The sequence below is a fragment of the Cavia porcellus genome, unplaced genomic scaffold (genome assembly GCF_034190915.1).
Source record: "Cavia porcellus strain 051 isolate PalLab524CR breed Dunkin Hartley unplaced genomic scaffold, mCavPor4.1 scaffold_1, whole genome shotgun sequence".
Lineage (NCBI taxonomy): Eukaryota > Metazoa > Chordata > Mammalia > Rodentia > Caviidae > Cavia > Cavia porcellus.
Window position 1 is genome coordinate 137,373,347 of NW_026947484.1, and position 71,739 is coordinate 137,445,085.

A 71,739-nucleotide genomic window follows, 5' to 3' on the forward strand; every position below is an offset into this window, starting at 1 on the left:
GTCTTGGATTTGTTGAGCCATGTCTGTATACTACAATTTTGGTGATTAATGATCCAAAAGTGTATTAAATATCCAAATGAATCTCTGAATAATTTTATGAAAATGTTCTACTGGTAAAAACTATACTGGGAGACTAAAAAAAAATAGCTTTCAGGCTCTGATTTGTGTGTCAGCTTTATGATTCTCAGCCAGGACAACATTAATTTACAGGCTCTATCCAGTTCCAAAGAGAAACTCTGTAAGGTGGTGACCAGGATAATGATGGTCGTGCTCTAAACTTCAGCATCATATCATAAATCTTTAAAATGGGGATGAAAGACAATTTACTGCTAAAGTAGTTGTGTGCACCCAGTGTTGCAATGCAGTGAAGGGCTTATCTCAGAAAATACCTCAGAAAAAAGTGAAGATATGAGAGCCTTTGCAGAAAATATCTCAGTAAAATAGGTAAGAGATGAGAGTCTTCCCCCTCAGAATGTGGCTTATAGGCAAAAATCCTTTTTCTGCTTGTTAAAACAAGTTTCTCCTCTCCATCAATGAAAACCTCTAAACTTCGAGGGTCAGCAAATAAGACACTGCGCTGCAGCTGTAGCTTGTGCAGTGGTAAGAGCAAGGCCCAGCTTGGAGAAAAAGATTCTTGGAATTGTCACCTGATTGGAAAAGCACATTTGAACAACTCAATTTTTAAAATAATGAATAAAAATTGCATAGCAGTTAGAACTTTTCAAGTCACTTGAAAATTGGAATTGGTGATTACTTAAAAATGATAGTGACAGGGATGTCACAGTATATCTGTTCTAGCTGCATCTCACTGTTATCTTACAGATCTCTGGCAAGTTAATACATGCTAGCTAGCACAGTGCTAAGCCAACATAATTCTTTCATTTTCCCAAGAACTAAAATGAGAGCTCGCATCACCTGGATTTTATTCCACAGGCTAGAAAATCATTCTGCTTAAGAATCAACAGCATCTGAAATTAAAGGATTTCTATCTTGTAGTTTACTTCTTCAACCATTAGAATATTTCTCTGGAATGTTAACATTTCAAGATGATCAATTTTAGCTTTTACTTTCCACGCAGACCTTTTGGTACTGCTTACATATTTTTAAAAAACAGCTTTACTGAGCTATAACTGAAATGTATAGAATTCACCTATTTAAAATGTACAGTTCTGAGTGTTAGGGTAGCTGTTATTACAATCCAGTTTTAAAATAATTCCAACATATGTTTTGTGTTTGACCAGACTTATTTTAAAAGAATTTATTGGATCACCAATCTGTACATTTAAACCATCGAGATCCAGAACTTAGCTGAAGCATTCATTTTGAACAGATCAAGCTTTTAGGAAAAACAAACTTATACTGTCAACTTGATTTAAATTAGAGATTGATAAATTATAGTCTCCAAGATACTATACTTTCCAGGGATACGTAGGCTAATTAAGAATATGAACATGAAATTTGTATGTAAGAATAAAAATGAATATATATTTTGAGTGTATATTTTATAAATTATAATTTATGCTGATAGACATAAAATTTTATTTTAAGATGTCTCAAGTTATATTTTATACAATGTCATATTTTGAAAGATGATTAGGTGACACAGATCTGCTAAACATTTTGAACTAGCACAACCAAAATTAATTGAAAAATATTTCTTTTTTCTGTAATTTATGCACACATTTGGTGGCTTGACCTTGAGGTATTAGTTTTGGTACTTAGGAAAAGTTTCTTCCTTAATACAATATTTGACGCCCTGATTTTGTGTAATGGCATTATTCAAGAAGAAATTAATTACCACACTCCTCTTTGTAGAAATACAGTATTTATGGTCCCCATCTCTCTATATAACATCTATTAAATGTGTACATTAATCTGGATGTGGTGGCACATGCTTGTAATTCCAGCACTTGGGATGCCAGGGAAGGAGGATCTCAAGTTCAAGGCCAGCCTGTGCTACATGGTGAGTTCCAGAGGAGACTAGGTTAGAGACTTTCTCAGAAAAATCTAAACCAATAATGATGATGATGATGATGATGATAAACATTAAAAATCTCTCATTAGCAAGAATTGAAATCTGGGAATAATGAAAATGCCTCTACCTATTTATTTTTGCTTTGTATTATCTCAGCTTATCTGTAGTGTTTTACAGGGGAATCTACATATTAATACCACTTTTGAAATTCCAAACATACCTTTTCTCTAATCCTGCAGAGTTTACTGCTAATTCTATGCATCCTGAGATTTAAATACCATTTTATATTGTTATTTAAGTGTTCCATATATGCTGGTTCAGTCTCTTCCATTGAATAAACTCCTTGTGGTTCGCCGAGTTGTTTATACCTTGTGCGAATGTAAATAAACGAATTTTCCACTTTCAAATACCTACACTGGACACACCAAAAGCTATTCATTAAGTACTAATTAAGTAGTCCGTGATAGCTTGGGTTTGTCTCTCCTCCTTTGGACCCCATAACATTTACACTTATCATACAGCCAAGATTTCCTAGACATTACAGATTTCCTGTTCTCCTGTCCTAACAGTTGCATGTGCCGCTCCATATGTCTGAGACATATGGTCCTCAATTGCTGTAATATGAATCCATCTCTCTTACAACAAACCTCAAGTATCTATTTCTCCCTTTTTTGGAACAAAAAGAAATTATTATAATTTCAAATACAGTCCCTTTAATTTTATACTCGACCTTTAAAGTTACAAAAGCATATTGTAGAAAACGTTTGAAAATACCAAATATTCAAAGCAAAACTCTCCTTCAAAGGTAATAGTCTATTTCTTTCCTGCGATATTCATTTTGAAACTTGTAACTCGGGTCCTCAAAGCGCAGAGAGCCTAGAGAACGTCCAGTACACATGGAAAGCAGCTGTGTGGTCCAAAAGATCGTGGGATTGAGACTTGCGTTCCCGTCTACAGAGCCCTCACTCACTCCCCTAGCTGGTGACGGCGTGTATTGCATACGGTGCTGCCCGCCGGTTTCACCAGGCTGAGCCTAGTGGGATGTGTTCAGGAAGCACAGCGCTACTCAAATCGAAAGGATTTTTTCGCAGTCTTCGTGCCTGTACAGCCGACTTTACAAAGCACGATGGCAGCTTTAAGGGCCCGTCCAGCACTCGGAATTCAGAGGTTCCGCCTTTGTCGGCAGCTTCTTCAGGGTTCTGCTCTTGGAGCGCTAGGACCCGGTTCCGAGACGGCTGTCAAACTCGTGCTCTCTCTGGGGCCGCCTCTTGGTCTCAGTATTTAAGGAAAAGTTCCCTTGGCCTCAGTCAGGCTCTTTCCTTTTCCCCGACCTTTAAATCTTGACCTCTCAATCTCCGCAGCTCTGCTTCTCCTAAATTTCAAAACCACCTCAGCCACGCCCCTGCCGGTTTCACCCTGGTCCGCCAAGCCCCCTCACTCTATAGTTTTGATTTCGGCGCGTGCAGGCTTGTAGACGGCTGTGATTGGTTGGAGATGAGCGAATTTCCTATATGATTGGCTGACAGTAGTAGACCGGCTATGAGCCAAGGCCCTAGGCAGAAGACGAGTTGTGATTGGTTCTCTAGTGAGGCGGGGCAATCTAAAAGGCGGAAGCAAAGGAGGGGCTTCGTTGGAAGACCCCAGAGGAGTTATGGAACTAGTTAAGTGTCCAGAGCATGGTAAGGGCTCAAAATCTTAGGAGTTAGTTCCCTGGGGCCTGCCGAACCAGCGTAGCATAATTCTTATTGATCTTGTTTCCTCAGAGAATTTCTGCTTTTTGAAGACCGGCGTTCGCGATGGCCCGAATAAAGGAAAGAGCTTCTACGTGTGCCGGGAGGCCACGTGCGGCTTCGTGCAGGCCACAGAGTAAGTCTCTGGCGGCTCCCTGTGACAGTGTCCGCCGAGGCTCTTGGGACGAGGGCGGCCTCTTGCTGTCTGCGGTGCCGGGAACATGAAGCGGTTGGTAATTTCATCGCTTCCGGGCGTGCTCGGAAGACACTGCGCCAGTTCTGGCAGTGTAACCCGAGATTGGTGACTTTACCTCGCTGGATCGTGGATCCCCGCAAAATGAAGGATCCCATCCTGTTTGGATCTTTGCAGACTTCTAGCTCTAGGTGTCTAGTCACCCATTAAACCTTAACTTCGTCCTTCTGCTTGAACTGCACTGCCACCTCGACTCTCAACAAGTGAAACTGCAGGAGACGGAGACGTCCTTCTTTTACACTAGTTTTAGAGTAAACCATTTTTAAGTGTTTGAGGTTAAAACACTGGTGGTTAAGTTTTTGGTCTATTTTTTAATGTAATTTTCAGAATCTTAATGTTGAGATTGATTATCCAACAAGTAAATTTCTTTAAAGAGCAGCACAGAAAGAAACAGCAGAGATCTGATTCAGTATTCTGGTTTCACTTGATAGTTCAGACCTAGATATGTTAAGCATCCTAAGGTGGGGAAAATCAATACTGAAGTGTTAATGTTTTGTGATACTAAGTGTCTACAGTACTTATTTTTCCTACTGTGTGTTCTGCTGACCTTGCAGAGCAGTTATTTTCTTCATATTTTATATAAAGTACGTAATCGATATGAGTACTAGAAAACAAATCATTTCAAGATGTTAATTTCTCATACTTTCCTTATATGCGTTAAAAGATATGTTTCTTCATTTTTGCTTTTAAACTAAGTGTAAGACCGAATCTTTTTTCAGTTTCTGAAAATAAACTTTTACAGAAAATATTTTCTCAGTCCTGTTACAAGTTTTTTATTATTATTATTTGGAAGAAATACTTAGATCACTGTCAAAAGATAAAAAACACCAGTCAACATTCAAGCCCATCTTTTGTCAACAACATGTCAGAGTATGCTATTACTTTTTGCTTTCTAAATACACTGAGCCTTTTTGTTGTTATTTTGGTACCGGGAATTGAACCCAGGATTCTGCATTTGCCAGGCAGGCACTATAACACTGAGCTATATCACCGGTCCCCATTGAGCCTTTTTGATTCAGTAGGCAGCTCAAATTTTGTAAGACATAAATATGTTCAAATTTACAGGAACTGAATGAACACTGATGATGACATAAGACATTAAGAAAAACATACTCTTAAGAATATCATACCAATGTTCTGGTATACCGATGAGTACAATAATACTTTATTGAGGACAATTTTTGATAAACTTGGTATACTTGAACTATGTCTGATGATGAGAATATAGGCCAAATAAGTTTCATAAGTCATAGGAGAGTACTTTATACCTTAATTCAAGCCTGTATACTCTCAGATGCTTAAATAATTTTTACACACTAGGAGCGTAGTTTAAAAACATATACCAACCAAGTAGCAAATTAATAGGGTTTTATTAGAAGTAGATGTTTGACTAATACTAAGTGACAGCTATCAGGCGATTAAATGATAAATGGGTAATGAGAAAAATTGACATAGGGTCTCTGCCAGCCTTAGACTTGTCATTTTGAGTGTCACTGTGTTGGTCAAGCAATAGTATAGCTTTATTTTTTTATTTTTTTATTTTTTTTGTCTTTTTCCTTTTTATTGGTACCGGGGACCAAACTCACGACTGCCTGCTTGCAAGGCAGGTGCTTATGCCGCTGAGCTAAATCCCCAGCCCCCAATAGTATAGCTTTAAACTTTTGAGTTACCAAAAAAGACATTTATTGTCATGCTTTATTTGAGCAAATGAGGAAAGATACAATCTATGGACCCTTCCCCCAAGAGGAAAGCACTTAGATATGACAATGTGTGGGATTTACAAATCCAGTGGAGGATACACATAGATTCTTGATTTGAAACTACATTGAATTAGACTTTAGGATGTTCACCTCTGCTCCTTGGCTCCTCAAATGAAATGTTTTCCTTTTTTTCCTCTAGCATCCCTGTTTCCCATTGTTTATTTCATGAGGATTTCGTGGTAGAGCTTCAGGGTTTGTGTCTACCAAAAGGCAAGAAAGAATACAGGTAAGGATTCAAAGAGAACACCAAAATGTATTTCCTTTTTTGTTTTTTCTATAAAAAACTTGCAGCTAGGTACAAATTCTGTATTATTGGGTATCTCTGGGACTGTCATTCTCAAACTGCTGAACAACTGGTTAATCTGAGAAGCCTGGCCCTTGGCTAATTTCTGTATTAACAGTTCTACCATTGTTCCTCTACAACTCTGAAGTAGCTAATAACATCTGCTCCCCCAGTAATAGCTTCTGACTTGTTAGCTTTTAATTCTGGTAGGAAAAGGAGATAATATGTAACAAATTGTAGAATATGTGAAATACACCATAAATTATAGTTTCCCTTCCTTTGTTTGAAATTTGGGAAGGGCAGGGTAGTGTATACCAGATGAAGATGACATTTGTCTTGGACTTACTGAAAGGTAACTAGGAATTTACCAGGTATTAGAAAGGAGTCATATTACTTAATACTTTACATTAGCGTATCATGGCATAAAAGAATGTCATCTCTTCAGGAAATTTTGTTTGGAAGTAATTTAGCAGGTACTTATTTATCTGTTGCAGGGCTGGAGATTGAACCTAGGCCCTCATACATGCTAAGCATGCATGCTCCCACTGAGCCTCAGTTTAGTATTACTATTTAAGTAGAGACTTGAGGAGATAAGGTTGACTAAGAAGACAAGAGCTGGAATTTTACTATCTTTGTACCATGTGCTGTGCATTTCAGTATTTTTATATGCTAGGTCTCCGTACCCCCCACCCCAATATACAGGCAATGAAGTACTAACTTCACAATTGTTAATTGACTTATGCATATAGGTAAGATGCACAGGTCTTGAGTTCAGCTGTTGAATTTTGAGATATATGTACATGCACCCATGGAACTAAGACCCAAGTCAAAAGACCAGGCCATTAAATCACATTTTTTCCATTTTAGTACTTTCCAGTTGCCCTTAGCAATTAGTTTTGATTTTTATCACTTAGATTTGTTTTGTTTTTGAACTTCATATAAATTAAATCATGATTTATGCACTTCCATGTATGACTTTTTTTACTTAATGTCTGATAAATTTATCATATTGTATATATCAGTAATTCATTCTTTGCTAAATTGAATTTCATTTAATAATGTATCATGTGTTTAGTAAAATAGCTGATAAATCTTTTACCCATTTTTAATGGAAACTTTTATTGAGTAATTTTAGATCCATATGAAGTTTTAAGAAATAGTGCAGAGAAATCCTTGTAGTCTTTACCCTAGCAGTAGTATTTATAAAAACTGGGATATTTACATAGTCCACTGGTCTTACTGATAAAGATGAGTTTTTACTATTACTAATTTGTGTGTGTGTGTTTGGTGAGTTATTTTTGTTTGTTTATTTGCTTTGGTTTTTTTTTTTTTTTTTTTTTTTTTTTGGTGCTACTCGGGATTGGACCCAGACCTTTCACACTGAGCTACATCCTCACCTCTTTCTTATTTATGAATGAATGAATGAATGCCAAGAGTCTCACCAAGTTGTCCAGGCTGTCCTTGAACTCATGTCCTCCTGCCTTATCCTCCCAAGTAGCTGAGATGACAGCAGAGTACCACCACATGTGACTCGCATTAGCTTTATACAGTTTTACACATGTGTAGTTCACCTGTCTACCGCCATGATCACACCTACTGCCATGATCACACCTACCGTCATGATCGGAATGGTCCGATCACCACAGGAGTCCTTCTGTTACCCTAATGTAAAGGTACCTACCTCTTTCTTTCTTCCCTAGCATGAGTCTGTTCTTTATTTCTAAAGTTTTGGTTTTTCAAAACTGTTACATAAAAGGAATGATATGGTGTAAACTTTTGGAGTTTTGGCCTATTTAAAAATTTTTGTTACTTTTCATTATTGAGTTGGAAGAGTTCTTTATGTATTTTCTGTACCAGTTCTTTGGCAGGTATTTGTATAATGAATATATTCTTACAGTCTCTGGTTTTCATTTTCTCAACTGTTGAGCAGGAATTTTTAATTATTATGAAGTCCAACTTACGGTTTGTGCTTTTTGTGAAATCTTTGTCTATCTCAAGATCACAAATACTTTTAGTAGATCTTCTAGAGGCATTATGTTTTTTTAAATAGTTTTTTTCATTTAGATGCACAATCTATCTCAAATTAATTTTATATACTATGTGAGGCAAAGTAGAAGTTATTTATTTTGTATATATTCCTAATACTTTCGCACTGTATTTTGAAGATTTTCTTTTCCTATATTGAAATTCTTCACATTTTGTTAAAGATCAATTGATTATAAGTTTTGGTCTATTTGTGGTATTTTTGATTTGTTCCACTGATCTATTTATATATTCTTACCTGGGTAATCAGGTAAAATAATGTGAATCTTCCAACTTTATTCTTTTTCAAGATTGTGTTGGCTGTTCTGGGACCTTTGCATTTCCATGTAAAATACAGAATGAAATTTTTTGATTTCCACAGAAAACATTTGACGTAAATTTTCTGGGGAATAAACTTCAATATTCAGTTTTCCAGTCCATGAACATTGTATATTTACTTATAAATCACATTTTTTTCTCAGCATTGTTTAGTAATTTTCATTATAGAGTTTTTATACTCCTTTTGTTAAATTTATTCCTTATTTTTGATGCTGTTGTAAATGGAACTTTGAGCTTTATTTTTGGATTGTTTTCTGCTGGTATATTGGGACTGGTAAACCTGTGTTATATGAAGTTTGGGGATCCTCCTGACACTTCATCCTGAAGAGGTTATGATCAAAAAAAATTACAGGGGCTGGGGATTAGCTCAGCGGCATAAGCATCTGCCTTGCAAGCAGGCAGTGATGAGTTCAATCCCTGGTACGGACAAAAAGGAAAAAGACAAAAAAAAAAAAATTACAGCACAGGATGCATATATCAGACAAACATTGATTACTAGTACTGTACTGTATGTGCTGAAATGCAAATAAAATTTAAATAATACTGCAAATTTACACTTATTTTTGTGTAACATTTACAGCCTTGAAGTCATCAAATATAAAAGCATTAAAAAGCTTTTCTTTTCAAACAAAATATATAAACAATGTCTTTAACATTAATTAATCAGAATCTTCAATAATTGATTTTGTAAAACATTACAATGATCGTTGCAAACAATATTCCTCCTGTCAAGGCATAAATGCCTTCACAACACTTGCAAAAATGTATCGATAAATGACTTGCTTTGAATGCATTTCAAAGCAAGTAGAGGAAACTGTATCTATGGTGTCATTACAGTTTGTGTTTAAATTTGATGCAGTTCAGGTGTAAAGGCTTATACACACCTGTAAAAATTTCCGAATGCCTTTTTACCGACAGTAACAGCTTTGTGAGATTTCTAAATCACTTGCATTTCATGTTTGACTCTTTATCTTTTCATTATCAAACTTGAATAGTGTTTGCTCAAGTTTTTCAATGTCTCTTGGACTATTTTCCCAGCCATTTTGAACAGTGAATAATAATAAAACAGACTGAGAGGTAAAGTATTTCTCAGATAGTTTCCTATCCAGTGTTGCATACCCTTATGAACACATGACAACCAAACTGATGACTTAAACATTATGGTTTGACATTAGTTATATACAAATAAGCAGCTCATCTTGACTTTGAATGTATGAATCCCATATATGCAACAATATTTAAGAAGAAAGTTTTTTTGTATTTCTCCAACCCAGAAGTGTGGCACAAGCTTGTAATCCTAGCACCCTGGGAAACTGAGGCAGAAGGCTCAAAAAGTTTGAGTTTAGCCTGGACAATTTAATTTATCCACTTAGTGATAAATTATTTTACCCTCTCATAAAATAAATAATAACAGTAAAATGGCTGAGATTATAGTTTAGTGTGAAGGGCAAAAAAAATTACACATGTACTACTGAGGAGCCTTTTTTGTACTTGGTGAAAGGAAACTGGAGGATTTCCAATTTGCATTTAAAAAACTATGAAGATTAAAACCTGAAGATAGTGAAGGCACTATTAGAAAGACAGTTGAAGCATAGCTACTACTGAATGCCTGGGAAATGCCGTTTACCCCTTATCTTACATAGCTATCTATTTTGATAGTGTCAGTAACCCCAGTTTATATTAGATGAGGGAAATCGCCACTGGACAGGTTAGAAAAGCAGACTTTCCTAGTAGGACATTTCAGTGTGTCCTTCCACCACTTTCTTTTCTGGAGTGGCAGCGACAGTTACCCTGGCTTCCCCAGATTTTGAGAACCGAGAGAGAGTATGTAGGATGTACTCAAGCTGTTGGGCATGTTGTCATGGCTCAGGAAATAGTTGCTAAGATGGAGTTTCTGGGTGATGAGTTTATATTAAGCAAACAAAAAAGGGAAGGGTAACATCAGTAGAGGATTCGGATATATTGCTAACATACACAGCTGTGGACTAACCATGTCTTATGTATAAATTTACTGCATGTATTTTTTAGCTCAAATCATCCACAATAGTTACTAGTAGGTACTTCCTGGCACACTAACACTGAAAAAGTTTTCTTAAAACAAATAAAATAGGGGGCTGGGATTTACCTCAGTGGCATAAGCGCCTGTCTTGCAAGCACACAATCATAAGTTTGATCCCTGGTACAAAAAAAAAAAAAAAAAAAAATATATATATATATATATATATATAGATAGATAGATAGATAGATTACAGCACACAAGTTAAAAGACAAAAACAAACCATATGCATACACACGTGTGCATACATATGCACAAGCGTGCGCATGTGAGACAGGTAATACAGGCTGAAATTCAAATGAAATAATACGCCCTGTGGATGTCAATGACTTTACCAGAGTAAGAGCATTTAGCTAGACACTCTGTACTCTAGGGAATGACTTTGGGGGAATTCTGCCTTCATGAAAACTGAATTCTCTTTTTAAGAACTTATGTATTTTATACCTTCTAAGTAATATATTTGGCTTAACAGAGCTGGGATAGAGAGGTGCAGTAATAAAAGCAAAGTGTAAGTTGAGGCTAGGCACCTGTTTTCCATGCTTTGCAGCCTAACAGCGTTTGTGTGTAGTTCTCTGATTTAAACAGCAGAGGGTACCACTCACCAGCATTTGCTGGGCCCTCAGTGTATGCACAGTTAAAAAAACCAGTCTTTCAGGGGAACCTAAGGAATGAATCTTGCTTTGACATGAATAATGTAGCATACACTGTATGTAAGTGTTGGACATTGTCATCAAACTCCCGCGTTGACGTTTTTTCCTCTCTTTTTTTATTTTAAGGATACGGGAGTCAAAATAGTTGGAAATACTGTCCTCCTTACCTATAAATGGGTAAAACAAATTTTAGTACTTTCACTGGTTGTGGTAGGATGTTCAGAGTATTTCATTTTTAGTAACAACTGAAGTTTTACACGTCTTAAAAAAAAAAAACCCTTTTCTTGAGTTTTAGATGAAACTAACCTGCAGCATATCCAGCTGCAGTGGGAGGCTGATTATAATAGACACCTGGGCCCAAGCCACACCCATGCAGAAGGCCCTCGAGTCCCACTAGTCATGAAGAACCCCACTCAGTAAAGGAGTGGCGTCTTAGAGATGCGGAGTGTCATGCTGTGTGCTGCACAGTGGAGGTGATTCTTCACGGAAAGACTATAAGTCCTTTGTAATATGGGTGACAGTTACTTTTTCCTAGTTGCTTTATGTCTTATGATTTTCCTGTATAGTTTTACCATAAGGAAGTTTAAAACTTTTATGTGGTCAAATTGCTAAGTTCTTTCTCTGTCAGGTTTGGAGTTTAATGTGATGTTTAGAAAATCCTCTTTCACTCTAGAATTACCAAGCCATCTTTTTTTCCCTAGAACACTAGAGGTTGTTTTTTTGTTTTTTTTTTTTGTTTTGTTTTTGTTAAATTTTGAATTTTGGTGTAAAAGAATGACAGAAACCCAATTTTATGTTTCTCAATGCTGAGCATATAAGATGTGGGTTTGTACTCTTGAGGACCCCTTGACATCACCAGTATAAAAATTAGACACAGCAAGTCAGGGGAGCAGCCGGACCTGCAGTTGGGGTGCTGGATTGAATGTATTTACAGTCGTCAAGATCCACAATGAAAGATTAAGGTTGGGAATGTTAAATAGTTGAGACTTGATGCTTGGCCTTGAGTGAACTTTTCAATTTGATAGAGGAGAGGCTAAAAAAGTGTTCCAGCAAAATAGCATGCACAGGAATGTGGATATATGAATAAGTAAAATGGCTGGCAAGAGTGAGCTCATGATTTACCTTTATGCATTGGTGCATTTAGTATTCACACTGACCATATGGCATGGTATAGATACTATTATTATGACTTCATGAGCTTACTGGAAAGGAAACTGCCACAGGTGAGGTAGTTAATGACTCAGGACTAATGCGAGAGGGCTGGGATTTAAATCACTAGAAGGGAATTTTTTGGAGCCTGAGAGAGTCTCCACCTTGCTGAAGCGAAGGTACTTGACATGCCATGCTGGGCTGACAGTTACCTGTAGTAGGAAACAGGACTTGTTTTCTGGTGAAGCTGGACTCGAGACAACTGGCTTCATCTAGCAAGATTCATCATCATTTTTTAAAAAACCTTTGTCCTGAGAAAATTAATAAATATACTGCAAAAAATGTGATCTCCTATAAGTAGAACCAATATTTGCTTTCTCTGTGAAAGTATATTTCTACTACCTTCTTTGTAGATTTAAAATCTAGTAAACGTAAAGATAGGAACTTTTTATTCTGAGAATACAGAAACCAGTCTAGATTAGTTAATCTGGATTGATTGAATTAATTAATTTAATATTTTACTAAATCACTTAATTAAAAATATAACTAAGGTATTTGAGTACGATTCCTAGCAGATAATAAATATTTAGTGTGTGTGTGTGTGTGTGTGTGTGTGTGTATTTTCCTTTTCCAACTTGTCCTGAAAGTCTGCATGGCTTGGGTTTTAAAATAGAAATTTATTTGACCCAACTATTCCCCTCCTAGATATCTTCCTGAAAGAGTTAAAAGATGTATTACAATGACACGCATATACCCATGTTTATTGTAGTGCAACTCATAATATGAAGTGTGGAAGTGGCCTTATATGTCCACCAATACGATATTTCTACACACTGGAGTATTACTGTGCTGTAAAGAAGGATGAATTTGGATCATTTGTAGGAAAATGGATGCACTTTGAGGCCATAATTTTAAGTGAAATAAATCAGACACAAGCTTAAATATCACATGATTTCTCTTCTATGAGAAATCTAAAGTACAGCAAGTAACAACTTAAATAGCACCCCAAATAAAGAGCAAAATGAAAGATTAGTAGGAAAAAAGGCAATAGATCTTTTGCAAATGGGGAGGCAGAGGACAGTAAAGGGTCTTAAAAAGCATAAAGATGTGTTATACACGTGTGCCAACTCTCCATGATGAACATTATGTACTACAAACGTACTAATAAAAATACATATTTAAGTGAAATACATACTGTTATTGAAATCTTTCAGTAAAGAGCTCATTGTTCCTAAGGAGGGTTTGGTTAAAAATAAAAGACCCTTAAGTGGAAAACTATCTGTAAAATATATATTTGAGAAAGTCATTTATATAAATATTCTTAGAGAAGAATACCCAAGGCATTAAGTTTTTAAAAATGGCAAAATATTTAGTACAAATTGTGTATTCCTTCTTTAAAATGCTTGGGACTAGAAATATTTTCAGGTTGCAAAGTTTTTCAGATGTTGCAGTATTTGCTGACACATCTATCTTGGGACTGGGACTAAAGTCTAAATGTGAAATTAGTTTATTTTATATATACCTTACACATATAACCCAAAGGTAATTTATACCATATTTTAAATAATTTTGTGAAATAAAGTTTCATGATACAGGATTTTCTACTGTAGCATCATATTGATGCTCAAAGGTTTGGAATTTTGGAGATTTTTGGATAAGGCCCGCTCATCTTGTATTATGCTACCCATTTGTGTGGAAGAGGAAAATATTCAATGTATATATTTACATTGACTTTAATATGCATTTGAAGATATCCAGAAAGGTAAACAAACAGACAACAGTAAGAATGGTTACATATTGGAAAGAAATTGGATACCTTGGTATTGGAAGGTGGTTTTCACTACCTTTTTATACTTTTTCATTGACTACTATTTAAACAAAGTATGTATTAAAACTCTTATTTAAGTGGTTAAAAATTTTTAGGAACCATTTTAAGTAATGAAAAAAAATAATTCTATTTTATTCAGTAGTACTTAACCAAATGGCAAGGCATAGTTGTGAATAAAGAGATGTACTGTAACTTGTTGAAGACAACCAGATGTTTGTCCCATAGTGTTTCCCAGTGACAAGATTTTGCAGATTATATTTCCCATGGTCTAGTTTTGCATGTTCTTTCCTTTCTTTGTATTTCCTGTGACTTGGTAATTGGATTTAGCAGTCTGACCAGGTTTGGGTTACTTTTTAGTTTTGAAGGATGTTTGTGTTTTTCAACATCCCTTTCTAGATAGCATTGTGGCACCCTTATCAGCATGCTCCATGCTGGGGAATCCCCTTCTTCCTACTGTAGCAGATCAAAGTCTGCTGATCGGTCTCCATTTTAGTGTTTTTTTTTATTGAGTAAAAACGACTGACCTGTGCATGCTCTTGGTTACCATATGATCTTTTATTCTTTGACTTCCTAACTCTTAAAATGTCTGGTGCCGTAAGGTTGTGTTTTTGTTTTTGTTTTTGGTGCTGGAAATTTAATACAGGGCCTTGGCACTGGCCTCTATCCCCAGCCCAGCTCTTTTTAAAATTGTTTATTTTAATATAGGGTCAGGATTTTGCTAAATCACGACATTATCCAGCTAGGGCCCAGTTTGCAATTCTGCTACCTCAGCCTCCCAGGTGCTGGGATTATAGGTATGTACCACCTCACCCACCTTCAGTAAGAATGTTTTATGTGTGTACAGTGGTATTTAGGTTCATGAATTTGGTTCTTTCCACTATTCTACTTGCAAACTGAATCGGATAAGAACTGAATCAAATTACAAGTGTAATTGGTTTCAGATGACTTCCCAAAGCCGGGATCAAATAGTTGTAAGATATTTGCTTAGATTAAAAATAAACTTATCCTTTGTTTTAAAGCCTTTTTGCAGCCTTGATTATTTGTGCTTTGTACTTAATTAGGTTGTTCTTCCGATGTACCAGAAGTAAGGCAGAAGGGAAAAAATGGTGTGGAAGTGTTCCATGGCAGGTAGGAATTATTCATCTATTATTTAATCTGCTGTGTTAAAACTGAAAGGACATTGCAATCATGTAAACTTATGATCTTTATCAAATTGGGTCTGAAAGTTTTCTTTAAGCAAGATAGATCCTGATGGGACTATTAATTCAAAGGACCATTTGTTATATTCAGGATTTTTATGTCCTATTTCACTCATTCAGATATTTTTCAGGATATTAAATGCCCTAGTTAGGAAAAAAAAAGTACATATTCTTGACTAATGTCTTCATCTTTTTGTAGACCAATATCTACTTGATTTTGGAAGCTAGATGTAACTCACAAGCAGTTAGAATGTTAAGATGAAGACAAGCCCTATGGATATCCAATACATGGGGAGGTGATAGTACTCGTATTGGCAAAGATATGGCTTAGACTTTGGTTCTGTATTCCTCTAGTGAAATCTTCTTAAAGTCAAAAATCAAAGGTAGTATATTAAGACAGTGTTTAGGTTTGGAAACAAGTTCATCTTCAGAGAATGGTTTTCCTAAAGAATATGCATTGTGGCTATTGGATCATAGAAAGCAGCTTGGTTTAGTCTCTGCTTTCCCTCCAGGCTTAGAAAGTTTTATCATGGACAGAGAAGGAACCAAACATTGAAAGTTAAGGAACCCAATCTTTGTGAGTTTGACACCTGTTCTTTTATAGATGGAGATACGACACCAGAAGTGTTTAGAAATAGTAAGCGGCTTGTATTGTGTTTCCACTTTCTCTGAAAATAAGGGTACTCTAGATTAACAGGCTGCATTATTTTACATTACAGTGAATCATTTTCATTATCCCTAGGATCCTAATTCTAAAGAACACCCTATCACCATTAAGTCTCATGCCTCTGAGCCATTTCCTCATCCTTTGAGCCAGCCGAGAAACCCATTCAAGGTGCTTGACAAGAATCAAGAATCAGCTCTTTGGAAACAGTCCATCAAAAAGGAAGATGAGACAAAGCCAGCTGATGGGAAGCCAAGGGAAAAGGGAGACCAGCTGTTGGATGAAAAGAAGCTACAGAAACCTGAATCTAACCACTGGATGGAGAAAGGGCTCTCGTCTAACCTGGTGATAAAGAAAAAGCAATCCACAGTTCAAGAGAATGAGCAAGAGAAAAGATCGGAGGTTCCCTGTGGAAGGGAGGAGGCTGAAGGAGTTGCATCCAAACACAGCAATGGGAATGAGCTGAGAGGAGCATCGGTGTCTCCTCAGGAGAGGTCAGATGGTGAAAGTCAAGGTGTCCAAAACAAGTCAGACCTTTTGAGAGGAAATGAAATCCAGCTTTTGCCTCATATTGTTCCTAGTCAGAACCCAGTAAATCAGCCCCAGAAAGAGGGACATCTCAGTAAGGCTCACCTCAAGAACTGCAAGGCTAAGGAATCAGAGGCAAAGGATGGCCCAACTACACAGAACTTCCAGAAAAGCCTCCCTCAGGAGCATATCCAGGCCCAGGTGGAGGCTGTCTTGTCTGATCAGAAAGGACCAATGGCATCAGTGCTTTCTCGGGGAGAGGCTGCCCCTAGCAAGGATGACAGTGGGGAAGGTGATGTTGCTCTTGCTTCTGATAAACCAGAGAGCCCGCTACTTTTTGCCTCAACAATGGACAAAGACAAGATGGAGAATCTTCAACTTCTTAATCCAAGTGCTCAAAGAAAAATACCTGCAACCACAAGGATTTCCAGCAAGGTGGAACCTTCCAACTCAGCAGCCCAGCATGTGTGCCTTACCACACAGCTCAGACAAAAGAAGGTAACTCATGACTTGGGCTTTGTTTCTTGGGGCAGAGGATTACTTGCTGTGGACAGCTAGGAGACCCTTAGAGAAGAGCTTGATATAGCAACCGTTAAAGGTTGTATAGGTGGATATTTAAGGGTCTCCTTTTTCCTATGCTTATATTTATAGGGGTTAATAAGCCATTGGTTTTTTTTTAAAGTCCGTTTTTTGCACACATAATTAAATGACCATAATTTTAGAATTTTAGCATGTTTTAATCTGAAACTGCCTTCTAATAACTGGACAGGAGCAATCTGATAGGATCTGTTTTTCAGAGCACCCTGGCATCAGTGAACATCCAGGCTCTTCCAGATAAGGGTGAGAAGTTACTAAAGCAAATACAGGTGCTGGAAGAAGCACTTAGTGCCCTGACCCTCTCCTTGGAGCAAGGTAAGTGGTTATGCCCCAGAACTCAGGAATTTCTTGAACCAGACAAGAGATTTGTTTGTTTGTTTGTTTTTCTGCTGAGTCATTTTGATGAAGAATATATAGAATATGCCTTTTTCTTTTGCAGTCTGCTTTTTTTCTGAAGTTATATCTGAAATTTATAGAAAACGATCTCCTGTTTTTTGTGGACTAAAATTCTCTTTGCCATTGTTTAAATGCAACCACTATGTTTTCTATGAAGCCTTCCCAAGTTTATTGGATTAGGCTGACCTGACTTGTACACAGACAGTTCCTTCACTCCTCTTCCCAACCTTAATCTGTTCTTCCTTTGTTTCTTGAGCAGGATCTAATGAGGAAAGTAATACTCAAGCATCAAAACAGAGCAACTTCACCAAAGCTGCCAGTGACCCTCCCCAAGTGGTGCCTGCCCAACCCATTCCGTCACATCATGATCCTCAACCTCTGAGTTTTCTAGGACTAAACTCAGGTGCTCAGGAAACTGCTAGAGCATCCAGTCAGTGCCCTGGAGGTAGGATCCAAGCTCCTGGGGGGACCTACTCTGTGGGGTTAAGTGCCAACAGATGTGTTTATCCATGAGAAGGGAGAGGCCATTCTAGAATTAAAAGTCACATGTGCATAAAAGGTCATAATTAAATCTCAGCAGAGCTTTGTACAGTGATACTTAGATCCCCGTTAGCCCAGAGACTGTGTCTACCTTGTAAACTCACCTGTCAATGCCTGTGAACGAAAACTCTAGCTAATATTATTATCAGATAGGTAAACCTGCAGTTCACAGCTCTGTTCTTTCTCTGTGGAGGAGTAGGGATGGATGAGTGTATGCTAAGGCAGAGCAGAAGAATGACGTAAGTGAAACCAGTGACTTACAGACCCACAGAGAGTAGTAACCCTTGTATAGCTGAGCTAAGCATCTCTATTGAACACTTTGAATGCAGACAACTTAGAATGCAGAATGAAGATCCTATGTAGATTAATTGTGGCATCGTATGAGCTGGTTTGCTAGTCTGGAGACAAAACTCAGGTTGCCTGGCAGGAGCTAGAAAAGCCAGTTTTCTCTCAGTTGGGAACTGTGAGAGATGTAAAAAGTTGAAGAAGAGCGCTAAGTGTTAGCAAAGGGGAAAGACATAGATGTGGAACCATTTGAAGGTAAGGCCATACTAGACGGAAATGAGAAAACATACTTATTCAAGTGTCATAGAAGACTTGGTCACTCAGGCTCTGTGAGAACATTGCCGTGTTACAGTGTCATTTCTTAAGGTAGTGGTGACTGAGCCACGTAGAGAACTATTGCATTATGTTAAATTATTATGGTAAAATTCATGTACTGTATCTTGGAAATAATTTCATAAAGACAGTCTTAAAACATTTTAACATTTAATTAATTTTCCTTTTTCCAGAAAACTTTTACTTGAAAAAGTAAAGCTTAGGCTTTATCCCTAAAATTGTGAACCATCACGGTGCCTGTTGTTACTCACTTCTTGTAGGAGTTGTCTGTGTAGAATGCACAGGCTGACAGTACTGCAGTACAACGCAGTCAACCCAGGGCCTGCTCATTGTGGGCTTCGCTCCCTGTGTAGTCAGGCTTCAACATATAGTTTCTATCCCGGCCTTTTTTGTGGTTGTTTTTTTCTCTTTCTACTCAGTGATCATTTCTTCCTAAAATACTTTTTGTCTGCAACCTGTTCAAAGCTGGGAAGTAAACTGTCAAAACTATCAAAAGTTGGACTGGGGATACAGCTCAGTAGTAAGGCACTTGCCTTGCATGTGTGAAGCCCTGGGGTCTGTCTCTAGCGCTGCAAAAATCCGGGAAAAAAAAAAAAGAAAAGAAAGGGAGGAGAAAGGAAAGAAAGCAAGAGATGGCTTATCTTTTCATTATGCTATTGTTTTCTCCAGTATTATAGTTACTGTTAATGTGTTTAAAAACACAAGCAGAGAATCAGAATAGAGAAGTTTGTGAGGCCAAGTGAGCCTGGAGGCAAGAATTGTTAGTCAATAAAGATCCACCACTTGACAAATAATTAATTGCTGTTTTGCAATGTAGCTAAGCCATAATACTTGTGCTATCTTTGGGTGACACTATTTGTATGCAGAGCATGGAAAGCAAGATCCGTATTATGCAGTATGGAAACTCACAAGTGAAGCTATTGATGAGCTGCATCGATCACTGGAGTCCCGTCCTGGCGAGACAGCAGTGGCGGAAGATCCAGTTGGCCTGAGGGTGAGCCAGGAAAGTCACAGTGCAGAGTACCCATAACAGTGTTGGAGTCTATGAAGAGAAAGAGTACTGTAAGACAAAGTTGTAAAGTTATAAATTTCTATGACTTAAAAGGATACATTTATTAAGTTTTTAGTGGGTGACACAAGCTGGCAAAAGAATGTATTCGTTATGAACCAGTTACGGCAAAAGTACATACAAGACGTACATAAAACAATTAGAAAATACCTAAAACAAAGATTCAGTGTGCCTTGTATGATAGCTGCATATGAAGTACAAGTGGGATTCAAAATAAAATATTATTATAGTTGTTTGACAATTGTTTAAAGAAAAGGAACTTTATTATGAAAATAAAAAAAAAATAAAGGAACCATCACGCTAAGGCAAAATTTATTGTCTGCCCACTTAAGGAAACTGCAGGTCTGTAGTAGAGAAAACAGAAATAGAGCGGCAGTTAGAAGGAATGGTATCCGGGGAGCTTGGTGTTGATAAGTGGTGAGGAGGTGTCACCGGTTTCCAGGCTGGGAGGAGCCGGCCCAATAGGGGGACTTCCTTGCTGTGGAGCCTGGCATTGACAAATCAAATGAACTTTGATTTGAATAGCTCCAGATAAATTATGGAATCACAGTAGAATTTTGAGCAGGGATATTTTATGAAGTATAATGGTTTCACAGAGTGTAAGGTATACTGGAGTACACAGAGGTGAGAAGGAGCCTCCAATTAAAGGGCAGTGAAATCTATGACCACCAATACAGACTGGGATGTTGATTAAAGGGGGGAGAGTCAAATTTAAGACATAACTGGGACAAATCAAAAACACGGCTAGTGAGAGTAGGGTATGTAGTCAGAAGTCGTGGTTGCAAGAGGTAGAAGCTGACTTCAGCTAACTTTGTTTTTTTACTACTTTCACTAAGCAGACAAACTGGACTCACTCTCACTCGAGGAGTGAGCCTCCTGATAGAAATGCTGAGCATCAGACATAACCACAACTGCAACCTGGGTGCATCGTGACATGAGCAGTTTTTAAGACCATTAGAATGTTAGAGCGACCGCTTGTAGAAAATAGGAGTGCAGAGTCCATGTAACCAGGATCTGGTATAGCTTTTCATTAATAATTTATGCCTAACATTGGTTATTACCTTTGTCAGGTCCCTTTGCTACTACACCAGAAGCAGGCATTAGCCTGGTTACTATGGCGGGAAAGCCAGAAACCACAGGGAGGGATTCTGGGTAAGTGTGGTACTATAGTTAAAAGCCAAGAATTATTGGTTACTTAGACATTGTTAAATGTATTGTTTTATTCAGTCTTTCCCTCACTCTATAAGCAGGTAATATGATTCTGCATTTTACATTGACGAAACTCAACCGTAGAAATGTTAAGAACTTGCACAAAAGTATATAGCTGCAGTAAAGAGAAGACTAACTGATTAAGCAAGGAGTAGTTTATTCTGTAGTGTCCCCCAGATACTCTAGAAGAAATAGAATGCCAGGCTGCAATCCTGTTTCCAGGAGAATCTGTGTTATAAACTGACCATGATATCTTTGCTATAAGCACTGGAGAAAACCAGTGCTATACCCAGGCTCAGTGATATGTATGTAGGACTCGGCATATAGTCATCCTTATGGATGTGACTTATTACAGATAGAGAATACAGATCAGAATCAGCAAAAAGGAAAAGGCACATAGGACATGACACAGGCTTTGAGAGTCTTCTCCAAGTGGAGTCACACAGGTTGCTTTCAGTTTCCAGCTGTGAGTTATAACAGCACTAGTGAAATGTTTCCAACCAGAGAAGTTTGTTGGAGACTTAGTTCTCAAAGTATTTACTGGGGGATGGGGCATAAGGGCATCTTCAGCCTGGCAGGTACCAAAATTCCAGATACCCAGAAAGAAAGCAGTGTTAGACATAAATGGTAGTGATTGTACAAATGGTTTAGGCAGAGTAAGCCACTCATCAGCTCCGACATAGTGAGAGCCCTGCATGAATTTGAGTTCCCAGGAAGCTATCAAGGTCCACATTTGCAAGCAGATGTTTGAATGATCAGCTGAAAGGCCTGCTCTGTTGACTTTTCAACACATTAGCAGTGCCAGAAATGAGTATAACTCATGCTGTGTTTTTCTTCTGCTCTGTCAGAATGATTGTTTTGAGTAAATGTGGAAGCCCGAGGTCTGGGCCTCAGCATCATGACCTGATAAAATTAGGAAGCAGTACTGTGTAGGGTGTGAAGAGTATATTAGTTTAGGTCCATGACGGTCCAGTGATGGAACCTAAGAAGTGTTAGGTTACAGCCTTCTTTGATGAGGAAAGTAACATGGAGGACTCTCTGGAGTCATATAAAAGCACTAGTAAACTAGGTGGTAGGACCTGTCTGCTGGACTTCATTGCTTTTGGAAGTAACACATTAAAATTCTATGCAACATCTTAAACTAAAAGAGGTATCATTCAGCATAGTGTTGGATAGGTAACAGTGTAGTATGGAGACTACAATAAAATCCAATATCATTACATGTTAATGTTACAAGAGTTAGTAAATGTCTGGCCTAGATTTCCAAGTCAGTAGCCAAAGGTGGGGTTCATTTTTACAAGGAAGATACAGGATCATGACAAGAATGATGCAGCAAAGAGAACTGAGACAGTTTGTCAATTCTTTGCCCCCAAGTAATTTGTTCCTTACTGTGTTTTTATTTTCCAGCGGATGATATGGGCTTAGGAAAAACTTTGACAATGATTGCGCTCATCCTGACCCAGAAGAATCAACAGAAAAGCAAAGAAAAAGACAAGGTGGCTGTGACGTGGATTTCCAAAAACGGTAGATGAAAGTATCTAATGCTATTTCCCAAATCCTGTGAACCAGCTGAGAGGGAACATTTTTAAGCTACCACAGGGACACCTTTGATTTGATTTAATTAATCTAGAAAACCAGTATTTGACAACTTTCCTATGGTATCTCTCTCTCTCTCTCTTTTTTTTTTTCTTTTTAGAGACAAGGTCTTGCTATGTAGTTCAGGCTGACCTTGAACTCCCTATGTAGCCCAGGCTGTTCTCAAACTTGCAGTGATCCTCCTGCCTCCACCTCTTGAGAGTTGGGATTATAGGTGTGTGCCACCAGACTGGCCTCATTTCTGATGCTGAGTATGTAGAGTATAAGTGATCAGTTTTTCTCTTCTAATGTAATGTAGCTTTGTCTGTAATTAGAAAAAAAGTATGGAATAAGTATAGTAATTATTATTTTTGTTGCTGTTGAGAATAAACTCCAGAGTAGATCCAAATTAACATATAATCTTTTTAAGGGAGATCTGTCACAAATTCACATTTTAGCATCCATATGGGAAACTTGTTTTCTAGGTTTCTGAAATTCCAGGTATTGATAGATAATGGATGATTTCAATCTTTTCTCAACCTATATATTTAAAATATAATTTATACATTCTTAAAAATTATAGGTATTCTGTGTAGATAACACCACATGTAAGTTGCCATGTACATTTCCTTCTCTGTTGGATAGATAGTTTAAGGCACTCTGCTCTCAGAACCTATAATGACCATTGTTCTATGGATCCTAAGCGGCACCTGGACATACAGATGAGGTGTGGTCGTTCCCGCACTATGTCACTCGATAGTTCCAGTGTGGTGTTTTTTTTTTTTTTTTAATTTTAAAAATAAAACAACACAATAACAAAAAATAAAAAGGATGATACAGAATTTAAAAACAAAATAATAGGAAATTAACACTAATATATTGCATATTGTTATATTCAAAGTGTTTGCTTACTTTATAAGAGGGTTTATGTGTTTTAATTGACACATAAAAATTTGTATTTAATGCTTTAATTAAGAAATATGTGAAGTGATTACTTTCAGAAAAGAATAATAATATTGCCCTATTAGGAATCAATTCAGAAGCTTTAGGAAATGATCTAGTTTCTAACCCGGCCACTCTGAAAGAGCATTGCCTTTTCAGACTAAGGTCACATGCTGCCTACTGTCTTTAGCCTCTTTCTGTCTGACTGGCTGGCTGATTGCTTGATTGATTGATGCTGGGAATTGAACCCAAGGCCTCAGCACTGACCTATATTGCCAGTCCTTTTTATTTTTGATTTTGACACAGGATCTTGCTGTATTGCTAAATTGCCTAGGCTAAGATCCATATTGTGATCCTCCTGCTTCAGCCTTGTATAGTACTGGGATAACCAGCAGGTTGCCACCATGCCTGACTTCTAACACTATTAAAGGAAAAAAGTAATTAAGTAATTTGGTTTATAAGACTTTCTCTTCCATTTCCTAGTCTATTGTCAGCTCTCTTTAGAAGTAAGAGCAATGGTTAAAAATATTAATTGAAGAAATAAAATCAGATTGAAGAAAAAGAGGTAATGCCCTAGCAAAGTTAAAGGCTATTTAATGAATATAACTAGATATTGATTTATTTATTTTTTCCCTTCAAGACTCTTCTGTCTATACTTCCCATGGAACACTAATTGTCTGTCCTGCTTCCCTGATCCATCATTGGAAGAATGAGGTAGAGAAACGTGTGAACAGCAGCAAACTAAAAATCTATCTCTATCATGGGCCAAACCGGAATCAGCATGCAAAAATGTAAGTGCGAAGGTGCTCTGGTCTTGGAGGTGCCCAGTGCCTAGGCTCAGGAGCTCTGGTGAATTTCCCACTTCCTGATTCTTCATTTGATGGGGCTAGTGACATGTGTGAAGACCAAAGGCAGATTTTCATTCTCATCACCAAACAGCCTTTTACTTTTACTAAGAGATGCATCTTGAGATCAAATGCTGTTCTTTTGCTATGTCCTTGTCATGGTCCACTACAAAACCCACATGTGAAAAGCCAGAGGCACCTGAGTTATGAGCCAGGTGACAGCAGCACTCCTGAGTGCTGGGATTACAGGTGTGAGCTACCACACCTGGCTTACAGCATGTATTTTTAAACCCATAGCTAAATTAATGGATTTACACAAACCCATTATAGTAGAGAGAAAGCATTACTGATGTAAGGTGAACTATGCTTTGAGGATTTCTTTCTTCTCTGAGATTTTAGTAATATCTCAAATCACTATTAAATATCAGTTCTCAGCCCTATCCTACTTTCTATTCTGGCCAGGTCATATCAAGTTAAATATGACCCCAGCCAGAGGTTTTGCTTTCTGGCTCATTGGATGGGAATACAGAGGCTGTTCTAGCTATCAGACTTAAAATGATCAGAGGAAGAAATGGGGAAGCCAAGTGGTAAAGTTTACTTTCTAAAATTGTGTGTGTGTATACACATACATGATGGACAGGACAAAAATCAAATCTCTCTGTAGAAACTAAGTAGATAAACCAACTAAATAGGTAAATTTTACCAGTAAAATTATGTGTGTGTGTTTATTAAGGACGTAAGTTAATCCTTTGTCTATCCTACCAGCCCTGTGCTATTTTACAAAGATATCAACTCTGTCTCTTCCAAGAACATAGAGGGATTGTTTACTGTGTTCTTTGTGTTGTGTCTGTGCAGCCTCTCTACATACGACATTGTGATTACTACTTATAGCCTTCTGGCCAAGGAAATTCCCACAAAGAAGCAGGAGAAAGATGTCCCAGGTGCAAACCTCAGTGTGGAGGTGAGGCTCTGGGGGTATTGGGGAGACCGAATTGGAATCACACATCGTCTAACAGGCATCTTTTGACATCCTCAGCAAGAGCTAAAGTACCTTTTTTAAAGTCAGAAATGCTCTAAGTGGTCTCCCTGTGGATATTCTTCAGTTGTTTCCTCTTGTTTTATCTCTCATCTCATCAGTCACCTCAGAGATGAAGGTTGATACTTGGTGCAGTGTTCAGCTGTCTTTTAGGACTAGAGTTTGCTACACTGCATTTGTAATGGTAATAATCACATAAGAAAACTATACTTGTTGCTATTTTTAGCATGAGTGTATGGCATATGTATACTCATGCCATTTTGCATATTGAGTGTGCAAACCAGTATTTTAGTACATAGTTTGGTATTAGACCATCATTCCTTGCCTCCTCTCTACTTCTTAGAAAAAAAAAAACTTTGCAAATACACTAAGTCCTCAAATTAGGAACATTTGAGTTACCGACTTTCTCAGGTGTGCTGTATAAGATTCACTTTGTCAGACTGTGAATGAATTCAATTTACAAACGTAATAGGATGACAGGCCAAAAGCTAACTAGTAACCATGAAAACCCAGAGTGTTTTTGGGCTTTATTGCATAATTATTGTGGGGATCCCCCTGCTATAAAAATACAGTATTATTCTAGGAACTAAGCTTGCATATAAATTTTTATTTTTAATGCAATAGGATATTAACAGATTTCTCTATTAGAGGAGACCTCTAGAATTTGGCCCCCAGTTCAAAGTTAACACTGACTTCTTATAAATGATGAACATCTCAAATTCTTTGATAATTGTCCATTGTTTTGAGGATAAACTCCAGATTCCTTTACATGGTGTATTAGGTGCATTATGATCCTGCCTAACCTGTGTGTCCTTCATCTCTCATCAACCTTTCCCTCCCTGTGGCACCTCATGCTCTGTCACACCAGTGGACTTTTGGTCTCTGTCATGCTCTGTCAGATATTTTGCCTTCTCTTGCTAAATGCAGTGTTTTGTAGCCACTTGCTTTTCCAGATTATTTTCTTCTTTTTTAACCTGCTTTGAGAAGTCTTTCTGGACTACTCCCTTACCACCGTTTGGTTGGGTGCCTCTTTTAGCACCTTGTGCTTGCTTATTCACAGCAACCCATTCAACAAATAGAGCACTCTCCTATATGTCAGATATCGTGGGTGCCACCGGGAAAAGGGCAGGTGGGGTCCCTCTGACATATATTGGATTATCAAGTATGACTTACTATAGGTATAATTGCAATTAAGTATTTCTTCATTGCTAGATTTTGAGCTTCTAGAGGGCAGGAATTGTCCTTTAGATCTGGCTTAGTATCTTCGATGTAAAAGTAGATTTCTAGTAAATTTAGTATTTTATTGCAGAAGTGAATTTGCAGGCTTATAACCATTGTAGAAATGTGGTTTGAAAGAATAAATGAAACCTCAAATCAGAAAAAACATTTTGCTTTTAGTTATCTTAAGCATAAGGATTGAAATTCTCAACCTGTTTATTGGAACCAGTTGAGAGGTTTTGCTCTTGATTTTTCAGCTCCATTCTGTATAACTGATCTAAGCAAACTGGAGCTTAAGAGTGGATCCTTAAAACTTGTTTGTTACACTTGTTTATCTCCTTGAAGATATGTACATATGTCTATACTGTTCTTGGATTCCCCTTATGTTTCTTCCAGGGCTTCTCAACACCTTTGCTCCAAATAGTCTGGGCTCGAATCATACTGGACGAAGCTCACAATGTGAAGAATCCCCGAGTACAGACGTCAATTGCCGTGTGCAAGCTGCAAGCTCGTGCCCGCTGGGCTGTCACTGGAACCCCCATTCAAAACAACCTGTTGGATATGTACTCACTGCTGAAGTGAGCAAGTGGAATTTTTGTGTAACTGAACCCTGGCTGTAACCCTTCATTATTATTTCTTATCTCACTGTAAAGCTCTGATGTGTACCAGATTATTTTGTGTAGCAGATGGCAAGCCTGTCAACCTTTAAAGGGCAAAAGAATTAATATTTATGAGAAAATATCTGTTGATTGACTGGCTGATAGAGGACTTTGATTATATCCAGCTTCTATATAAGCAAAAATGTAGGACAGATTGAGTTAAAGGAAGCAAAATCATCTTTCTTTCATCTAATGAATGTCTTGGGCTTTTGCTCCTTTAAAACATCTGGGCTAGGCTTAGGACTACAATTTATTTGAGGCAAACACAAGAAAATGTTGATTTTTAAAATATTTGCTTTTATTCAAAGTCAACCCATAAAAGAATATGGAATTTCTTTCCTAGCCTTTGAAGCTTCCAGAATAAATTCTAGCTATTGGTTATATGTCCTATTGTGACAATGTAGACATCGTTAATGAGGAAAGTCATATTTTAAAAATGTGGTGTCTATTATTGACATAGGGCCTTTTGATCTGTCTTGCAGAAATTTGCAGTGAAATTCACTTTTAAAAAATGATTGGATGACAGATATAACAGAAAATCTGATTTGTTTTCATCTTACGTCTTACTTTGAACCTTTGTTTTATTCTCTTCCATATTTCTTCTTCTCCACTCTGTGTCCTTCCCAACAAAAAAGATTTCTCCGCTGTTCTCCATTTGATGAGTTCAATCTGTGGAAAAGTCAGGTCGACAATGGTTCAAAGAAAGGAGGAGAGCGGTTAAGTATTTTAACCAAGAGCCTTTTGCTGAGGAGAACAAAAGACCAACTGGACTCCACTGGCAAACCCTTGGTAATCAAATTTATACCTGTCCGCAGGGGAGGCCAGGCAGGGGGATGACCGTGTGCTTTCGGGGTTGCTCAGCCATCTGTGGTATATCTCAGGAGCCTCTGAGCTTCCCGTCTTCCTGTGAAGAGGCCCCAGCTTTTGGTCCTCTGCCCCACATCATCAAGTCCTGTTGTACTGTGTGTTAGCACAGTATTATTTTTAGGAAAGTGTAAAAGTTGCTTTTGAGGGGTTCATTGCATTTGAGGAATTTGTTCTGTGGTATTCAATTCATTTTTACACCAGCTTCTTTTTATCCTTGTATTTCCAGGTGACCCTGCCCCAGCGTAAATTTCAGCTCCATCATTTAAAGCTTTCTGAAGATGAAGAGACAGTGTACAATGTCTTTTTTGCAAGATCAAGGTGTGTGCAATAAAGAAGCACATTCTCCCATGCACTGTTACTTTGTTCTCCTCTTTTCTTGCGAGTGAGTCAAGGGTCAGATTTCCTTAAATTATATTTGATCAGGCAGCCTATCACTGAAACCTAAAAAAGCTGTTTCTTTATTTTTCCCCTGAATTCTAGATTTTCTTTCTTTCACTTGCAGCCTCTTATTTCCAATGTAAATATGTTTTTTTGTTTGTTTTATTTGTTGATTTTTAAAATCAATTTTGTTTTTATAGTTATTCCGTTTGTATTACGTTTGGCCACTGCTTGCTATGAGCACAGAGCCATTGAAGAAGTCCACTTCTGCAGTCTGCCTAGGTGCCACTGCAAGCATAGTTGATCGGTAACCTGTGTAAACCTGTTTGGTCTTACTGATATTAAACATGCACTTTCTTTCTTGATCTGAGGCAGGTCAGCTCTGCAGTCCTATTTAAAAAGACAGGAAAATGGCGGAAACCAATCTGAAAGAAGCCCCGATAATCCATTCCATAGAGGTGAGCCAGGCATACTCCTAAGCAAACATCACTAATGAAAAACAGGGATTTGTACTCAGTAAAATGGCAGAAATGGAGAGTTATATATCATAAGTATAAGGAGTTAGACTTTAGCTAACAACCTCAAACCAGAATAAAATAAACACAAGATCTGATGATCTAAATTTCTTTTTGTTTCCTAAATCAGTCTACTTTTAAAAATACATGTAGGTATATAAGGAAAACCAGTATTTCATTTGATTTAGTTGTTGTGAAGTCTAGCAAAGTTACTGAATCTCAAACAAGTTTAAAATAGCTTCACTTAGTTCCTGATTTCCCCCAGATTTCTTTTTGTTAAATCCTGTCCTATTTCCTTTATCTCGTTTCTCGGAAGTGGCACGGGAATTTGGGTCCAGTGAGCATGGGTGCCTTGTGGCCACAGAGCTGCAGAAATCTAGCACTGTCCACATCCTGTCCCAGCTGCTGAGGCTCCGCCAGTGCTGCTGTCATCTTTCGTTACTGAAGTCGGTGAGAAGAAGCCTTAGTGTAGCACCATAATTTTAGTTGCTTGCAATTGAGGTCCAGTCTGCTGGATCAAGAGAAATGGTTTTGGGGAGTTTTATTTTTCTTTCTTTCTTTTTTTTTTTGTAGGGTAAATAAGAAGGGGCTTGTTTACTGTACTCTCTGTTAATCTCCTTAATCATGATGATTTCCATGGCATTGGGAGGAATGTACTTTTATTGTTTATTTTAAGTAAACTTTGTTTTAGAATGGGAAATGATATTTTGGTAGAAAGGAAACCACTTGTGAATGTTTTGATATTTCAGAATATAATGAAACTAATTTGGTTATTGTTGTCTAGTATTACAGTTTTTAGATCTAGATATGAGAACTCAAGTAGGTTTATAATTTGAAACGTTGCCTTTACATTGGATAGAGTCATCCAAAATTAAGAGGAGTGTTTATTTTAGGAGCTGCAGTAATGTATTTGGCTATCCATAGCTTAACTAACTGAATTGTTCTAGTAGGGGGGAAAAATAGAATGATCATGTAATCCATTTGGAAGCTCTCTTTAAAATTCTGTCATGTAGTTTGTCTTTATGATAATGAAAAAACTTGCACGATCATACATTAAGCATAATTTTTTTACTAAAGAGAAAGTACAAGACATTTTACTCTGTCAAATGTAAAGCAATCAGTCTCATCAGCAACTAATAAGGCTTATTGCCAGGACTGTCCAACTGCTCCTGTCCCTTTGCTATGTTCCCCCCAGGCCCTGGACCCGGCTGAACTGAAGAGTGAAGGCCTTGTCCTGTCCCTGGAGGAGCAGCTCAGTGCTATGACTTTGTCTGAGCTCCAGGACACAGAGCCATCTCCCACTGTTTCCCTTAATGGGACATACTTCAAGGTGGAGCTTTTTGAAGACACACGTGGGAGCACCAAGGTACCTTTGTCCCTCTGCTTTTAGTACAGAGCTTTGGTTTCTCATGCATTTTCCTGTGTTGGAGCCCTTCATTTGGTTGGTCAGATTCTCCCCCTAGTCCTTTTATAAGGCCTCCATTGTATCACAAAGAACACAAAAGCCTTTATTACACAGAAGTCTTTCAGAGTGATTTGTGACAGTTTTGCCATCAAGGTAGCCTTTCGGTTAACGGATTACTAGGAAGAAGGCCATCAGGTTTATGCTGGCCACGGTGCCTAAGCAAATAAGCAATTTGTTGAGGGAAAGCTTGAAAGGGAAACCACAAAAGCTGGACCCTAGAGACTGTGTAACACATGTGCGTGCCAGTTGTTTCTTCATGTTGAGGACTTCATCTGGGAGTATTGTTTCCTGTGCTTCCTTCTGTTTTCATTAGTCCTTCTGTTCCATTTCCATCAGAGCTTTTTAAGGCTGGGGAGTTCTATTAGAGGGAGCTGCACTAAGTGGTAACTTGAGTCCTGCCTTTCCATTGGCTTGGAATGTATTCCATTATCCTACATGCCCTGAAAGTGGGGCTTGTTTCTCTCTGTTAGGATCTTAAGCTGCCAGTCCTAGCCTCAGACTCTTTTTAGAGGCTTTTTTAAAAAACATAAACTAGAAAGGAGGTCACTGCTAAAGAAATAGAATTATTTAAAGAAAGAAATGCTTCATCTTAATGAAAATTTTAAAACATTTCCCTAGGTCTTTCCCACAAATAGCTGAGGCAGATACAGGAAAAGCCCCATATGTGGACAGAGTTTATGTTATGGAGCCTTCAGAGTTAGCTATTATATTAAAATTTTTATTTCTAAGACTTAGGTGTACCTTGTGTAACCATCAGATAATATTTATTCACAAGGCTTCTTAACAAAATCACCCCATTGATACTAGTTTCAACCATGTGAAGTTGTTTGCTAAGGGGAGGGAATGGTTTTACTGGAGTTTGACACCAGCTGATGGACTGTGAATCTAGCCTTCCCACTTCAGGATTCTCAAAATCCCTTTTTCCAGCTCTCTCATGAGGGAGTCATGGCCCCTTCCACATCCTCAAGTAACCAGGACAGCAGGCACTTCAGGGTCTGTTCCATCGTTGACCAAAACAGGCAGATCTGCCTTTCTCCTGTTCAGTCCCGAGGTATTGCCCTTGTCCTGTAGATGCCAGCGTGTTTGCTAAGACTGGGATGTAAACTGATGTGCTGGAGCTCTGTGGGTTACTATTACAATAACAGCATCTGGAAGGTGGGAGCTTGGAACGTCTCAGAGTTTGTCTGCCTAAAGGTCCTCCGGACTGATATTCCAAGTGGAATAGCCACAGGAGCAGAGCAAGAACTATACTCATTCCCCAGAAGATTTCTGGACCAGTTTTCTTCCTGCTCCACCATCCTGGGATATGAGCTTTAGGCTCATAGATGATTTCAAAAGGTCTTTTTTCACTTTAGAGGAGTGAATCTAGCTGCTCACCAAAGTCATGCCCAAGTTGTTTTTGTTTTGTTTGTTCTGTTTTTCCTGGCTACAGCCATATGGACTTGAATGTATTTTCTGGATAAATATTCAGAGAGTTTGTTTGGAAACTTTTGCATTTGCTCCTCAGCCTCAGCAAGTATTCTATGCTGTTTGAAGCAGTCCTTAACTAGGTAAAGATCTTTTACTTTTTTCTGCAAATATTAGGATAGTACTTTATCCCGACACGTACTGAGAACGGAGTATAGAAATGAACCAGACACCTGCTACCTTGGACTTCTTGGAGCGTCTCCAGTCCAGATGATCCTTAAACAACCAACATCTCACACGATTAGGCTCCTGACAGTAAAAGCAAAAGGCACTGGAGTAGGGCATAGGCAGTGAGCTTCTAAATTGTACTTTGAGGGCTGGGGAGATCTTGAAATGTGACATTAAGCTGACATAGAAGGTGTTTCTAAAGTAAAGGGAACAGTGTAGACAGTGAAGAAGAAGAATTTTAGTGTGATTAAAGTGCTGTTTGAGGAGGGCATGGTTAGAAGTGAGCCAGTAGGAGTAAGTAGCAGTTCAGGCAATAATGACCCAGCTGGCTATTTTAAGGAGCTTGGGCCTCGTGTTCAGCAGAAAGCCACGGAAGGGGTTGCAGCTCAGGGAAGAAAGCGACAAACTTGTATTTTACAAGTAGGTTTCTGGCTGCAGCAGTAGAGGTGGAAAAGAGAAAGGTTAGTCTAGAAGCACAGTGCATCCAGGAGACAGCTTCAGAGAAGATGGAAAAGTGTGAGTTGCTTAAACTGCAACATTAATATCTCCTTTTTTCCAGATTTCATCTCTGTTGGCAGAATTGGAGACAATCCGAAAAGCTTCAGGGTCCCAAAAGAGGTAAGTGTGTTATTTCACTGTCCAAGCATGCTTATAATTAAGCAGGGGAATTTGCCATAGCTCGTACTTATAAGTCAAGGACTTTGAGTTAAACTCTGCAAAAAGCACTGAGGTTATAGTACAGCTTCTCCATAATTTCTCATTAAAATATTTCTGACACAGTTTGCAAAAAACATCCTTAAGGAATCGGGTAGGCGAGGAACCTGAAACAGTGTTTAAAGTGATGAATCATGTGACGAATGCTAGGGTGTGACAGGAAAGTCAGGGAGGGAGCTGCAGCAGTGCTATTGATGTGCCTGAGACGGGGTTCGTCTCTACCCATGTGATACTTTACATGTGTGTGACACATCTGCTTTCGTATGTATGAAGTTCTTTTCTAGAATTTTAAAGCTAATTAAAAATGTGATGTAGGGACACTGCTCTCTGGCTGTCACAGTGGGTGGCTGGTTTCCCTTTTTTTTTTTTTTTGGAGACAGGGTCTCACTATGTAGTACTGGCTGACTTAAATTCACTATGTAGCCCAGGCTGGCCTCAAACTCAAGGTGATCATCCTGCCTCAGCCTCCCAAGTGCTATGATTAGAGGCATACACCACCATGCTTGGCTATGGTATCCCTTTTCCACAGGACCACAGATCTCTGGATGAGCACTAGGCCTTCAAATACAAGGAGGCTGAAGCTGTTGCTTTAATCTCACCATTATTTGTTTCTCTTTTTGTTTAGCACAAGGTAAAAGTGTACTCTAGAAATCATTGGAAGTATTATAAATTCTTATAATGTTACCTAAATATGGCTTGTATTAGCTTCATTGCAGTATAATATGACAAAATAACTAACATAAGCCAGGAATGGTAACAAATAGCTTATAATCCCAGAATTCTGGGAGCCAGAGTCAGGAGAATCACAAGTTCAAGCCCAGACTATGCAACTTGGTGACTGTGAGACTGTGTCTCAAAGTTTGAAAGAAAATGACCGGGGATGCATGAGTAGCTCAGTGTGAAGGCCCTGTGTTCAACCGGCAGCACTACAAAAGCAAAACAAAACCATAAAGGCAGATTTAATTTGGTACCCATTCTGGAGGCCCACGTCCAAAGGGTGCACACCACTGTCACTAGCCCGGGACCAGGCTTTTCCTTTACACGTGAGGCTTTGGGGGCACTCATCCAAAACCTCAAGAGTGAGTTTTCCCCCTGTGTAGCAGGAGTCCTTTCCTTATTGGCATTTTCTAACTGATCTTCAGGTTAACAGGACATGAAAACTCTGCCTGTGAGTTTGTGTACTCCATTTTAGGGGTGGTTGTCATGTTATCCTCCTTTTCAGTGTCATTGTCTCTCAGTGGACCAGCATGCTGAAAGTTGTAGCCCTGCACCTTAAGAAGCAGGGCCTGACTTACGCCACCATCGATGGCTCTGTCAACCCCAAACAGAGAATGGACTTGGTGGAGGCATTTAACCACTCCGGGGACCCTCAGGTATGAGCTGACCCCAGCAGAGCTTTATCATTAAGAAAAAAATTGTTATTAATTTCACCGAGAACATTATTATAATACAGAAACTCGACTTAAACTTATTCACAGCCTTGATCCCTCCAAATGTTGATAATTCATTAGACAGTTACTGAGGCACTTATCACAGAGCACAAGTACTCTAAAGGGAATAAAAAATGAGGAGGGATGTAAATGAGGAGGGATTTGGGGCAGAGCTGGTTAGGACCAGGAGAATCTTTCTGGAGAAGGCAAACCTGGAAGGAAAGTGGAGGTTTTGATGAGGCAGCATGGAAGGAAATGGAAGAACAGTCATCTAATCATTGATAATATGGATTTTAAAAACATTAGTTGAGTGATTGACAGGAGAATTATTACAGCAATAGAGAGACAGGAACTGATGGAATATATAAAATCTGGTTAAAGGCAAGTTTATCGAGCTGACCGTGCCAGGGCTCTAAAATTACGGTATTCATATATTTTGGTGTGCAATCAGTTTTTGAGGTTGACTTCTAAAAAACTGAAATGTGAGAAGTTATTCAAAAGTGAGGCATGGGAGATGTCATCTTAATGTTTCCAAACATAGTAGCAGGAAAAAACTTGATAGGAATATGTTGCTTTCCTGTTCTGACATTGAGCTTGAACCTAAAACAAAAGAAAGATGCTGTCTTAGTTAGATTTTCATCACTATAACAAAAACTTTGGATAACCAGTTTATAAAAAAAAACAAGGTTTATTTTGGCTCCCTGTTTTAAATTTTTGAGGTCATGATTAATTGGCTCTGCTGATTTGGATCTGTGGCAAGGCAGCACATCATGGCAGGAGTACATGGCAAAGCAAAACTGCTCAAGTTGTAGCTAGGAAGTAAAAAAGAGAAAGAGAAAGAGCTGGGGTCCTGTTAGCCTCTTCAAGAGCATATTCCCAGTGACCTAAAGACCTCTCAATAGGCTCTGCATGTTAAAGGTTCCACAACCACCAATATGCCGTGCTGGGGCTTAACCTTTACTATGTAGACCTTTGAGAGACACTTAAGATCTAAACTGTACCAAATGTATTATGAGGCCAAGCTGTATAAAATTAATGGTATGTTTCTTTTTAAAGATTATGCTAATTTCTCTCTTGGCTGGAGGTGTTGGTCTAAATCTAATTGGAGGAAACCATCTTTTTCTTCTGGACATGCACTGGTAATGATTCTGAACTTTGCTTGAGTTATTACAGCGTATCAGGGAAACTGGGTGCTAGAGGGGCTGTGGGGACTGATTCTTATGTCAAGTGTGTACAACTTCTTATGGTGTTGCCTCAGTCGATATAGATACAGATATGGATATAGATATAGATGCAACTCTAAACAGGATATAAGGATGGTTGACATTCCTGGATTCCTAAGCGAATTCAAATGACTGCTTAAAATAGTTCATTCAGTTTGTTGTTAATTTAGCATGTTTCCATGGAAACTGGGAACATAGCTTTTCCTCAGGCTATGAGCTTATATCATGCATTTTTATCTGTTCTCAAGAAACCATATACCAGTCATATTTTTGAGATCTAAAGAATTTTAATCTTAGAAGCACTACTCTAAAAAGAAAGGCAAAGGACTTTTCTAATAGTGTCAGAAATTACTTAATATACAGCCTTTGGATTTGTTGTTTGGAATGCTACCACTACTGCCAGGAACATGACAGTGTCTGTCCTGGATGCAAGATGAGTGAGTTAATGTGTTATGAGGAGACAGACTCGTGTAAGTTGTCCCAGTTTCTGCTTTTCCATTTATGCCCATCAGAGACCGCTGCACAAGGCACTCCTTCTGGGGTTGCCTAATTTTCCAGGCAGCCCAGATTGGTACAAACAGATCAAGCTGTTCCTGTCTTCTTGGAGAATGCTTAAGACTTACGTGGGCCTCTGTTATATACAGGGGAATGAGGAAAGCATGGTAGGAATTATGCTATTTTCTGAGATGGAGAAATGTTACTCAAGATTTAAAGAGATAAGATGAGAAAAATGAAAATCCATACTAAAGTTAACAAATTAAGTCTGTTAGGTGATAGAATATTAAAAGTTGGAAAAGGTAAATACTAAGAACATTACCCAGCCCTCAAGTTTCTACGGAATGCTCTGAAGCCTACGAATAGAGGTAGCGAGCTTATCCAAGGTCGTGCAGCTAGCTAAGGAGTATATTTGACTATTGGTTTCCCCTCAATTACTTCTAGTTATCAACTGATAATAGTACTATGAGTTGTTCTTAGCAGTCTGACCCCGGTTTTTCACTAGCAGGCCAAGACTTTGGCACTAGCCTTTGTTAGGTCATTATAGCCTACAACATCAGTTGACAAACCTTTTCTGTAGATATCTAAGGCTTTGTGTAGGGCAAAGTTCTTTGTCACTTAGTCTTCAAGTGTGTGTGTGTGTGTGTGTGTGTTGCACTTTGTTTCTTAAACCGCTTTAAGAATACAGCAACTGTGTTTACCTGAAGAAGCATACTAACACAGGCTATGGCCTGGATTTGGCCCAAGGGCTATCGTTTGTCATCACATTTAGGATAGACCTTTTTATTTCTCCTCTAACAGGAATCCATCCCTTGAAGATCAAGCTTGTGACCGAATTTACCGAGTAGGGCAACAGAGAGATGTTGTCATACACAGGTAAGTAAAGTCCTCAAGGCCCTTTTCCAACTTCTGCTTTTGTTAAAACCTTTCTTGGGTAGTATTTTAATAGAATGTAAAGTATTTGGTAATCACTTGAGTAGCGATCTCCTAAGGGATACCCCCAGGTATATTGTGGTCTGGAAGCAAAACAAGCAGTGTGAGGTAACCATACAGATGGTTACGGCCAAGGAACTTGGTGTTTGGGGGGTTTTGTTGTTGTTGTTGCTTTTAATATTTATTATGACATAATTTCAGACTTACAGAAAGTTCCAAGAAGAACACCGAGAAGTTCCTGATTCTCGGGTGTATGTGTGTATGTGAATAAACTTTTTCTGAGAGAATAAGTTGTAGACACAATGTTTCTTTATCCCTAAGTAATTTAGTTACATTTCCTGATAAAAAGATTTTCTGTTACATATTGCACAGTAAAATTATCAAAATCGTGGTATTAACATCAATATAATACTATTACCTGATCACCAGACCTTATTCAATTTCATGATGTGCACTGCCCTTCACAGCAGAAGAAAAACCCAGGGGCCACAAGACACGCAGTTGTGAGTGACTTTGCCTCTTAATCTGGCACAGTGTCCCCATCTTTGTTTTCTTTTTATTTGTTTTGTTTTTTTGGTACCGGAGTCAAACTCATGATCTTGTGCTTACCTGACAGGCGCTTATGCCGCTAAGCTAAATCCCCAGCCCCTTTCTTGGTTTTCTGACACTGATTTTGTGAAGAGCACAAGCTTGCTATTTTGCACAGTGTTCCTTTACTTGGGAGCCTCTCATCTTTTTTTTTTTTTTTTTTTTTTTTTGTCTTTTTCATTTTTATCGGTACCAGGGATCGAACTCACGACTGCACACTTGCAAGGCAGGCACTTATGCCGCTGAGCTAAACCCCCAGCCCCCCGCCTCTCATCTTTTAACAGCAAGAAAACTTACCATACTGCTGAGTCTCCTCTTCCTGTGACCCTAGGTTTTCCCTTCCTTTTCATGACCAAGTTTCCTGAAGGATTTAGATACCACAGTGTGTGTTTTACTGTGTGAATTGGTGAATTGGCTTTCACCATTACTGTTCATTTAACCTACTCTTGATAAGGGGTACCCATGACTTCCAAAATTTGCCAAAGGCAGTGATGAGGTTAATTTTCCTCCTTAGGACTCTTCTCTGCTCATTCCATATATTCCTTCTTTAAAATTTCTAATCACTCCAGTAAATCCAAAATTAGTGTCTTTATTTCCACTGTCTCCTAACCTTGAGACAGAAATATCCAAATCTTGCCAAATATCTCAGTTACTCATGGATATTCACTCATTTGTGCACTCCGCTATAAAACAAAGACCTACTGAGCATGCTGTGTTAGCAAATGCAGTTGCATGTTCCAAGATCAAAATGCCACAAACTGAAATTGTTTCTTCCCACTATATCAAAATTACTAACCCTTCTATATTCATCGTCTTTGTGAAGTGTCCCTTTTTCTAACCCTGTAGCCAGAAGTTAGACTCTTTCCTCTTTGTCAGTCTTCGCCAAGTCCTCTAGTTGTATTTTCTGAATGATTCTGATAACCATCCCTTCTTCCCAGTGCCACTACCATCTCTCTTTCCAGCTTTTACTCTTTCCTGTCCTCTGCATCACTGACAGAGGGCTCTTCTTGAACAGTCGATCCTATTGTGAGGGTTCACTCAGATTCTTCAGTGGTTTCACTCTCTAGAGATATCACCTAAACATCTTAGCATGCATGTGCAGCCACTCGTGATCTGGTCCCTCCAGCCCCTTCCGCTTTTGCCTTTGGTGAAGTAGACTGATGACGTGATGGTCCTCTAATTTACCATGTTCTAACATCAGGCAGTAGTTTTACAATTTTCCTTTCCCCGGGATGCCCTCTCAGCTCTCCATCTGGCAATGCTGTGCTTATTCTCCAAGTCATACATTAAGAATTAACTCTTTAAAAAAAAATCCTTTAATGGGCATTTCTTTGAGCACCCTACAAAGATTTTCTCTATACTGGACATACTTCCAATATAGCACTTCTAGGTTTATTATTACTCTTGGTTTTTCATATCTCTTCTGTGTTTGTTTTCAGAACAAAACCATTCATCTCACTGTCCCAATACCTATCACATGTTATATAACAAGTACTTAACACTTGACTGAACATGAAATCTTTACATTTTTTATTAGTACGTGTTTGTAGTATATGTTTAACATTCTTTGTGGGGTCTTGGTATTTGTACAGAACACATCTTAATTTTTTTCCATCCCCTTCCCCTCCCTTTTCTCCCCTTCCCTTCATCTCTCCGTCCATCACTTGAGACAGATCCATCTTCCTGCATCCTGTTATCTTTTATTTTGCTCTTTATTTCTATATTGGATTTCTCATATAAGAGAAACCATGCAATATTTAAGCTTGTGTTCTGATTTATTTCACTTAATATTATGGTCTCAGGGTATATCCATTTAAAATTAATGTTTTTAAAAATACTGTTGAAAAATGAATGACAATAGTGCGCATGCTTAGTTTGAAAAAGCTGTTTTGAGTGTCACCTGGACAAGAAATAAGAGACTATTTGAACTAGCTCACATATTCCTGACAGAAACTTCATCTTTGACACTTTCTGACTATCAAGACGGAGCTTTTGGGAGGAAAGCTAAGTCTCTATAGTTTTTCTAGATAGGAATATCTTTTGCTTATTTTGAGGCTTTCCTAATTACACTAGCTTCCGAATGAAAAAAAAAGTCAGTCCGAGTCACATATTTTAAATGAACATTATATTTAATCAAGGCAGTTTGGATCTCCTAGGTTTGCAACTGATTCTGAGAAAACTTAAAGAAAACACATTAATACAATACAGTAGATGCTTGAATGTGCTGCTAGATAAGCTGCTTTGAGTTTCTGATAGGTTTTATTTATTTTTCAGATTTGTTTGTAAGGGGACAGTGGAAGAGAAGATCTTGCAACTTCAAGAAAAAAAGAAAGACTTAGCCAAACAAGTTCTATCAGGATCTGGAGAATCCTTCACCAAGCTAACCTTGGCTGACCTCAGAGTCCTTTTTGGCATCTAATCTCCTGTCTTTAAAGGCGCAGAAGAGTGCCATTGCTGATTTGAGTTAGCATCTGGGAAAAACACCTTTGCCATGATCCCTGAGCTCTGTTCTTGCCTTCTATTTCACGTAAAAACTTTACATATTCCTCAAAATGAGGCATAACTCATCTGTAGAAGTGAGGATGGGTTATTGTAAACATTTGGTTAATCAGTCAGCTTGCTTTGAGCAACATAGAAGCCAATCAGTTATTTCAGTCAGATAGACAACTTTGGCAAACTTGTACGTAAGCTTCAGCAAAGCTCGGAAAGCCCTGCATTGCCTTTCTTAGCTTAGCTGGCACAAGAACCCTTGTTACCACCTCCTCTGACATAGTTTCCTGCCTTGCTTGTCCTGTCATCTCTTCTTGGTCCTGTCAGCTTTCGAGTGAGCTGAGCAGAGTAGCTCCCGCAGCGCCATTCCTCTACAGTTGTCTCAATCCAGGCAGTTTTTTCTTTCAGGCCGCAGGTCAAGGGATCATTGTGCATAAACAGATGTTCAGTATTGTGTCATTACTTCATTTAGTATCAGAGTGTCATTTAGAGTATCATTATGTCACTTAGTAATGTATCATGGAGTGTATTAGTGTGAATATCGCTTAATCACTGTATCATTTAATAGTCGTACCATGTATCACAGCACATATCAGAGTATTTGGTACTGTGTTAATATTTATACCATATTTTAGTTACTGGTAAGCTTTCGTATTGTATCATTCAGAATTTATTGAATCATTTTGTGTTTGTGTCATCACTGTACAGTCTAATAAATATGCCTTTGACATTGTTGCAAAGATGAATGCAGTGTGTTCACCAGAACCCATTTTCTTTTCCTCTGGCCACCCAGAAGGACTACACACCCTCGACTTTGCTACAGTTAGATGTGCCCCTGTTACCGAATTCTCAGCAGTGGAAAGTGAAGAGAAGTGAAGTCAGGCATTTCTAGACTGCTCTCTACAACTTTCCAAATGGTTCTTCCCTGTTAAACCTGCTGGATCCAGAGGAATAATGGGAAATGACACGGCTTTAGAATAATGGTGAGCTACTAGGTCTTGAGTTCGTAACCTAAGTTTGGCCATAGATTCTTTTGTCAAACCTAGTTTTCCCCACTGCACTAATTCCTCAGGTCACCTGCACTGGACTGTGGCATGATCCAGAGATGATTTTTTGTTAAGCTACAGAGATTTGGAGGTGGTTAATATTGGCAGCTAATATCCTAACACAAAAACGTGAGACTTATTTTTCAGAAAACTAACAAAGTTTCCTTCTTTTGATTAGTAATTATCCCAAAAGTTACTCTGCTAATTTCCACTACAATTAATAGTTCTTCCTTGTTGGAGACCACTACAAAGCGGCTCTGAGCAGGATTTAAATTTAACTAATTGGCTTTCTATGTTTATCTGTGAGTCTGTCCTAGGCTTCGGCCCCTTGCCTGGCAACTGGAGCTGATTCATAGTAAGTGAACCTCTATGAATCACTGGTCCTGGCTGAGGCCTGTAGTGGCCTGTGAGGCCAGAGATACCTCAAAGGGCAAGATAAGGCCACAGCTGTGGACACTTGGCTCAAACATCAATTAGATAGGTAGAGACTGCAGCTGCAGAAATTATTCCTACAGTGTCACTCCTACCACATCTTCGTAAGACAGTGTTTCTGAATTGACATGTTTCATTACTTCGAGATGTTCTTAAAGTGATTCCCAAGGTCCTGCTCATTGCCTGCACTTTCCTCAGTTTCCCTGTTTCTTGTTGGAATAAAGTAGGTGGCCCAGAGAAGTCTTTGTTTTAGCCCTTGGAGTCTCAAGCTCAGCTAAAGGCTTTTGACCCTCCTGGAATCCTAAAACCGTATCACTTTGTCTCATTTTATTTAAACCTCTGCTGTACACTCGTTTGGGAGATCAGGGATCCTGGTCAAGGACCCGATACTTCCGGACAATATTTCTTCCTTTGAGCTGGGTAAAGAGACAAAACCTTTGTTAACCCAGGCACAGTGTAGACTGATTCACTGACGTCAGGCTAACGTTCATTGTAAGGATGAGATCTAAAGTTGTACAGAGGTAAAGACAGTGTGACCTGCTGAGAACCTCAACTTAGCTCTAATTTACACATTCACCTCAACGGGACTGTTGTAACCCAACTACTGGTTTTTGGACAAAATCATTAAGTTCTATGTTTTGGTTTCCTCATTTATAAGGTGGGCATGTTTTTAGAATTTAATAGCTAAAATAAAGTCCCTAATAAAATCTGGAAGTGCAAACAGTAACATTCCCCTTTTGGAGTTATAGGTCAGTATACCAAAGTGTAGAGTCACCAGAGAACCAATGGCTCCCAGGTCAACAGGAATGTACAAACCGTGCCTCTGCCACTAGCTCATTGTCATCCATTATTCTAGTTACAAATCAGGCGGATACTCAGCCTCTCATCTCTAAAACGGCAGACTCATATATCTCATGCTGCACTGGGAGTTTATTAAGTATACCTACTATCACCTGCCAAACAGTAATGTCAATTAGAAAGGTGTGAGATGACCACTGCCAGTGTAAATTCCAACGGCTCTCTTAGAGGAGAAATTCTTAACTTTGACTGTCAGATCCTTCCTGATAACTTTAAAAAAATTGATTTTCCTTGTGATGGTAAGCTAGCAAAGCCATCTAATTATGTGTACATGTTCCTAAAACAGTGGGATGGCACTGATATGTCAAGGATGGAGAAAAAGAAGGAGCCATTTCCCTGTTAGGATGGTGTATACCACACATATATCCTTAAACCCTAATTCTCAGATGCAAATGATTCACAGACTAAGTAGCAGTGTGATGTCTTATGTGACTCACGTCTGTTTTACTTGATGCAAATCATTTTCTTAAGGTCTGCATATGACAAAGTGTCTCAGTAACTTCTAGCAACGCACAATGTAAGTCACAATATAGTGATCTTGTGTGATCTATTTATGTACACTGGTGTTTCCTCCATTATCACTTGCTCGCTGAAAGGAGTCTTAGTAGGGCTCCAAGGTGAAGCCAGATTCTTCTGTACTGCTAGGATAATCATGGAACCACTGGTATTTGGAGTAGTCTCTCAGGCTATCTAAAATTTATGTCTACCCAAAAACGGTTTATGAAGAAGGATGTTTTACTGCTATTTGCTACATTGCATGTAGTCTTGGAAGAGTACAGGAAAAACCAAAAAGCATACCTATAGGCGCACACACACAAATAGAAATTTAGAATTCCTACATATAAAATCTAGATTAAAATGTTGGTGAAAATGAAATTAAGGTCCATTTTAACCTATTTTTGCCAAAGTTTGCAATTTTAAAATTTCTGCCTGAAATTCACATTTTCTAGAAAAATAAAGAACAAGTGTGTAAAAATTTTTATTGTTTCATTATTCTGTGCCATTCCAAAAAGCCACAGTAGACATAGAAGGATGAATATAGTGTTCCACAGGAGTCCGTAGCTGGAGGATGGAGATGAAAACAGCTGTCTAGCCTGGAGAGCAAACAGAGGCAACCTGTAGCTACATAATGTGTTTATTACCTTGGGTCTTTTTATCCCACATTGCATAGCTATTTCTGATTGTAGGTAGAAATTATGCATGAAAGGAAGGATGGGGGATGTCTTTCTTTTTAATTGTTGGAACAAAACTACTGACGTCTAAAAGTTAAAAGAAAGCGTTTTTTAGCTCATAGTTTGTAGAGGTTCTAGTCCATAGTTGGCTGGTTCTAAGTCAGGACAGCATGGCAGAGGGGCATCACAGTGTAGAAACAGTCCATGGCAGGTCAGCCCAGAAGACAGCAAGCCTCCTTTTCCCTTTATCTCATCTAGGCTACAAGCCTTTTGGGTGGCACCAGCCACACCTCTCGTAGGCTTCCCCTTTATCCATTCCATGAACTATGAAGAATCAATTGGTGAACTAATCCAGTACAACTACCCTTAATTCCAGTATCACACACCCTAGACATAACCACCTCTGAAAAGCTCTTCCTGTGAATGCATGAGGCTTTAGGAGGACAACTAGATATAAGCCATAGGGAGAATACTTGTATCGCTTAATTATTAATAAACTAGTTGAAAAATATATACCAAGCACTACTGTGTGCCAAGCACTTCTAGAAATACAGGGAAAACCAAAATCAAATATGGTCCCTAACCCTAACCATAGAGCAGACAGGCATGAATCTGTGCCATGAAGACTAGTGCTATGGAATGGCATTATAGGTAGGTGGGCAACTGTACCAATCCTAACACAAAGTATGCATGCTCTGAAGTACAGTTGAACAACTGCATTTTAGAGAACAGGTGGGCTAAGAGGTATATGTGTATGTTTATTATCTAAGACAACCAAGATGTTTATCCTGTTACACCATCCCTGAGGATGGAGGTTCTCACTGTGGTTCTTTACTTGCCAATAACACCAGCAGCACATGTTACATCATAGTGCTACATCTTGATGCATCCATGCTCACAACTTTAAGACAATTTCTGAAGGACTCCATTACCCTGGGAGAATTCTTAAATCCTCCCCTTCCCCATCACCTTTTTCTCACCTTGAAGACATGAACTCTGTAGGTCAACTTTACCAGATCTTTCAGGCATCAGAACAGTTGGATTAAACTGGATTAAGACTCCATTACTGTGCCAGCCAAGGAACAGCTTCTCCCCTTGACATGCACACAGACTTTAAATGCTTTCAACAGCATTATGTTACCATTAATACTGCTTAAACTCCAAGGCATTAGCCAGAATTAGAATGTCTTAGATATTTTCCGTTACTTTATCTATAGTAGTTTCCAGTTACTAAAATCTTTTCTAACTGAAACAAACAGTAAGCTTTTTATAAGGCTTGGCAATTTTATTCATAAAAACACACAGGGGAAAAGATGATGTAATACAGTAGGTTTCTTCCTGGCAAGCAATTCCCTAGGTGTCTGAGGTAACTGGAAAATTCGAGACTAGTCCCTCGGGTGCATGTGATTTGTGCAACGTGTTTGAGATGGCTGGGATTTGTTGCCCAAATGATTTCTGGTTAAATGAAAAATACTGGGGTTTGTGAGAAAGTCAGTCTTATGAAAATGAATACAGGTAGATCCAAGCTAAAAATTCTTCCAATTAGATCTTTATTCATTCAACATATTAAAGTCTGCTATGTGCCAAGAAATGTCCTACACAGGGTTAATGTAGTAGTTATTAAATGTCAAATTCCAGCCCTCCTAGAGCTTACAGTCTCGAAAGGACTGACACTAAACAGATTACATATACTAGTGGTGATGGAGACCAGGCAGGGTGATACCGAGCTCTGGAGTGGTATGCTGCAGGAACCCTCTGATAGGATGACAGTTGGCACTGAACAGAAAGCTGAAGAAAGCAGGCAGTGAATTATGAAAGTAGCTGAGAGATGTGCATTTCAAAGTGATTATAAAGGCCCTACGATGGAGTAGCTGGAGTCCGAGAAGGACCAGGCAGGCCAGTTTGGCTGAAACAGCAGTGGAGGTGGATAGGAAATGGGAGAAAAGCAGGCGTCCAGATCATGCTGGTCATACATGCTGATGTGGAGCTGGTCATTGACTTGTGTTTCATTGAGAGACGGGAGGATTTTAAGTAGAGGGCTGATAAGATCTGACATATTTTGAAGGACTATTGGGTGAAGAATGTAGTGTGAGAAATAAGGTAGGGACATAGAGATGAGTTAGAAGAGGGTTGCAAAACTTCACATGAGAACAGGATGATAGCAATGGAGGGGACACCACTGGTCAGCAGATAGAGTCTGAAAGCAGCACTGATAGGATTTGCCCATGGATTTGCATATGTGTTTTTTTTTTGTTTTGTTTTGTTTTTGTTTTTTGTCTTTTTCCTTTTTATCGGTACCGGGGATCGAACTCACGACTGCCTGCTTGCAAGGCAGGTGCTTATGCCGCTGAGCTAAACCTCAAGCCCCTGGATTTGCATATGTGTGACAGAGGTTTTAAGCATGTTTCCTATACTCCTCCATCTCTAAGAAAGTAATTATGCTTTCCTTTTAAAGAGAAGATGACTGCAGGGGAAGCATTTGGTGGTTGTGAGCAAACAGAAGTGAGAGCTGGAAACTGAGTCTGTGCTGGACATCTTCAATTTCAGGTGCCTGTTACACATACAAGGGAAGATGCTAGGCTATTGGACAGAATACTATGGAGACTAGACCTAGAGGTAAATTTGGGAGTCATTAGTGTATAAATAGCATTTAAAGTCAGGGTAAGATCAGGTCATCTAGAAAGCATGGAAAAAACAAATGCAAAACCTGACCCTTGGCTCCCTCTGATATGTAGAAAATAGGAAGGAACAATGCGACAGGAGAATTAAGAAGAGTGATCCCACATAAAACAAATGAAGACAATGGTTCAGGGAGGAAGAAGGGAGGCTCTGTTAAATGTCAGTGATAGGCCAAAGAGGAAAATGACTGAGAAGTTAGCCAACCATGGTGGTGCACTCCTATAATCCTAGCACTTGGGAGGCTGAGGCAGGAGCATCATTTGCAAATTCGAGACCAGCCTGGGCTACAAAGAAAGACAAACAAACAAAAAAAAAGACTGAGAAATAACATTGGATGGTGACCTTGAAAGAATGACTTGAGTCCTGAGGACAATAGACTGATGGGATGAGATTTCATCAGGAATGTAAGGAGGGCTCTAAAGAGAGCAAACTACAGATCTTAAAACATCAGAGAAATTGAGTGCTAAAGGGATATATAAAATTGTTATGACGAAGTATATACCCCAAAGTTGAAGCCCTTATCCCCAATATATCTGAAAAATGGGTCTTTAACAAGGTAAATAAAGGTTAAATGGGGCCTTAATACAATACAGCTGTAGGTGTCCTTAGAAGAGGAAGAGATATCAAAACCATATGCGCACCGGGGAAAGGTTAAGTGAGAATGTGGTGGGAAGGCTGCCATGTATCATCCACAGAGAGGGGCCTCGTCAAACCAATCCTGCCAGCACCTTATCTTGGACTTTGAAAAATCAATGATCAAGGGAGATTGTATGCAACAGCAATTGTGATGGTCTATACAAATTAAGTCAGAAAGATGGAGGGAAGAGAGGATGGGAAAGAGAAACAGTAAGAAGGGCACAAAGTCATTGCATTACGGGTTCCAAAGAAGTGGATGAATTAGTAGTCAGGTTATTTACTCTGGATAAGCTGGCAAGACAGAAAGAAGCCCGTGGTTATAGGGTGCTTGAAATAGACAAATCAGAAGGTAAGGATGGAATCAAGGTTGACAATACCTTGATTGATCAAACCAAGGTTGATCATACAAGTTAGGGGAAAAAAAGGACACTGGAGAACTGATCACAGAACTAAAAAGTCTAGCTGGGCACTGAATTATTTGAAAACTGATGAAGAGCAGCAGTGGAGTGATAGCAAGCTTGCTCCTACAATCTTCAAAGACTGAAGCTTTGTAGATGGTTGAACCATGTATAAGTAGCAAACTACTGTTTAAAAGCATGAGTTTCAAAGCAGGTCATATTAGAACAGCAATAGGAATAATGGTCTAGCAGATGGTTTCTTAATAGTGGTACTACTGATGTCTTCAACTGAATAATTCTTTAAGAAATGTCCTGAGCCTTGTAGAAAGTTTAGTATACATCCCTGCCTATACCCACTAGATACTACTAGCAAACAAAACTGTCTCTAAGACTTTGCTAGATGTCATTTGGGAGCCTGGGGAGGCAGTGGAGCAAATCACTCCTGGTTGAGAATCACATTCTTAAAGCAGCAATGATGAGCTAAAAGGGCCCCGTGATGTAAGGGCCCAGAGAAATAGCTCGGTGGTAATGGGGGCAGCAACGTTGTCTGGGAAGATGAGATTTTTGGTTACAGAAAGAGACTGAAGGGGATGCCTCCAGAAAAAGGATGAGAATATAGACAATATCTCAGTGTTATGGCTCCAGTGTAGCCCACATCTGTCAGCCTCAAAGAGGAAATCTATTCCATGATGATGTGACAGTCAGAATCTCATTACTTCACTCCCTTTGCCTGACCTAACTCATCTCTCAAATGAGTTACCCACTACTTAAGGGATCTAACAATACAAATTTCAGTAATTTTATTTAATCCACGCTGAGTTTACTACTACTTAAGAAATTAGGAGTCCCAGAATAACACGCAAAATAATATAAAGAGAAGACTTTGGTAGGACTGAGTACCAGTGCAGTGTAAGTCTTCTCCCCAGAATTCTCTAGCAGCTAACAAGGCACCGCGTAAATATCAAAGGTGCTAGTTAAGTTTCTGGATATATAGACAAAAACAAAGATTACACTTTAAAAACCAAAGAGAGGTAAGGAGAGTGAAATTATGTAGATCATTCAGTATGAGAACTGCGATAGATGTATAAGATCCATCTCATTGTCCCTCCCTTTTGTTAGCTTTCTACTTGTGTGCCTCTGCCACATAGCGACTAGGGTATGACGCAGAGGATGACTATGATGTATAAGGAAGGAGGGGCCACCCACTGAAACATCACCGTCACATTAAAACAGTCACAAACATGCATCAGTAAATCCACTGAAATGCAGTAGCAAAAAAGGGAGGTTTTCATTAGTATGTAGCACAGGGATACTTTTTTTTTTTTTTTGAGGCTGGATCTTGCTGTGTGGTGCAGGCTGGTCTTGAACTCACTTATGTAGCCCAAGCTGGCCTCAACTCATGGCAAGTCTCCTGCTTCAGCCTCCTGAGTGCTGGGATTACAGGGGTGTACTATCATGCTCAGCAGCGATAAATTTAAAAGGTTAAAAAAATATATCAGAAAGTAAGAAAATAAATTACTACACCCACTATGACCTCTAATTTCCAATGGCGTAGACACTTCCATACCTGTATAAAATAGAAATGGGTCTCCTATGGTATAGAAAGAACACTGCCTACCTTCCTTTAGGAGAAATGTGTGCTCAACTATCACAAGGACACCCAGTTAGTAACTCACAGAACAGCAATTGAATTCTAGTGTAAGATAAGGCACTTCATTTTTAATTTTATCAGTCTTCAGAATCAATGAGGCTCTGGGGTCCTCTGGAAATCTGCAGCTTTACCAGGGTGATCTCAGGCGCAGGAGACCATCACAGTGCCACAGTTCTTAGCAGACTCCTTGGTGTGTTCTGCCCACTTGTGCATGTGCATTCAGACTTCTCAGTAAACTTCCCACAGCAAGACCAGTGGGGACGACCTGGGTGGCCTTTGTGCCCATGGCCACAGCCTAGGTATCCACCTGCATAGTAAGAAAAGAGAAAAACAATTCTAGGAGTAGATTCTAGCCGTCACCATGGAAATTGTCTCTTCTTAACATTGGGACTCACGGGAATGAAATATCCAAGCAAAACTCCAGAGGAACAAGCTATCTGACTTCATCCGTCAGGAGGACTCTCAAGACTGATCACAGCAAATCAGCTAAGCGTACCCAAACTCTCAGTGGTAAAATGTACTAACTGAATTAGATGAGCTAGTCTTTACTTTCACTGTAAGATGAACTGGTTTGGATTTATAAAATGATTGAAATGAAAATGAAGGGTAGATGAACAGAAACGAAAAAGAGGCAGATCCTGAAGTGGTTTTTGGAAGGTACAAAAGCTTGTTATAGCCTACCATTAGGGTGAGGACAAGGTAGAATATTTAAAAAATAATTGGATCCCTTGCCTGAGTTTCCACCTTCCCCTCAAAGAGCCAGAGCTGGTTTAATCAGCTCAATCATTCCTGCTTCATTTGGAGTTTCTTTAAAGTTTTTAAAGAGATACAATGGGTCTACATTCTTCACACGGCTCAGCCTGCTGAAAGGGTACCCAACGAGACTAAGAGTCCCACAGAGAAGCGCGGGGCTCACAGGATTGCTTAACTCTATCAAAAGTCCTCAGAACTTTTCAGCTTGCCATTTCAGTTCAGAATAAAGCTGCTTTCTTTTTTTTAATCATGTCTCTATACATAGACAGAGACACTTCCTAGAACAAAGCCTCAGTCCAGACAGCTTAAACTAGAGGCTGCGTGGCAGTGGAGAGGACTGCCGCTCGGATCTTGCTGCTGGCAGAGAGGGCCGAGAGTAGGAAGGTTCCTCCTTACCTGGCATGGTGCCTCCACAGGCACAGCGTGCAGTTTTCCGGCCTCCGCTGGAGCAGAAAGTGCAGCAATGAAAAACTCCTGGGTGTGGGCGGTGCTTCCTCCTCACGGTCACCGTGAAGGGGGAGCCCTTTAAAGCAAGGAACAACACCTTGAGTCGGCGGGCTGTGCAGAGCATGGATACAGGCTAGACAGTCTAAATCCCGGGGCCTGCCTTTGGTGACACAAGGGTAGCAGGGGAAGAACTCTCAGCTGGGTGGGAGCGGACACCACCACAAAGACACTGGAACCAAGGAGGCAACACTGCCCTTCTGCCATGCTTTTCACCACAATGCAACTGACCCCCTGCACACTAAGTATGTCCCACGTGGCCAAGTCCATTTTCAGCGAGCCTTGTTCCAGCAAGAGGTCAGAAAGACAGAAAGGCCATGCCACCACCTTAAGTTTTTTCTCAAGCTGCTTCTTACTGGATTCTGCCTCCTTTGCCTTGCATGGAGTGAAAAGTATGTAGACTGATACATTAGCTATCTCAATTTGTACTTTCAAACTGTCATTTTTTTTTTTGGTACTAGGGATCGAACTCATGACCTCACACTTGTCCGGCAAATGCCTGAGCCACTGAGCTAAAGCCCCAGCTCAATTTCTACTTTCATGTGACTGACTTTGATCTTTAGAATTCTGAATTTCAATTCTTGAAGAATCTCAGAGGGGCCTTAGTAGACTGTCACAATCACAAGGCCCCGATTTCTCAGCCACAGACTGCCTTTTCTCATGACTGAGCTAGCCTCTTTTCTCCTGTCCCTGCATCCTGACACATCTGAAACCAATCACTTCTGAGACTGTGAAGAAACGTGGAAGGTTAAGTGTGTGTAGTTAATCATTCTCAGATTAGTAACTCTTCCAAATGTCCCCTTTTCTTCACGGATAATTTTTATTTTCTGATTTTCATCCTAACTTTCATTCATGAACGTAGCACGGCTATCCCTATGGAAGAGCTACATCACCTGAAAAACAGAAAATAGACAGCATGGTATCTTAGGTACCTTTCCAGTGTTAAATTCCCCTCCTTTTAAAGAATAACTATAAATGGAAACCTTTGAAAACATTATCTAAAATAAACCTTTCTTCCTTCTTTAATACCCCAGTATTTTATCACAGTAATAAAAAGTTGACTGCCACAGAATTCATTAAAACCAACTTGGAATTCAAAGAAATAGATTCAAATTCTAATTCTGCTACAGAGCTACTACATACGCTAGTCAGTGATCCCTGTGCTTGAGTGTTCTGAAGAAGACTGAACTAACTGGTCGAGGTGATGTATGCCTGTAATCCCAGCACGCAGAGGTCTGAAGCAGGAGGACTGCCAAAAATTAGAGGCTAGTGTGGGCTTACACAGAGAGAATTCAAGGCTAGTTTGAACTATAAAGGAAGACCTTATCTCAAACAAAAAAAACTGAACTAAGGTATACAAAAACACCTAACTTGTTCCTCATATACTATAAGGTAAGAAATAAATAGCTATTGAATAACTTTTCCTAGTGAAGACCACAAGCCCAACATACCATGATGCTCCATGACATTCTCTCATCAGGGTTGGCATTTGGTTAAGGAAACCTCTGACTATTCCAGTGTCAACAGATGTCAGCACAAAGACTATTACCCAGTTTTCAAAGCTTCATAAGCCAGAAAGTGTTGTACATATCTTTGGAGGTAACAATAGTTACCATGGTAAAAGACAAGCCCATATGTAACGTAGACATGAGAGTTACATGGGCAGACGGTCAGGCAGACCATTGAGGGGAGGAGGAGTAACCCTAACCCTGCCAATGTCCATGCCCATTAGTCTGAACAAAGCTGGAGATCCCTGAGTTACATTAAGTTTCTTGAATGTGCATGCTTTCTGCTGGTGGACTGCTCCCTGTGATCAAGGCATCTCAGTTTAGAGAAGATTCCAACAACCTGACTGGGAGAATGACAAAATACAAGTTAACTGCCAGCAAATGAAACTTGCTGGGCGAAAGAAAGTTCTCATGATCACTAGTGTCCTCCAGCAAAAACAAGACTGGCAAAATCTGAGCTGTTCCGATGGTGAAGAGAAGAAAAAAGAAAATCCTATCCAATCTCCCTGCAGCCAGTCCTGGAAAAAGTGTCTCCAGATCCTAAGAGGACAGAAAAGCGTGGCTGCGCTGAAAGGACCTCTACACTGAGAAGGCAGACACATTTGTAAAAAAACACAAAATACAGCCAGACTTGGATTTAAGACTCAGTTCTGTCACACACTTAGCAAGCTGGGACTTTGGCGAACTGACAAAATATCCTGAGCTACGGTTCCTCAATTAATAAATGGAATACTCCCTGGCTTTGCATAGGAGTCACAGTAATCAAATGAGATCTAGAATAAGACCTTTGATGTCATACTCATCCTCTTGTTTCAGCACCTAGTACAATTATTTACCACATAAATGATAAATAGCTGAAGGAAACTATAATGTGTTTTGAAAATTGAAGAGGACCATGCAAATCGTTATTGCTATGATTACTAGATATTATGTTAGGCTAATGGGAGTAACTACTGTTCTAAAATGTTATTGTATTGTACATTATTTTTACTTTTGATGGTATTTGAGAAAGCCTCTCTTTTGATCTGCCCAAGTAATGTCTTGTGTTGCATTCTTAAGCCACAACACGTGGGGTGCCCCGTCTTTACCTATGAGCCTGACAGCAAAAGTGGCAGAGATTGGCTTTGCAGGTCTGACACCTCTTCTCCACTTCCCTGTCGCTGCACAGGTCACACACCAGGCCCTGGCCTTCCCCGCGCAGACTCTCCAGCATCACATCATTCAGGGCCAAGTGGTCGATGGTTAAAGCCTTCACTCCACCCATGGGCAGGTCCACCTGAGCATCACATACCGGACACAGGATGCCGATCTGCCGCTGAAGATTCTGAGGCTTGTGTTCCTGGAACACTGAGCCTTCAGAGCTTGTGTCAGAGTCTGCCCCTCGGAGGTCCACTACTGAGAAAGGTTCCAGCTTCTCCAGACAACTGGTGCAAACTGTGTGCAAACAAGGCAAGAGTCTGGGGGCTTTGAAAAGCCCCATGCACAGAGGGCAGTGAGTCTTCCCTGAGTTCGCAGGTGCAGGCCCACTTGGGAGTTTGTGCATGAAGCCCAGAAGCGGCTTCTTGTTTTCTGACATATCCCCCCACGTTGGTGCCCACTACCAGAAAAGGCCTTGGACAGTTCTATAGTGCAGTCGCTAATTAACCTCACCCAAAGGCAAAGCTTCCAGAACTTGAATAGAGACCATGAGGACTCTGTTGTTGGCAAACAAAAGGGCAAATGAGAAGAAGGTGCCTCCAAGGAATCATTCACAGATCTACTCAGCATCTGTGGTAGGCCCCCTTCCTTTCCCCGGCATCCCATACCAGACGCGCTCACTCCTCCTGTCCCCCAAATCCACCCTGGATGCGCCTCCTTAGCTAGTCTTCCCAACTCCTTGACCCCTGCATCTCACGCTCTCAATGGCTATCCCCCCCCCCCCCAACTGGTCTCGCCCCAGACACGCGACAAGCGCCAGCCCCGCCCCTGTGCGATGAGGCAAGTGGTCCTCCAGCTCCTTCCCTTTCAACAGGGCGTGCAGTAAAGAGCTGCGAGGCCCCTACGGCTGCTCCGCGGCCTCAACCTCCCCGCCGCCGTCTCAGCTGTAGCCCTTCCTCACACCAATCCCGGCCGGCTCGGCTCCTGACAGTCCAATCACCGTCCGAGAGGGGAGGTTCTCGCCGCTGGCCGCACCGCCTTTTGGAGTGACGCCATTACTACCCAATAAGATTGGGAAGTTCCACAGCCATTCACACTATTGGAGAAGAGGGTGAAAGACCAAAGTAAGTGTCGGAGGCGGGGCGAGGGAAAGAGGAAGGAGTGGTACAGTATATCCAGCGTTACCATTTTACGAAGACTATCTCTGTATTCCTGGAAACCAGGGAAGCCTTAGGATCAAAAATCCGCGCTGCTGTTTCCAGGGGAGGGCTTCTATTCCGCTCTCGGATTGGTCCACGGTCTCAGACTGGCCTCTCACAGCGGTGTTTGTCGCTGTCCGTACACTCCTGCGCTTCGTGTCCGGGAGCCTGTAGGGTCCTGGGAGTTGTAGTTCAGTATTTTCCTGGTCCTGGAGACCTCTGCCGCATGGCAGAAGTTTTTTCTCTAGCAACAGAGTTGGCGAGAGGATTCCTTTCCTGTTCTTCCGGTCTTACTTCAGTTCCGGAATCCCTTAGGTCTAACATGTAGCTTACTACGGTCCCGCGACTTGTTACCTTCTGGAATTTCCTGAGGGCAAGTGCACTTTCATGGTTCCCTGATTCTGGGGACCATGAAGTAGCCCGAGCTAGGAGGTGGGAACTGGGACTCTTGATGCCTGGCGCGAGAGAAATCTTTGTTGCATCCGTTCGGACGAGTGTGTATATGATCAAAGGAATTAAATATTTGTCACCTGGAATTGTACTGTTATCACTAACGAAAATAAATAGAGCAAGTTTGGCCACTGGTTTTGGTGTTTGGATCCGGGGTCGAACCCTGGGCCTTTTGGAGAGCTAAGCAAGGAGTCTAACACTGAGCTGGCCCCTCTGTGCTGGGCTCAGTTTTATCTGTCAGTCAACGGGCTCCTGACTGGTCACAATGGAGGATGTCGCTGAGAGGCAAGCCTTTGGGTCACCAATTAGGAAGATGGACACACCTGGCACACTTAGCGTTATAATTTCCTTGTTGTCGTGTACTGGCCTGTCCTTAACAGGAGTCTCTGATTCAGTTATACGAGGCTTTGCTGCGCCTAGAATCTGGGATCCTGAGTTCCACAATTACAAAAAGAGTTACCTCTGCCTCTCTCCTGTGACAGTCTCTCAACATTTGCTGTTTATGAGCTTGCCTACTTGATTTGGAACCACAGACAATTGTTTTATTCCTTACACTATATAATCCACACTATAGGCATAGTACCTGACCATAAACTTTTAAAAATATGGAATGGCTCCAGAATACGAAAAGAAAGTTATAAAATAAAATGGGTGAACTGGCTGGATATTTCTAAAGTATTGCATGTTTAGTCTTGGGGTATAACTCAGTGGTAGAGTAATTACCTAGCATGGGTGAAGTTTTGGGCTCAACCTCAGCATTGCAAAAAAGAAGGGGCAAGTGAAGAAAGATCTGGTCTGACTGGCTTTCTTTGTGAGGAATCAAAATCTAGTTCTAGCTGCAGCATAAGTAAAATATAGCATATCAATGACTCAAAGCCACTTTTATATAAAAGTAAATTACACGTAATTTCTAAGTGTAAGTTTGCTTACAAAGGTCTTAAAATAGTCCTTACCTAGATTTCTTCAGCGTCTGTCTTGTCCTCCAGGTTTACCCTGGCTTTGAATCTGCTCTGTTTACTTCACTCTGCTGGAATAACTCACCAAAAGCTATAGGGCCTTGAGTTTGGTACATATTCTTGCTCTGAGCTTCACCTCTATCTTCCCTATGCTTTCCTTCATCTCTTATTCATGCTGTATCATATTACCTAAGACAAGTGTGTCAGACTTCTTTTGTTTAAGAAGTGCTTTATAATTAATGTGTGCATTACTTCATTTAATCTTCTAATCACTTTTATGAATCTCAAAGAGATTTGATGGCTAGCTCAAGGGAATGTATCTGGACTTAAAGAGAGTCATATGATATCATGTCTAAGACTACACCTGCAACCTCTTTATTTTTCTGTCTTGAATTCTTAAGCATTAAATTTCTCACACAGGCCCTAACTACCTAACTGAGGGCGAGGATGGGCTATCCAGAGAATTCTTTCACCTTTTGACTTAAAAATCTGATTCTTCGTTCTTCTCTTTCATACTTTCATACTTCTTCTGATAGACTTCTTTCAGTTAGCTGCTCAATATTTTTGTTCTTAGGCTGGGGATATAGCTCAGCAGCACAGTGCCTGCCTGGGAAGCACAAGGTTCCTGAGTTTGATTCCTAGTACAAAAAAAAAAAAAAAGACTTTTATTCTTTATCCCAACCCCATCTGCTTCCATACAACCTTGCCTTGCCTATGTTTTCAGTGTGTCACTTATTAATGTGTTTTTTCTGCCAAGAGTCATCAAATCCTGAAGGAGGAAACAAATCCTCCCTTAACTCAGCTTCCTTTCAACTTAATTAACTTTTGCAGGCCTAACCACCATATTTCTTAAGATTAATTCCACTCTCTGCTTTTATCAAATCTTCTCAATATCGCCACCACCATTCATTTATTCCTTTTTTCCTGTTGAAATTTTTCTCTCGTAAGTCATGAGTGACTATGTTGCTGGACTAGTCTCAATATATAATCTCTTTAGTGTTTCCATTATTATGTACTTCATTATCCTTAAAACTTGCTCCCTCTTTGCTTCTGTAATATTCAGCTGTCCTGTCTTACAATCTGTTGCACATTCTCCTTGATTACCTCTGCTCTTCTCCATGTTTATCCTCCACCCCCTCCCACATTTCCTTTAATGCAGTTGATTCTCAAATTCACACTTGAGTAATGATCTGTCTTCCAATTTTGTTTTCAAACACCTGTTATAAATCTGTTCCTAAATATATCCCCATCATCTTAAGGTCAAATATGCACTAAACTTTGTTAAACTTCTTTGCTTATTAAATTATGCTCTCTGAATTTTCCTGTTCTGTTGTTTCTAGAGTTATCATCATTTTCCCTTGCCGCCAGCTTGAAACATTACAGTACTCCTGGCCTCATTTCTCTTTTTCCATCTCTAGGGATGTGCCAGTTTCTTTCCATTCTCATTGCCAATACCTTGATGAATATTTTTAAAATAATGCAGGTCTTTACCACCCTCACCTCAAGTATCACAATATTGTGAATTATCCTTGACCTCTGTTTTTAAATTGCTGTAATTTAGCTTTCTAAATTAATTGTAAAAATACGCTGAAACACTGTACAAGTCAGTCCTCTTTCTAAAATCTTCAGTAGTTTCTCTATACAATAATATCTGGGATTCTTTTGTAGATTCATGGAGACACTTTTTAGGTGTTCCCTAAACATTGCCAAGCACACTTAGTCTTTGATAATTTTTCTACAACATCCTTTGTTATTTTATTGTACTCTTACCTGTCAGACCTGCTTTACATTATCTCCTTGAGGCATTCTCTATGTCATGTCAGGACTCCAGATTTGATCTTGAATAACTTTTGCCTATATTTTTAATTTTTCACTTTGTGCTACCTTGTAGCACTGGTATGTGTGTGTGTGTGTGTATGCCCTTGTGTATATATTTGCATGTATAACAAATGCACATGTACTATATATTGTTATATACATATATAATTCATAGATATGTACATGCATTTTTCTCTCTTTGCTAAAATGAATAATTTTAAAATCATCCTAGTGCCTTCACAGAAGGCATTTGATAAGGACTTGATATTGATGAGGCAGAAGATGGTGTTCTCAAACAATGACAGAACTCACAGACCTCATTCAACCAAGAGTTTGGGGATACTGCATATAAAAATATGGTTGAGTTGAGATAAGAACAAAAGAGAAATTGAATTAGTTCCGTGTCTTGCTCCTTGCTCACACATTGATTGTTTGGGGACCCCCAGATAGCAAATAGTTACAGGGAAATGCCACAGCCACGGGCTTAGTGGGACATAGCCATGCTTAAGTCTGTCCTTCGACCTTGTGCCCACCTCTATCTCCCAATTTTCTTCTTCCTCTTTATCATCAGAGCTCTTGAAAAGAATAGTCTATACTTTTTCCTAATTCTTTTCTTTGGGTTTTATGTCTTTACATGGTACAGTCTGTCATTTGCTGTCATTCCTCTGAAATTGCTTTTGGCAAAGTCACTATAGCTTCCTACTTGCTAATTTCAATGGATACTTTTTAGTTCTTACCTAATTGAATTTGCTATAGCTTTTGACACAATATTCTTCTTGAAACTTGATGCTTTCTTGATTGCCATACACTATTCCTGATTTTTTAAGATTTTCTTTCTCTCAGACTACTATTTTTTTGCCCTGAAATATAGTACTTCCATTTGACTTTATATTTTTGTTGTTTCAGTGCTGGGAATCAAACCCAAGACTTCACATGTGCTGGGTGGATGCTGTGCTATTGAGCTAGATCTCCAATCCTTCACTAGACTTTAAAATGTTGCTAATATCCAGGGTTCTTAAACACTGTTTTTCTTTTAATCTCTTCATCTTCCCTTGTTGGTGTGGGGTTTGGAGTGATGTATATAAAGCACAAATTTCTGGTTACATGAAACTCATTTGACTATTAATATTACTCCTGTTATCATATCTCTGAATTCATGACCTTCTTTCCATTTCTACTCCCTGTTTTGGTTCAAATGTTCACATTTTCTCTGGATTTTAGTTGGTGTCCCTATTTCTAACCCATTCTTTATAATCCTGTTAGTGATATTTGTGAAATTTCAGTTTGACATGCTCTTAGGTGAATATATTACCTTTATTTACTCATCGGATCCTTTGAGCACCCCAGATGTTTTCTCCAAGAGTCTTTATGGCTTGTTCCTCAATATAGAAGAACTTCCTAAGAAAGTAGAGATGTTTGACTCCATGACAAGCACCAAAGGTATTTTCTTGTTAGAATAGGAAAAAAGCCCTATTTTTCATGGAACTTACATTTTCATAAGAGAAATCAGTCAGTATACACCAATATACAGTTAACATTATAACTACATTATATAGTAGTTATATTTGTTATATAATCATCTTTATTGTGCAATTGTTTTTATTATAAAATAACATATAGTAAGTATTGTAACTACATTGTATGGATGGTAAGAAATGTCAGAGTGAAAAATGAGGCATAGTGAATTTTATCCATAGGGAGATGTGGATGTGTTACAATTTAAATGGGAGCATGTGTGAGCAATAGTGAGTGTGACAAACAGTGTGAGAGAGGGAGAAGTAGTAGGAGTTGTCTTCAGGATAAAAGTTACATGTCTTTAAGTGACATGGCCTTGCCTCTGAAGTCCAGGCCACTTTGTTTATGTGCTGCTCCATTACAACCCTGATATGCACTCCGAGTTCAAAACTTTCTTGTACAAACATCTTGCTCTGCTTAGGGCACCACTGTTCCTCCTTCTTTTCCGAATTAATTCTTATCCATTCTTCAGAACAGATTTCAGACATTAACTTCTCTAGGAATTCTCCATTCAGCAACTTTTCATTAGTGATGTATATACTAAGTGTACTTGATATTATGTGTCATTGTGTCAATTTGAGAAGTTTAGAAGTTTAATTGAGAGAGTCCGCAGGGAGACAGGGTTCTTACTTTGTAACTATCCTCATCCTGTGCAAAGGAAGGCAAGATTTTGTGAGTGCTACACCCACACTGAATGGGGGAGGATGGTAGCCTGTGTACAATATAGGCCAGGGGAAGAAGCTTGTTTTCCTCTAAGATTGTAAAATGGGGACTTTTGATTCATGTTCATACTTCTGCTAATAACAAAAGCTTGTGAGATTCATATTCCACCAAAGGCCAATAAATTGGTCAATAATATATAAGAAACTTCTTGGGTATTAGATAAGTGTGATTGATAAGTGTGATTTTTGCTTTGGCTGCTGCCTTGAAGTGTTGCCCCAGTGCCATACCACGCTGCCTTGGAGCCAGCTGATTATGGACTAAAACCTTCAAAAACTGTAAACTAAATAGACCTTCCCATCCTTCAATTTGGGTGTTGGGTGTTTTGTCCCAGCAATGAGAGAGAAGTAACCAAGACAGAATTTGGTACTAGAATTTTGGTATCAGAGGAGTGGGGTGCTGTGACTATACCTGACTAAGTGGTTAAAGAGCTTTTGGCTTTTGGAAACAGTTTGGAAAGATTTGGACTTGTTGATCAAATGCATAGAGCTAGAACAGCTTAAGTTGTTCTATAGGGGAGGTTCTGGTCAGTGCTCAGGAGACCAAAAGGCTGATAGAAAGTCTGCTGGTAAAGACTAAGCAAGCTTGGGAGATTTCTGCGGGGAAGAAGGACTACATTGGTTGGTGAACTCCACATGATGGGTGTTATAACTTGGCAGAAAGTTTGCACTTTGCTCATATCCAAAGACTGCTTGAGACTGAAATTAAGAACAGCAGACAGATTAATTTGGCAAAAGAAATTTCAAGACAGTCTAATGCTGAGGCAGTGGTATGGCCATTGTTGGGGGCTTTTAGTCAGATTTATGTTGCAAATCAAGAGCAAAGAACCCAGGAGGGTGATTTAAAATGTTGTGAGTTTGGCCAAAAGGAAAGTTCCGGTAAAGCTGTGGACTGTAAAGACAGAGCTGAGACCTTGATTGCTGAGAAGGCACAGAGTTAGAAGAAGGATCCCAGGAAGCAGTGGGGCTCTACCTTTTGCAGCCTCAAAATTGCAAAAGTGAGAGGCTGCTCAGAGGAGAAAGCCATGGAGTGCCATGTTCCAGAGTGGCGGTGGAAGTCACAGGAGGTTCCAGAAAGGTGGCGGCTGCACCTGATTTCAGAATGGTGGCAGCATAGAGAAGCTGTTCCTCACAATCAAGTTCAGAGTGCCTAACGATGGGCCAGGGATATGGCTCAGTGGCATGGTGTCTGCCTGGCAAGCACGAAGTCGTGAATTTGATCCCTGGTACCAAAAAACCAAAAACCAAAAACCCAGAGTGCCCAGTAATCCAGGCACTTGGACCCTACAGCCAAGAAAGGAAATTCTGGCTACTGGTCCAACTGGCAGCAGACCTTGGTATTATCCACTGGTGATGGCTTTAGGTGCATACAGAATGCAAGGGTTCTGAGATTAGAAAGGCTTCCACCTTGATTTCAGAAAGGCTGGGAGGCCAGGCAGCGTGCCCCTGAGAGGGCGATGTGTGAAGCCATGAGTGTGAAGCCAAAGATACAGTGGAGACCTCAGAAGTTTGGAAAGCCAGGAACATGGATCATCTAAGGAAATCTACAATGAGGGAGCAAAGCCAGCACAAGAGAGAAGCTGTGAGATTGGTAACCACCAGAAGTGCCATAGAGGTGGAGGCACACAAGCCCTTTAGAGCTCACAATTTGCCACAGACTGCTTCAGATGCTAGACGTGCAACTACAGGGTTTAATGTTTGCCCTTCTGGATTTTGGACTTGCTTTTGTCCCAATCCTTTGTAACTTTTGGAATGGGAATGTTTATCTTGTGCCTTTGTATGTTGGAAGCGTGTAACCCTGCTTTCATTTGTACGGGGTTATGCAGCTAAGAGTTTGCCTTCCATCTTGGAAAAGACTTGGGACTTGAACTTTTCAGCAATGCTGAAACTGTTAGGACTTTGGGAACTCTTGCAGATGTACTAGATGCCTGTTGCATAAAAGGATGTGCATGAGTCTTTGGGGGTCCGAGGACAAAACGTTACGTTTCTAATGTAATATAATGTGGACAGAATTAATGCTGGTTCTTAAGGATTGTTAAATTGCAAAATGTTAAGAATAAGCATGCCTTTGTATCTGGAGGCTGATTTAAAGAAATATTTCTGGTTGCTAAGTTGACAAAGGGTTGATCATTATGGTTCATACATTGTGTCAACTTGAGAAGTTTAGCCGTTTAACCTAGAGACTTACCAGGAAGCCAGAGTTCTTACTTTGTAAGTATCCTCATCCTGAGCAAAGAAAGGCAAAGAGATTTTATGTGTGATACACTCACCTGAAGGTCGGGAGGTGGTGGTGGTGGGGTGGCCTGTGTACAGTGTAAGCCAGAAGAGGCTTGTTTTCCTCTCTTTTTGTTTTGGCTGCTTTTTCTCTGGCTGCCACCTTGAAGTGTTGCCCCAGTGCCATGCCAGCCTGCTTTGGAGCCAGCTGATTATGGACTAAAACCTTCAGAAACTTTAAGCTAAATAAATCTTTCCTTCATTTTGGGTGTTGGCTGTTTTGTCCCAGAAATGAGAGAAAAGTAACCAAGACACTTGATAATGACCTCAATCAAACCTTTAACATTCTGTTCCAGTTTTCTATTTGCTTGTCTGTATCTGCCCCTCTGCCCTCACTATACCTCTCTTCTCCAACACCGGGCATTCTTAATAATGTGAGATCATGTCTTATTTCTGAATCCCTAATGCAAGGCACAGTGTCTGAAATATAATATGGTTTAGTAAGTGTTTGGTGAGTGAATAATGGTTGGGTTTCATGTTCCATGTCTAAGAAACTGATCACAATGACTAGGCGAATGACCAGACAAATATATTGTTTATTTCAAAAAGGTCATTTTTGCCTTCACACTTTTTAAACTAGGATCTGAATCCTAAAACATAGAACTCTTTTGTGCCATCTAGTGGAAATTGCTGTAATAAAACTACACTAATAAACTTGGGGTAGTTCTGTTCTCAAACACTGTGAGTTGAGAAGAAGGAAGGGCTTGTAAGGGCTCCAGGACATAGTTTATAATGAGTGTTTTGATTTTCATTTAGAAATTCACTGTACTTTGCGATGATTCTAATTGTGAGCTCTAACAAGTGTAAATAGCTCCTATAACTGTTACTTTGTGATAAATGGGAAACCCCTCCAAATTTGAGCAAATCAAAATGAAATAATATAGGCTTTGGAGCTACCTTTTTCTACCTCCTTTTAGGTCAAACTGCAACTGACTGAAAAGACACCAGTTCCATTACTGTATTAAGTATCTTTTAGAAAAGAATTCCATTATTTGCTATCTTCACCTCATGTGACACTGTATTTTCTGACAAATGGTCTACCACGATTCCCAAGCATTTAATAGTTAATGTAGTGAGAAGTGACAGTCTTGGCTGGTTTAGTATAAATATTGGTAGTTTTAAAAACTATTTGCATTTATTGCATGCACTAGTAATTTCTTCATGTGAACTTGGTTTCTTTATCATGCAATACAGCTCATAGTTAGACTTCTTTTGAAGTGTTTTTGAAAAGAACCTGCTATAATGTTTTTTCTTTAACATGTGGATGAATGTTTTATGATTATATTAGTGTTTAGGTAAACTTATCTTCCATATAAAACATATGTTACCGTCTAAAATGTAAATAATATAAAGAAACTAGTACAGAGATTGGATTTTACACTGCACGTTTTGATAATGCCTGGGATTAAAAGGAGAGAAGCACTGTGCTGTTATGTTAGAGAACTGGTCATAAAAGTTATGTTTTGTGTTGTTGGTGATGTTACATTATAATTTATTACACTCTGTTTTTGCCTCAGTATTCCTTTATTACTTGTATTTCATAAATATGTCATCTTTCAAGATTAAACATGAAAATTTTGTTTTAAAAAGGACTTTTGTCTAGAATGTTTGCCCTTGATACCTTTATGGCTTGTCCTTTGCTAGAACAGTAAAGCAGTGAGGTAAAAGCTATTACATGGTGACTTCCCCTTGTCTTTAATTGGTTTTGCTTTTAGAACCAGGCCTCTATGGCCCCCGATCATGTGCCCTTTGCCTTGAAGGAAACTATTTTCACTCTTCTCCAGAAAAATTCCTTCCAAAAACCAAGGAATTCCTAGAGTAATCTCTTCTAATCCCATCCTACCTCAACACATTCTGGACTACCTGGCTACCTGGGACCCCAAAACTTTCTGAAAAATAGCTAAAATCCTGCTTCTGGAGCCCATACAGGCCTCTTGTCTACCTGTAGACTGCAGAATAAGTACACACACAGCTTGAGCCCAGCACAGCTGATGAGAGGGTGGAACTCGACGAGGTCTTTTGGGATATCCACATACACACATGTGCGAACCCTAACCCTAACCCTAAGGAGACAGCAGATGGACCAGAGTCTTCTTTCCAGATGTTTCTGCCCCTCAAATGTTAGGGATGGCTTTGCCTCCTATAAAAAAAAATGTGGCTTCTCCCACATGTTTAATGGCATGTAAGTCAACACTGAGGACCTATACTGGGCCAGAGACTGTGCTTGAAATTTTAAAATATATTATCTCATTTAAGCATTATCCTTGCATAAAGAAGGCTCAGGAGAGTCTTATTCCACAGCACACAGCTGAGAAGCTGAACACATAATCAGTATCCTCAAAAAGTAAGTGCTCTACATGTAGCAAAATGTGTGTGTGTGTGTATGTGTATGTAATTAACCCTTTCATATGTAGTTCCGTGTCTGTGGATTCAACCAATTGTTGGTGAAGATTTATAAAAATTACCCTTGTATTGAATGTTTACAGAATTTTGTTATTCCTAAACAATATAGCATAACAGCTATGTACATAGCATTTACATTATGTATTATGAATGATCTGGAGATGGTTTAAGCAATTCAAGAGTATATGTATAGGCTCTATGCAAATATTGTACTACCATATACAAGGAATTTGAGTGTCTGCAGATTTTGATATCTGCAGAAATCCTGGAACTAATCTCTTAGGACACCAAAAAACTGAGTATGTCTATGTAGGAAGTATTTGTATACTCAATATATATACCTATATACATATGTATTACATAAATTCTAAAAAGATAATAGATTAAAAAATAGATAAAATAAATTCTAAAAAGGTAATAGATAAAATTATAAAAAGATAATAGGTAAATTAAAATGCTTTATAAAAATATACAAGTGATTTCAGAGTATAAATAAACAGTAAATTTCTCATGCCAGGTCCCATTTTAAAGATAACCAGATAGCAACTTTTTTTGTTATAAACACCCATGCTTATATATTTAAAGACTTATCATGAAATAGTTTGAAACGTTTTGCAGGGGAAGGGGACAAGCTTTCACTATGTGGTATGTACAAGCATAAGGACAAGTATAATGGACAAGTATAAGTAAGTACCTGTCACTCAGCTGCAGCAGACAACAGTATTCTGTCTGGTTTAGTATATTTCCCCAAATTTTGTAATTATGTTTTTCTTTAATGGTACATTTTAAGGCAAATCCTGGATATCATGTCATTGTATTAAATTGTATTTAATGAAGTGTTAATACTAAAACACCTATTTGTAAAGGTTAAAATATAAAGATGGAAAATATTTTGAATTTTCCATGAATACTTAAGAAATACCATATACCAATTTTATTTAATTTTCAGAATGTTCTCCTTCATTTCAAAAAGGACTCGGGCAAGAGTTAGACATTTAATGACTTTGTGATAATCAATTACACATTGCATACATGTACACATTTTTGTCATGCTATATTCTTTGTAGGATAATGTGAAATCACATCTTTGTATTTTACACTTAGACCACTTTCTATTTTTTTGCCTTTTCTCTCTTTTGGAAGGCTGTTAAAAATGGTAAGCAAATAAATGTCTTCTGTTTCACTTCTCTGAGATAAAATCTGAAAATGATGACTATAAAAGGGGAGGCTATGATTTAATATAATACCTTTTCTAATGTAAATGCGAGCTAACTTCTCTGAGCAAAAGTGCACCTCATCTCAGTAATAGCATTTAAAGCATGAACAGATTATAATATATCATGGTGTGTGCAGAAGTCTATGCATTAGTTCCAGGAACATTGCTAACAAATATAAATAACTAATGTTCCTAGTGGCAAAGAAATATAAATAATTCCCACTCACTGAGGCAAAGCCTAGTTCTGTATTTTTAAATTGACAGCAATATTTTCTTAATACTGGTTTTCTTAAATACCTAAATCTGTACTGCATATATTTTTCATTTATTTGCATGGTGAAAGCTCTTTCTCTCCTATTAATATACAATATATGATGTTGATATTTTTAAGAAATTTGATGTGATAAACCTTTTTATTCCTCAGCATCCCAGGGTACTGTCTGTCTACTGAAGAGGTGAGTACAGGAACAAGGGTCCTGGCTGTCTGCATTTGAGGATCCAAGAGGCAGCAACCTGGCCGGAGAGGTTTAGAGACTTTTTTGGAGAATGCTTTTGCAGGAAAAAAGCACTTTCTCGTCATATATAAATGAGTGTGGTTTGGAGCAGTTGGTTGAGACTGTGAGGTAGGGAGTGTGGAGGATGGGTAATGTCCCTTCCAGGCCACCTCGCACACTTCCACCGCTCCAGTCCTGTGCTGTCCCATATGGGAGCCATTAGTCACTTGTGACATTTGAATACTTTAAATGCCCACATTAAGATAATACTGTCAATGTAAAATAAATGCTTGTTTGCAAAGATTTATTATGGAAAAAAGAATGTAAAATACCTCCTTGTTAAGGTTTACCTCTGGAGTCTCTCTCCAGAGCCTCATGTAGTGATATAACTGACCATTAGGAAGTGTGCCCTGATCAAAAGAAGCTGATCACTGTAAGTATAACTGGAAGGACATAGCTCTCTCTCGGGCTCTTCCCTGTGCTCTCTGCTTCCTGTGCCATGACTCAAGTAGCTTCCCTCCACCATGCCTCTCCGTCATACTTTTTCTGCCTTGGGCTGCTGGCCATGGCCGGTAACCAGGGGCCAAAATAAACCTCTCCTCATTTAAGCTCTGGGTGTCAGGTATTATGTCTGAGGGACAAGAAAGTGACTAAGACACTCATTCGTGTCTATACTGGTTACATATTGAAGTGATAATCTATTTTAACCTATTTTTATTTTTATAAGTTTTAATAATTTTTATGTTTTAGAGAAGTTTTGGGTTTACAGCAATTTTGAGCATTCTCACGTATCTCTTCTCCCCACGTAGTTATAGCCTTACCACCACCAATATCCAGTGCCAGAGTAGTACATTTGTTATAGTTATTGAATTGAAATTGACATATTATCACTCAGATTTCATAGTATTAGGGTTCACTCTTAATGTATATTTTTGACACATGCATGACATGTATCAACCATTATAGTATTATGCATTTATTTATTATTGTGCTGCATTTATTTATTTATTTCTCCGTCCTTTCATACTGCTGGCAACTACTGATCTTTTTAACTGTCTCTATAGATTTGCCTTTTCTCAAAGTTATATAGTTGGCATCATGTAGTATGTTGTCTTTTCAGATTGCCTCCTTTCACTTAATAATATACATTCAGGTTTTCTTTATGCAATTTCTGGCTTGCTAGGTCATTTCTTTTAGTTTTGAATAATATTTCGTTGTGAGGCTAGACTACAGTTTATCTAATCATGATAACATTCTAATAAAAATAAAATCTGTTCAAGGCTGTTATTAAACGTATTTTTCAGTTTTCTTTTTTTGTGGTGCTGGTAATTGAATCCAGTGTCTTCACACTGAGCTACATTCCTAGCCCCTCCTTCAATATTTTTTTGAGGCAAGAAATTGCTAAATTGTATTAATCAGCCTTCCTATCACCAAGGCACAATACCCAACACCCACAATTTAAAGGAGGCACCATTAAGGTAGCTTACTGTTTCAGAGGATTGAGAACATGGTTGGCAGGCTTCGAGACAAGAGCATCATGACAGAAAGGCATGGTGGGACAGTGGTGCTTAGTTCATAGTGACAAGGAGCCGAGTAGGGGAGCAGCACTAGAAGGGATGGGATGAGGGACTAGATAGAGACCCTCCAGTCACACTTCTGTGGAAATCACGTAGGCACATCTTAGAAGTATGCGCCATCAATCTCCAGGACAGATTGTGGGGTAAATTAAATTGCTACTCAGCCTTAACCCCCACTTTCCAACCTTAGTCAATTTCCTATGCAAACACATCTCTTTAAACTGTATTTAATGTCCAAATAAATAGTAAGTTCACAATTTCACTTAATATACTATTCTGTGTACAATCATAAATGCAGCAATCACTTCCTCAAAGTATCAGTAGGTCTAGCTGTTATTAAGAGTTCAAGTCAAAGTTTCTAAGACTCAAGGCAGACCTCTGGAAAAAAAAAGTTGGTTAATCCCAAGAAACAATGGTATAGGGTAAACTTTCCCATTCCAAAATGGAGAAAAATAAGGCTTAAAAATAACTGAGTCAAAGTAAAACCAAAACCCAGGAGGACAAACATCAAGTCCTGTAGGTCCATATCCAGCATCTGGGGTACACTATGGTAAAATATGAGTTCTGAAGGGCTTGGTGCCTTTAGCCTTGCTGGTTGCAGGCCTGCCTCCCTCTTGGACAGGATCCATTCACCGACTATATAGCTTCCTTCAGCAGATACCATGTTCTTGGCGTCTCTCATATCCTGGGGTCTCTACTGCATCTTCAGCTCCATACCCACAGCTTCATACACTGCCCTCTCAGCAGCTCCTCCAGCCTTTCTTTTGAAATCTAATTGGAAGTTTTCCTGATTTCACACCTCTTGCATTCTATGTACCCATAAAACCAGCAGTATAAGGATTACAAGGTCTGCTGTCAGGAGGAGAGGTAGCCAGGACCCCTTGGACTACAGCTAAAGAAAACTCTCAGTGTCTGGATGGCTGAACACAAGTGAAATGAACCTTGGAAAATCAGTTCCTTAGCAGGCCCTTCTTGAGTAGGGTTCTCTTCAGGTCTCTTTAGGGATTCTCGTCTTAAATGAAAGGTTAACACTTTTGTACCCTATAATGGGTAGGATCTTGCTGAGTCCTGAGATGTCCTTGAAGTATCTTTCTTTTCATGTCTGTGCAAAGTACTTGGTTTATTTTTAACAGTGCTAATCTTTTAATCAACCACACCTCTGTTGGCCCCAATTTTTCATTCGGTTCTTTCTGGACCAAAATATTTTTTAAATTTTTGTGCTTTGCCCTTTGCCCTTGATTCTCACTATAAAACTGGCTGGAGAATGTTGGGCTGATTTGAAATTTCATTTTCCAAATCACTTAATACACCACACTTAATCTCAGTCTCTGACAAAGTCTAAGGACATGGGCAAAATGTAGACAGATTTTTCTGCCACAATGTAACACATACGGCCTCTAGTCCACTTCCAATAAGTCTTTTTCCCAACTTAAACCTGAATCTGGCCTTCGCTGTTTGAATTCCTATCAACATTGCCTTAGCTTTCAGCTTCTCTAACCCACATCTGCAAACTTTCTAAATGCCTCCCGCAAGTGGATTCTAAAGGCTATGAAACCACATCATCTTTTACAATCACTGCATACATAATCCATTAGTACCAATTTTCTATGTTAGTTAACTTTTCTATTGTTAGGACACAATACCTGACATCCACAATTTAAAGGAGAGATTTGATTTAGTTCATGATGCAGGATATGGGTGGCAGGCTCCAAAGCAGGAATGTCATGGGGAAAGGCTATGGCAGAGGAAAGTTGATTAGTTCATGGTGGCCAGGAAGTGGAGTTGGGGAGCAGCATCAAAGAACAGTTGAAGGACCAAATACAGAGCCCAGTGTCACATGTCTGTGACCCACAAGACACACTCAGTAGGTAATGTGCTCCAACAATCCCCAAGGCATATAGCAGAGCCAATTGAGTTGACACTTAACCCTAACCACCATAGTTGCTAAGATGAATTTGAACATTTGATCCTCCTGCCTCAGCTTCCTAGGTTGCTGGTATTAATAGGATATACCACCATGCCTAGATCCCTTTGTAGTTTTTGTTTTTTACTGTGGTTACTAGAACAAAATTCCATATTTGCTAACAATGAATTTCTATTGGAGAGCTTTGGTCTAGACTTTAGAAAAACAGTGTTCTCAGTAGAGTTTATTTTTAAAACAACCTTTCCATTCCAACACCTGTCCAGATTTTGTTGCCTTTAAACAAAGAGCATTTCTTCTCTAGGGTTTACCTGCTTTCATTTGTAACCTCTGCTGCCCAAGACTACTTGGGGTTGGCATACTTTCCTATCCCTAGCCCCACCTCCCAACTAGCACATAAGTCATTTAAATTGTTTTGTCGGGGCTAGGTGACAGTTTACTAATTCAGTATTTTATCACTGTCTTGTGTTCTCTAGAATATATACAAATGGTCCCATGTGGCTTTCTTATAATGAAAAAGATTTACTTAAAAGAAATAAAACAGCATTACAAGTCAAAAACGTTTTTGTTAGAATATTTAAAATTTATCTGACTTTAAATTTGTATGAGCAGATAATATATTAATAATGTTTTTGAAAACTAATTGGAGCAGGAATTCATTCAATTATAATCTGATATATTCCTCTTTTGTGTGAGATGTTTATCTTACACACTCTCAGTGGGAGCAGTATTGCCTATAAATAGCAAAATTGGTTCTTAGTATGTGAAAGAAATTTTCTTTGACTGTCTGTCTAGTGCAGTCCCAGATATATAGTATATTTATGGGTTAAAGGCTCTGATGGTGGGGAGGGATGTCTAGAAATGTTCTTTGAAGGTTTGTCATAAAAGGTTGTAACCACTAGTTTAGGTGCACTAGAAATTTTTCAAGTACATACATAACAACTCAACTTTTAATTTTTGATCAATTAATCTTCAGTTTCCCAAGGAGATAAAGGAGTACACAACAAAGATTTACTACAGGTTAGGATAGAGGGAGTAGCTGAGTGATAACAAAAGGACACCTCCGCAATGAACAACCAGTTAATATTTTGCCAAATTCATTCATTCTTTCCTCTCCTTTCCTTTCTCTTTCACTTTTTCTCTCTCTCCTTCCCTCCCATATCCCTCTCACTCTCCCTCCTCTCCCTTTATTTCTTTTCTTTCTTTTCCTCTCTCCATCTGTGTGTGTTTGTGTGTCTGTGTGTATGTTCTCTTTTTGAAGAATATATAAGAGGTTCATTGCATTATTTGTTCAAATGATTTCTAGGACTGAATTTCTTCAAAGTGAAACACAGGGCAAAGGCCACCCATTGTTCTTCTCCACACCCTATTTGTACTTACCCATACACTGCAGTTTTTGCTCTAGGGCCCTACTGAGCCACAGTTCCTCTCACCTCTAGTCTTTTGCATTATTTACTATCTGCATGGACCATATCTGGTCTTGCTTTTCAAACTCTGGATAAATCTCAGAAATTCTTTTTATTTAATTTTTATGAGAATAAAACAAAACAACAGAACAAAGTAAATCAGAACAATGCAAGCAACATAGGACTTCACAATAGGAAATCAACAGTGGCTACCATGATGTCGCTTGTTTTCTTTGAAATAGTTGTCCATACCTTCACACACAGTACAACCAAACAAAACAAAATAGTATAAAACCAATAAAAAAGAATGAAAGTATTGTGGTACTTCAAAACAAGACAATAGGAAATCACCAATGGCTACAATAATGTCTCTTGTTCTCTTCAAAATAGCTGTCCATACCCTCATACACAATGATATCAAATAATAGAAAATAGACTAAAACCAAACAAAACAAAAGAATGAGAGCATTATAGGACTTCAAAATCGGATAACAGGAAATGAACAATGGTTACTATAATGTCTTGTTTTCTTCAAGATAGCTGTTCATACCCCACACGTAATGAAACCAAACCAAACCAAACAGAATAAAACCAATTACACAAAAGAATGAAAGCATTATAGGGCTTCAAAATGAGGTAACAGAAAACAAATCCGTAATTACCACAATGCATTCCATTATGGTCAAGATAGCTGCCCATACCCTCAGACAGTAAAATCTAACAAAACAAGACAGAACAGAAACAAACCTAACAAAATTGTGAAAACATTACAAGAGTTCAAGACAAGACAATAAGAAATTAACATTAGTTACCACCTTCACCTCCTAGGTGTTTCCTCCCCTATCACTTGTATAATATCGATTGTGTTTTTGGATCCCACTAACTCCTTCTGTTTTTTATGCTAGTGTTCATCCATAGGAGTTCAAACTGTTTCATCCATGAACATGATTTCCAGTTGCATCCATTTACCCACAAGAGCCTCAAGATTCTCATACTTGATAGCTGGGTATCTTTCCACTGTTTGATAATACCATATCTTCCTTATCCATTCTGGGGTTGACGCGCAAGTTGCCCTTGATTTTTTTGTGGTCATTTGACACATGGAATTTTCTCTCCTTTGATTTTCAGTCCGTGAATTTCCTTT

General features: G+C 39.1%; 2 protein-coding genes across 5 annotated transcripts; one reads left to right on the plus strand and one right to left on the minus strand.

The window, feature by feature from the left end:
- The first annotated feature begins 3,521 nt into the window (after positions 1 to 3,521).
- Positions 3,522 to 40,619, plus strand: Ttf2 (transcription termination factor 2). 2 transcript variants are annotated; one of them, XM_003479264.5, is made up of 23 exons: positions 3,522 to 3,654; positions 3,739 to 3,841; positions 5,858 to 5,944; positions 15,107 to 15,173; positions 15,987 to 16,934; positions 17,234 to 17,348; positions 17,689 to 17,874; positions 19,454 to 19,581; positions 20,727 to 20,808; positions 22,273 to 22,389; positions 24,023 to 24,173; positions 25,083 to 25,188; positions 26,878 to 27,059; positions 27,776 to 27,929; positions 28,234 to 28,325; positions 28,761 to 28,843; positions 29,217 to 29,350; positions 30,096 to 30,266; positions 32,560 to 32,618; positions 33,937 to 34,087; positions 35,201 to 35,283; positions 36,664 to 36,738; positions 39,658 to 40,619. In XM_003479264.5, the coding sequence occupies exons 1-23, from the start codon at positions 3,627 to 3,629 to the stop codon at positions 39,800 to 39,802; spliced, it is 3,447 nt and encodes a 1,148-aa protein (XP_003479312.1). In that variant the 5' UTR covers positions 3,522 to 3,626; the 3' UTR covers positions 39,803 to 40,619. The 2 variants fall into 2 exon arrangements, with proteins under 2 accessions (XP_003479312.1, XP_063112254.1); XM_063256184.1 differs by lacking the exons at positions 3,522 to 3,654; positions 3,739 to 3,841; positions 5,858 to 5,944 and adding an exon at positions 11,433 to 11,541.
- An 8,166-nt stretch (positions 40,620 to 48,785) lies between these two features.
- On the minus strand, positions 48,786 to 54,400 carry Trim45 (tripartite motif containing 45). 3 transcript variants are annotated; one of them, XM_063256202.1, is made up of 5 exons: positions 53,833 to 54,400; positions 53,611 to 53,743; positions 52,802 to 52,944; positions 49,895 to 50,021; positions 48,786 to 49,052 (listed from the first exon to the last, which is right to left on the minus strand). In XM_063256202.1, exons 1-5 carry the CDS (start codon positions 53,833 to 53,835, stop codon positions 48,904 to 48,906), a joined length of 555 nt encoding a protein of 184 aa, XP_063112272.1. In that variant the 5' UTR covers positions 53,836 to 54,400; the 3' UTR covers positions 48,786 to 48,903. The 3 variants fall into 3 exon arrangements, 2 of the variants coding, with proteins under 2 accessions (XP_063112272.1, XP_063112264.1); XR_010049773.1 differs by lacking the exons at positions 53,611 to 53,743; positions 53,833 to 54,400 and having other exon boundaries at positions 52,599 to 53,597; XM_063256194.1 differs by lacking the exons at positions 53,611 to 53,743; positions 53,833 to 54,400 and having other exon boundaries at positions 52,802 to 53,590.
- Between the last annotated feature and the right edge of the window lie 17,339 nt (positions 54,401 to 71,739).

Excerpts from the sequence above, each read along its gene's own strand:
- Ttf2 (XM_003479264.5), top strand. The coding sequence starts at position 3,627 with ATGGAACTAGTTAAGTGTCCAGAGCATG. Across the intron at positions 5,945-15,106 it reads AAAGGCAAGAAAGAATACAG|GTTGTTCTTCCGATGTACCA; the intron begins GTAAGGATTCAA and ends GTACTTAATTAG. Across the intron at positions 24,174-25,082 it reads CGGAATCAGCATGCAAAAAT|CCTCTCTACATACGACATTG; the intron begins GTAAGTGCGAAG and ends GTGTCTGTGCAG.
- Trim45 (XM_063256194.1), bottom strand. The coding sequence starts at position 53,086 with ATGTCAGAAAACAAGAAGCCGCTTCTGGGCTTCATGCACAAACTCCCA. Across the intron at positions 50,022-52,801 it reads AGATCGGCATCCTGTGTCCG|GGCTCCCCCTTCACGGTGAC; the intron begins GTATGTGATGCT and ends CTTGCTTTAAAG. Across the intron at positions 49,053-49,894 it reads CTGTGGAGGCACCATGCCAG|GTGGATACCTAGGCTGTGGC; the intron begins GTAAGGAGGAAC and ends CTTACTATGCAG.